Here is a 60,444-nt window from a genome sequence, read left to right on the forward strand (position 1 = left end):
TGAATGAAAAGAAACAACAGATGAAAGAACAACTGAATATAAATGAGCAAGTGAACAAACAAAACGCAGCAAGAGAGGAAACAAACAAAAAGAACAAACCAAAAGAAAAATGGCCGTTTCAGTCGGGTGGACACTAAAACGCTCATCCTGTCCTATAATGCCTTGCTGATTTCCCCTCTCAGTGTCCTCCTCCCTCACTGTCAACAGAGCTAAAATTACAGTGGTGCTTTGAAACATACAGGTTCTTCATCTGACCCTGACCAGTCCAGCCTGATACTACAGGAGGAAGTCCTAATCAAAGAAAAACAATCATTAGGACAGCCATTAAAGGTCCGTTTTTGGCATGTCCCAGAGCTCCTGTTAGAACCCGTGCTGACAGACAGTATGACAGAGCTCAAAGAAGAAAGCAGGTGGCAGCAGAAAGCTCAGAGATCTACTTCACATTGATACCAGCAAACTCTTTCCTCTGCCCAGGTGATCTGTGAATTGTACTGCTAATGTGGGGTTGGGGAGGAAGAAGCAAACAAAGAGAAAATCAAACTAAGAACAAAATGAATATTTTCTTTACTCTTCCACCACTGTTCACCGATAAGCACCTAAGAATCTTCTCTCCACCAAAGTTTTGATAATTAAAGAGATAGCTCACCCAAAAATCTAAATCCTGTCAATAAAGTCAATGAAACACTGCAATTTGCAATGATAATTTTCCTCTTCAGTGGGTAGAACATTTGCTTTGTTCTGAAACAGGGACTTAAATTGATGCAATTCAATGAGGATGAGTCCACCTCATTAAGACGATCCAAGATCAACTGTTTTGTGCAGATCGGGGGATTGTATCATGAAGCCGGATTAGCTGGCTAGCCACGTAAGTTTCAGTTTAGTTTGCACCAATCCTGGGTTTTAGGTTTCATGAAAGTGGCTTGGCTTTTAGTGGTGTTCAATGCCATAGTAACTTACACTCCACAACAGGTTATGTTCTGGGTAAGAGATGTCAAATAGAAATTGGAACAATCAGATGTGAGCAAAGTGACGTGTAAAGCAAAAATGTGATGTGTCAATACACAAATCATATGTAATATAAATAAGTTGAAATAAGCTTAAAAATGACTACATGTGACCTTGCATGTTCTAGTCACTATCGCTATTTCTCATCAACCATATACACGAACTTCACAAGTTTCACTTGTGACTGCACGGATGGAGCAAGACAATTTCTGTTATTTGTCCTCTTTTATGGACAAGTACTTTCTTCAGTGTAAATGCATTTAAATTCCTCATTTTTTTATTCTCTTAATCTTAACAAGAGAGTTTTGAATCTCGCTGGGTTTCTCGCGAGAAGTGAATCACTCTTGCTCTGTGTTGCAAGTCATGTGATTGGCTGTTTGCCACTGATTCACGTGCATGCACTCCACAAACTAAGGATCAAAGCCATAGTTTTACAATGAAAGTTGATGATCAGTATGAAAGTACCAACAAAGCCGGATTGGAGTGTTTGGTTTGGTTTTGTTCACAACCATCACGGTACAGACCCAGGGTGCAATTGCTGTGCTCATATATGTGCCTAAACAAACCCAACTAAAGCCCAAAGTGCTGTCCTCATGACGCAATTTTCATCATCAGAAGTGTCTGCATGAATCCTAATTTTTGCATCCCAGCATGTGCCAAGCTCTCATATCAGTGCTCATCCGTGGTTGAGTATACAGTGAAACCTGTGTGGACGCAACAGTCAAAACACGGAAAGCAGAACACAGAGTATAACTGTGCCTTGAGGGGAAAACATGCCTCTGGTTCTGAAATAAATGCTCCAGCTAGGTGTGAAAAAACCTTAAGTCATTTGAGCTGAACTCACAAACCAAATCACTCAGATTAGCAAACTGGATCATATAAGAAATTTATTTATATGCTTTAAAAAAAAAATTCATGTGAACTATCCCTTAAATTGGTGTAGTAAAGAACTAAATGGCCGTTTAGTGTTGAAACAAAAACACTATCAGTTGAAACTTCCTGTTTCAGCTGAGGGTGAGAGAAAAACTTCTCTAATATTCCTACTGCAGTCACTCTTGCATTCACCTGTGACCTTTAATACGCATGTGTAATAGAAATGCACTCTATATAAAACTTATTTTAAGCATCACTTTACTTTCACTCTGCTTCAAAATGACCAGTACCACCACAACACAAGCGCCAAGAGGGAAAATAAGCACAGATAACATTTCCGTTGTCATTATTTTGTAATGGCAATCCATCTCTGTAAGCTCTCTATTGCTTACAGTTGAACTAAAATGATTCATGCTTCTGACAGAATTTTTAACTGGACAATTAATAATTGATATAAAAAAAGCAAAAAAAGAAAAAAACACACCGGATTTAACACCTAATATATTTTTCGCAATGCTGAACAACCCACAAAGCTACAGGCTGCAGGGTTTTTTGCATCGTAAACCAGACGTTTCCTGTTTCAGAAATGTTCAAACCAGTTCGGTCACACAGCAAAGTCAAAGTGAAACAGCTTATAAATGAGGGACGTGCCCACAAAGAACATTAAGTTGAATTTGAAAAATAAAAACATCAAGTCACAAAAAAAGAGGATAATGCCCCATCTGGACCTCTCGTTCCTAACCACATCTGAATAGAGTGTGTTTCCTGGATCTCTCATCCTAAACAAACCCTTCTACCCCACTTCCCTCGATTCCCTCAGGTAAAGGACAAGAACACTTGCCTGTTGCATTCGTGGCTTGGTGCGGAAGATATGCCTCAACATCTCCACTCTGACCCATGTCACTAAGAACAGAGGCTTCAGCAAGGGCTGTCTGTCACAGGGCTCTCTGTCTGTCTCTCTCTCACGCACAGACCTTTTGAGTCATTCGAAATGGGGAAATGTCAAAAACATAAGGGACAGTCGGGTGATGCATATTTATATGAGGGGACCAGGCAGGAAATGGTGAAACTTTAAAACGACAAAAACGACATGTCAACCTGAGTCACACAATTCCTTTCTTGGTATTGAGGGTCCTTGTGTTTCAATTGGTCAAGCATGCTGCTGGCCAAACTGAAGTCATGGGTTCAATTCCCTAAAATTGCACTTTAATTCACTACATATAAAAACCATACTCTAAGCCTCTTACGCTCACTGAGAATGCATTTATTAGATAAAAAATACAGTAAAAGCTGTAATATTGGGAAACATTTCATTTTGAAATAACTTTTCTATTTTAATGTAGTTTAAAATTAAATTCATTAAAAACAAGAACTTCTTTAATTAGGTGCTCAATCTAATAAATATTCATGACCCTTTACCAGCACACTGAATGCTTCGGGACTTCGCATGGATGTTCACACCTTCCCGACTCACCCGCCAGTGAAAAAAAAAATTAAAATAAAAAAGTGATGATAGTAGTCAAACAGTCCCCACAGCTTCAGCCCTACAACAAGCCTGACACCTTCACTACTCGGCCTCCAAAACCATCTGAATGCAAGTTGCAACAGTTACAGCTCTGCATGTGTTGCTAAGCAGCGAGTGCTGCAGTGTGTCGTCTTGAGAGCTGCACACGACTCGTCTCTTTGTGTGGCCACCTGTTGCAATGGATTTGCAGAACTGCTCATTCTGAACAAAAACGCACATGCAGCTGGTGTGTGAGTGGAAGCAATGTGCATTGGTCACACCAATCAGCTGCTAAAGGGCTTGAAGAGGCTTAAGAATTAATTGGCAAACATGAAGTGGGAAAAAACAGTTCGAGTCTCTTTGATCAGTGAAAGGAGTTTATGAATATGTATGCCACCCTCATTAACTGAGCCAATAAACATGAGATTCTAATGAGTAGAGAATAGTCTGGTTTGGCTGGTGGACAGTAGCTGAGCACTTCATAGTTTTAGAGTCTCTGAGAAGGATGCATTGTTCTGGAGTCTCTTAATTTGGAACCAGGGAATGGGTGCGGATGCAGGATACTATTCCTGTAGACAGCCACTTGAGGGCAGTGCATGTATGTGTGGTTTAAGCATCATTAATATGTAAATTTCTAAATGTAAAAACATTCTGCTGTGTAAAAAGAAAAGAAAAAGTAAAGAAGCACTGCATCTTCTTTCACAATTTGCACCCCAAAATGAAAATTTTATTTTTATCTGCTAACCCCCAGGGCATCTAAGATGTAGATGACTTTTGGCGCTTTTCTCTGCGTGGTACAGCATGGCTTCACTCAGGTTCGTTTGTGTTTCCACTACAGTTTAGTACTGCTTTAGAATGGGTGGGATTGTTCACATGCCATTATTGTTGCATTATCTACTGCCACAACTTGCGAAAAACTTTTTCATTCTGCATCACCCCATCAAGCTCTTGCTGGATCCGCTCCTTTGCTATCAATGAGAGGAATGTCAGTACTTCCTCAACAGACAGTGAAACAGCCATTTTTGGATTGTTAAAAAAGGTACGCTCGTTCAAAACAGTTGCGTTCGATCCTTTGCTGGCTGTGCTGATTTAAATCTAGTGGTTCTTTAGTGTTTGTGTCGCAAGTTCAGTGACACAGGTAGTGAAGATTCTCTACGGCCAATCAGTGATCAGCAGAGTTTACACGTCAATGTATAGTCACAAGCTGCAGGGTTTGCTTTGGTTTTGTTTGTGTATGGTATTTTTTTGTTGTTGTTTTATTTTATATTTTAGCCATGATTCCCATCCACTTGGATTATATGACTAACAGACTGCAACGGTTTGAGTTCAATATCTCAGTTTGTGTTCTACTGAAGAAACACTCACCTACATCTTGGATGCCCTGAGGGTAAGCAGATAAACATAAAATGTAAATTTTTGGGTGAACTATCCCTTTAAAAGTAACATTCCAAAGATTTTTTTTTTGTTTGTTTCTTTTGCCTTTATAAGACAAATTTCTTGAGTATAAGGGATCCACCAATTTGATTCAATGTCATGGTTGTTTAAAGGCAAGGCAAGTTTATTTATATAGAACATTTCGTACACAATGGTAATTCAAAGTGGTTTACATAAAAGAGTAAAATAATCATGAAGAAAAAAAAACCAAAAAAAAAAAAAGCAAAACTTTTAAATTATTTAATTAAAATAATTTAAATTAAAAAACAGAATGGAAAATTAGAAAGTGATTTTACTTTTTTTTTTTAAACTGTGAAAATATAGTGCAATCAGTTTGGGCATAGCACAGTGCTCATTCAATAAATGCACAGCTAAACAGATGGGTTTTGAGGCTGTGATAGGCAATTTGGTTCTTTCTCATTATTTGACTTAGTGGAAGCATATACAGGCTAAAGAGGAGCGGTGCAAGAATTGAGCCTTGTGGGACTCCACATGTCATGGACGTCCACTTAGACTTAAAGGGGAATGGTTAAAATCTGATCTAAACCTCAGTCTTCAGCAAATTCAGTCTGAACAAGCATCTGTAACCCGATGAGCAGCTAACTCAGTAAATCTTATTACTGTCAGAGACTTTATCAAAAGCTAGACTTTCTTGCAGAGATCAGGGTGTACCTTCAGAGCTTCAGATATTCATAAGTGAAGTTTTGCATATAAAATGTACACATACACTCACATTTATCTAAATAATCATTAAAGATGAACATTAAGTTTTACTAAGATTTAATCTGTCCACTGAAAATGTTTTTCTGCCTCAAGTGTAAAGTTCTGAGAATCAAACAAACCTTAGGGTTGCTCTAAACATACTGGGGAGGTTCCTGTTATCAGATTCAGATCCCCGTTTGCTGTCATTCTGTGATTCCGGATGCTTTCCTACACAAACACCAGTGCTTTAGGTACAAGGCTGTTCGATCACATTATTTAACTACATAAATCACAATTAACCTCTTTTTAACAGTGCTGTCAAATGATTAATCGCATCTAAAATAAAAATAAAAATAACAAACACATACATGTATATAAGAAAAATGTGTTATGTTTATATATTAAATATATTTAGATTTTATATAATTTATATGAAATATAAATATATACATGTAAATGCATGTAAATATTTTCAAAATATATGCTGTATGTGTGTCTTTATACTGTATATGCCTAATAAATATACACAGCACACACACATATCATGTAAACAAAAACTTTTATTTTGGATGCAATTAATCATGATTAATCGTTTGACAGCACTTTAACTTCTGAGTTATGGCATATGAATAATCCCCTAACTGATATTGATTCTATCTTGACTTCTGTTTCTGCTGTGATCATTGTAAAATCAAGACAATACAACAACAACAAAAATGTAAAACAAAAAAAATATGAATCTTCAATTCGATTGAATTTACTTCTTCATATCATAGGATATGATATGTTAAACATCTCTGTGAGGTTCATATTTCTTGATGGCATGACGTCTGTCTTACAAAAAAAATAAAAAATTCCATGCAAATCAGATAAATGTGAGGACTGGAAAGTGCAGATGAACCTAACCTTACAGCTTAAGTGAACAGCCTGTCTGACACAGAATACTGAATCATAATAGGCTGTTAAAATGTAAATAAATTCAGAGAGTTTGGAGTGAGTCATGTCAAGTCTGGAAGGGCTAAATACCATTTCTAACAGAAGAAGAGATAACTCAATTAGGCTCTCTTCTTCCAAATACATATTTTTAGTTTTTTTTGTATATAAAAAAGTACCAAATATTCAAGATTTGAGGGAGACTGAATATGCCATGGAATAATCATATTGGTCAACCACTGATCTAATGTCTATACATAATATATGTGCTTACAACATATGTATCAATGTGCTTTATATAAGTGCTCTGTAAATGTGTTTATTCATGATGGGGAAAAAACGTGTCTGATTATCAGATTAGAATGGTATTCAAACAAATCTATAACTGAATCACATATTAGACGCCCTCTGTTTAACCTCTTTGATTTGGGCACAATTTTCTCATTTTAAATTCTAACTTCTAACTGATCAGCACTCCATTATACTCTATTTCTTCTGGTCAAATGTACAGTCTCAACCCTTGTGAGATCAATTTGAGAAAAGGTCCATTAAGACAGTGATTCCAAACCGATTCCAAAGGCTTTGCTAAAATACAAAAACTAAAATTAAGACTAAAAACAAGTCACTACGATCTTCATTAGGAAAGATGAACTAATATATTTTTTACTTTTATTACAGTATGTAACCGCTTTCAGTTCTTATAAGAATATACAAACACTCCAATTTCCAGTGTACGCTGTCGTAAGAAATGCAAATGACACAGAAAGAAAACTAAATGTAAAAGAAACAAAAAGTTAAGTTCACTTACAGTAAAACATATTTGTATATTATATCACTATTATTTTTACTACTACTACTACTACTAATAATAATAACACTAAACTATAATGTCATGTAATGTAATGTAATATATATGCTTTTAGTATGAATGGGAATCATTGAAATAATGGCTACTTTAAAATCATTGATTAAGCTAAATGATATAAATTTAAATATAAAATGAGATTAAATACTGTATGCAAAAAAGACAAAAAAGAAAGGTTGCTAAACCTGCTTTTATTTAGAATTTAAATAACTGGATATAGCAAATTAAGGTGACAAACCCTTTAGACTAATTTTAAGTACGTTTATACATACTTTTTTCACTATTGCGTCAAGCTACAAAGTCCAGAATATTATTATTACAACTACTATTTTATTTTTATTTTTTTTTAAATACATCAGTAGAGGAGGTGCAGAGGGTTTCAATCAGTGTTTAATTACTAAACCAGTAATTGCATCGCTTCAGACAATGACAAAATGCCATCTCTAGAATCTAGTGTCTGAGATTTGTGAATGAGTTATACTAGTCAGGTGTGGATGGAAGATTAGGGTTGTGTGTGTGTGTGTGTGGGGGGGGTCATTGTAGTGATAAGAAGGAGCAGAGTAACTATGGAAACTGCTGTCAGGATGAAGACAGATTTGAAGATGAGAGCCATAGGAGCGTCAGAAGGCTCTAATCATATGCATGTATAGTTATTTACATGACTTAAACATGTACACATGCAGTACGTTTCAAACAGATAATCTATCAGATTAGGACAACATGGACCTAACTGGTTAAACTCATTTTGTAAGAACACACAGAGCTGGCGTTCGTTACACCTGTGAAAGACAAAAAAACAGATTACCTTAATACCTACGTCACACACTGACTCTTGACAGAAATATTTGAAGATGTGACGTTTGCTTACGCACATACGCAAACCCAGACAGAACTGATTGACACACACACACACACACACACAGCACAAGAGCACAGCTCCCCCAAACACACCATCACTATTATATATATATATATATATATATATATATATATATATATATATATATATATATATATATACACATATATACATATATATTAGTGCTGTCAATCGATTAAAAAAAATTAACTAATTAAATCGCACAATTTTTTTAAATTAATCGCGATTAATCGCGATTAATCGCAATTAAAAGACTGAAACTTTTTGGATATGTAAATGTAAAATGTAAATAATTAATGTAAACTCAAGACAAAGAAACTATTTAAATTCAAAATATGATTGTTTATTGGAATTTTTGTTTAACTTGTAACACAGATTTTCTCATGTAAACAACATACCTGCAATAAACCATCAATATCCTCCAAATTAACTGTTGGCTTGAAAGCCATATTTATTACAGAAATAAAAACACATTCATGTAAGTACCATTTGAATTTCAAAACAATCAATGCCAATAAAAAACAAAAATGATTTCTGTTATGTTGAATTCTAAGTGGACTGCAAAAAAATTCCAAAGTATAGTCATTGCCAGTGCTTTAAGTGGGCTGGTATGCACTCAGTAACGCCACTTCCAAATATAGCTCTTGAGTGTACCGCCACCTCTCCGTGCGCCCAGAACGTGCTTGTAGCGTACCGGTACGCTCATCTGGACATCTGTTTTAATAGAGGTTTTAATCTTTTACCTGCACTGCCGATTTTCAGAGCGCCCTTCACAATGCAAGCTTCCTAATTCATCCCACCCAGAGCAGAAACTACATTACCCATTCACCCTTAAATTATACAAGTGAATAGCGCATGTGTCGCTTTTCCCACTGTTAAGTGTCAACAACTCAACGTGGCCGGAGAAGGTGTGTGAAACTCGTTGTGAGTTATACTAAAGCAAAATCTTGAGTATTTATTGTCTGATAAACATTAAAAACTGTCTGCGGAGGTTGAGTCGTCCTGCAGCCCCCGCTGGCTGCTCATTGGCTGCAGCATCTTTTTTCTAAGTTCTAAAAAATACCGTAGACGGCAAGGCACAAATTTAGATATTAATTTATCTAATTAATCTATAGCCCATGCACAAAGACAATATGATCTTTTTGTCCCCTTTTTGTTTTAAAGCTTGATGAAGAGAGAGAGCGCAAGTTGCTGCAGCTGAGGAGGACAGTGATGCACGCGTACAGGGGTGATTGACAGTTCGCGGCACTGTGTACAAAAAATACTCCGCTACACAATTATTTCCTTATTTTCGTTTAAGCTTATTAACTTTAGCGTTACAGAAAGGTCTGAATTACGCACTGTTACAGTCATTGTTTTTTTTTTTTTTTTTAAACAATGACATTTGAGTTCATGATTTTAATGTTGCTGTTTCTTGTGGCAGATTGAAGAGTAATCCGGCAGAGTTTTATACTGAAACTTTCCGTCTAAAAGTCCTTCCTTGGTCTTATCCATATTTCTTTGCACGTTGAACACACATAGGCCACAACTGGAAATAAAAAAAAACTGCAACCGCGTTAATTGCGTTATTTTTTTTAACGTGTTAAATATTTCAAATTAATCGAATGCGTTAACGCGCTAATTTTGACAGCACTAATATATATACACATATATATACACATATATATACACACATATATATATATATACACACATATATATATACACACATATATATATACACACATATATATATATATACACATATATATATATATATATATATATATATATATATATATATATATATATATATATATAAAGTTAAAATGTATTACTGTTCCTCAATCTGACAACATTAGGAATGTGGATACATTCTGTCTTGAAGGGTTAAACATAGCTAAGAACGCTCCACGTTTTGATTATGGCTGGGAGTACAGGGCGCACAGGGTGATCAGGCGCATGTAAGAGGGAGTTGCATTCAGAATCTGTAAAGAGTTTTGGATCAATAACATCATTCAGCTAAAAGTCATTTATGTTTTCTGTGAAGTGAATGAGATTTACACATGTGATAGAATACAGACACATCAGCGTCGATTCTGTGACTCACTGCAATATTGACTTTGCAATATTGAATTAACACAGCTAGCACAGCAAGTCATAGTTAACCAAAGCACAACCTTACAATAACAACCAATAATTCAAACAATATCTGGTGTTATTATGCTTCCACACCCCAGTACAGACAGTGCCATAAAGGGTAATGATTAATCCACTCGAAACCTTTGGCTTTGACCAGAGTGATCAGAGAGTAGAAAAACAGAGGAGAAGAGGGGATGAAACAGACTTTGTAAAGCAGGGGTGTCGTGTCTTCAGAGAGGACAGTAGTCTAAGAGCTCAGGTGGAGATAAATCTTGATACGTTGGCACCTGAAATGAGTGTCTGAAAGTCAACCAGGAGCAGCAGCTTTCTGAGCTGTTAAACAATTGATGGATGTTAAGTAGAGATGGGCATCTTCAAGCCTGGCCGACTTTTCTAATTTCTACAGGCCTGTTGATAAATGGAACAGAGATGTCCCATTGAACATGAGAGTGAGAGACAGAGCCTGAGAGGAAATCTTAAACTCCCTGCCGCATTAAATGCACAGTAGCCTCTAACTATGTTATTAAAAAAAAAAAAAAAAAAAAAAAAAATTTGGAGCTCAAATTTGTACAGGCATTTTCTATAAACATGTCAGTGCAATAAACCCACAATGAGGTGATTATTTAAAATACACTTAAAAAATGTCTGTTGGCACAAGCTGATTGGTATATTTAGCATCTGCAGCTTATAGCGGGAAAAAATCTGTAAAAATACTACAAAAAAGAAAATATCTAGTTTAGTCATGAAACTAAATGTCACCAGCTGAAAGGTCCTTAAGGCAAACTGCTGACTAACACATCATCACTATATGACACAAGCTGATCGGTCTGTTCTGGATCTGAGGCTAAGTGAACTTTTTATCGTAACATTTAAATAGTCTGGTTTCAGGATTTACCATAACCAAGTTTTGCAGCTCACTTGATGCACTTCTGCGGCAGCAGTGTGTCTTACATGCTTATAGCAACTTGCATGTGAATGTACTGGCAGTAGTAAGTCTTGACAAGCCAAAATACATTAACATTGACATATTCATCACATGCTAAACTATTCCATTGTCATAACGGAGTTAAAATACCTTTCCAAATGTTGTACAAATTTGTAAATTATTTAGCATTGCATTATGTGGAATTTTATGGTTTTTGGGAATAGTGCCATTATATTATACATTCTCTATTATTTTGTAAATGCGTATTGCATTATTTTGGTGTTATGTGTTGCCCTGATGGTGTTTTATTTTCCTGTATTTGGCCTTGTGCAATGTCTATATGCAAATATTAGCCATGGAGAGGCCACTTACAATGAACTCTGCTTCACCGTGTAGCTTTTGATTGTATCATCAGTATTACTTTGCTAGATATCAGCACATTAAGGTAAAATGCATATTTTGGTAGGGTCAGTAATTTGGTATAATAACATTATGTGACTCAAATAATGAAATATACTGTATGGTTGAAAGTTGTAAAATATGCATACATCCCGGAGACACGGTAACAGTTTTTATACAGTAAATTTAATGGGATAATTTTTACAGTGTAATGTATTTAGTGTTTAATACACGATAGCTAATAAAACTAACAGAATTAAAGGCATTTATTTCTTCCTAAAACAGACTACACAAACTACATGCTGTTTTTCTGGTTTTGAACAAGATCACTCCTGATTGGTCAGTGACATGGTACAACCCTAAAGAGAACACTTTTTATTATCTCATTAGCAGTCAAAAATGCAGCTTGGCAGAAAAATAACCACTTCCATTCTGCCTCTGCCCTTTCTCCTCTTGAAAATAAACTGGAAACTTCTTAGAAACCACAAACAGTTTAATCTTGCCCTAATAATATGCTGTCTCACGAAACAGCATCTCTGAAATATACATTTCTTTACAGTATTATGTTGACTGAACTGAACCTATGCAAGGCCAAGACACACAGCAGGAAACCTTGAGCCTCTGAGCAGAGATTTGTTTGCCGTTTTGGTCCGACAGTGACAGCAGGGTCAGGAGGAGGTTCACGCTCCGGGCCAGACAGCTGTGGAAAAAAAAAACTAGCTTTAACATCTACAGACGTCTGAATCTATTTCTACCTCCATACACCATCTGTCCTGCATTAATCTGCTCATATGGATCTTATGCAGCCAAAAACAAATATAAAAACATCTAACAGCAAAACCTAATTAACAAAACAAACCTCTTGCATTGAAAATGTGCATTTATTATTGGAAAAGAATAGACAAAAACAAAACAATGACAGTTGCTAACAAAGCAATACGATGAGTCAAATGAGATTACGGTATAACAGAAGACTCAACTGACTAGGTCAATTTTCTGAAGCCATACGATAAATTCATGTGAGGAACAGGCTAAAATTTAAAGGGGACATAACATGCACAGTTTCTGCCAATCACATTTTAATATTGAGTACCTTGAGAGTAGTATTACATCCTTCATATCTCAGAAGAGTCTTTAATTTTATCAGATTTATGAAAGAAATATACAGCTTTACGCTTCACTCCGAGCTCCTGGAGGTATGCCGTGGGCGGAGCTAAATCAATCAATGGCCTGCAAATGTGACCAGAGTTATGGCAGATCATGCAGATTAAGTGGATAATAAACATGAAATCCACTTAAGGTCTGTTAGGCTAAAACCACTGCAGCCATCATTAGCTGATTGGGCAACAAGTGCTTTTTCCATGCAGCAATCCAATTGAGACCAAATTTATACAAGAAGTCTCAGCATAAACATATTAATGTTTAATCCAGATGCAACTGCAGTCGTGACAGTGAGTCATATAATAAACTAATAACACAAAATAACTCTGAAAGAGAATATTTAAACAGTACAAGAGGCTGTGTGAGAAAAAACTATGAGATAACTAGGCTACTGGAGAGAACGAGAGAGAAAGAAAGGAAGTGATCAAAGAGGAGCGTTTCTTTTGCTTTGTGGACATCAGTAGCTGGATGATTCTCTTTATTGTACTGACTCTGCAGCGTCTGTGTGAATCACCACGAATGGTGAAGAACAGTGTGTGCCAACAAGATGTGTTTAAAAACACACACACTTTCACTGAACTCTCCATCACACATTTGGAAGGTGCTCAATTGCCTGGTTTTAAAATAATATAGTATGAAATGTTTGTAAATGAATAATTGAGCATCTCATGATGAGTCCTGCATGTCATGTTGAGCTTTTAAAGAATAAGTACTCAAAGCATTATAGCAGACATGTGCAAGGTTTACCTTACATTTATTCGCTTGACAGCCATTTTTATATAAAGGCTTTATCTACAGTGATTTATACTCATTTTAAACAGTTTGGGGTCAGCAAGTTTTTTTTTTGTTTTAATTAATAATTTTATTCAGCAAATAGATCAAAAGTTAAAGACCATTACACGGTTACAAAAATGTATATTTGTAAATATATATATTTTTAAATCTACTTACATTAGGCAGCACAATTTTTTTAACACTGATTATAATAAACATTTCTTGAGCAGCAAGTCAGCATTAAAGAATGATTTCTGAAGGATCATGTGACACTAAAGACTGGAGTAATGCCTGCTGAAAACTCAGCTTTGTTTTCACAGAAATAAAGTACATTTTATTAAATCACAAAACAATTACTTTACATTTAATAATACATCACAATATTGCTGTTTTGCTATATTTATGATTAAATAAATGCAACCTGGATGAGTATAAGGAACGTCTTTGAAACCCTTAAAAAACTAAACTTACAGACCACAATCTTTTGAACAGTAGTGTAGATTGATTTCGAAGCATACAGTATATTGTCTCACTTTGTATGTTCTCTGGGGATCAAACCCATCATCCTGGAGTTTTTTAGCACTTTAACATTGAACTACAGGAGCCTCCAGTTAGGTTTATGGAATCAATAAACTCAATAATATAAATTAATAATGATGTTCCTCAAATATCTACATTGTATCAGGAGGCAAACAAACAAAATCAGATGGATAAACTGTAACATTCAATCCGAACTTGCTCACATTAAAAGCAAATATCAAGATTTATAAATAACACTTATTTATTATACAAAAACACTTTTACACATTCAACACACAACCGTAACCATCTAGATTTCTCTAACATATTACGCCACTTACTGCACTAACCTTTTTATGGAGTGAGTTTTGGTTCTTTATTACATGCGAGAAAATAAAAGATCTGAGAGAGAAAAAAAGTTTAAGAGAAAAAGTTATCACACTGATAGCAAAAAAACATTTCATGAGAGAAAAAAGAATATTCGAGAGAAAAGGTTTTCATGCCAATAGCAAAAAATAATAATATTTTAGACTAAAAAAAAGTTTTGAGAGAAAGTATTTTCTCATAGAACATAAAAAAATATACATTTGAAATTTTTTACATTACTTCTGGTTTATGTATGAACAAGCAGTTACTCTTCAGGTGCTTTGAGGCTAGCAAGTGCAAAGGTAAAAACTAGCTCACTACTCACTAAATAAGGCGTGAAATCTAAATCAAAACATTAATTTGGCATTTGATTTAAACATAGTATAAACCAGGTGAGTTTGCAAGTTTACCTAGCATGATGGCTGGTTAGCTTTACTAGCGATTAGCAAGCAAATAATATAATACACATTCATTCATGAATATGAGTGCTATTTTTTAATGTTTAATCTTCAGTGATACTGAACTTGCTCAGCCAGCTGTGTGTCATCATCTTACCCAAACATTGGAGTGTCCGTGCTCAACTTAACTATCCATAAGGCAGAGGCGGCCTCTATACAGGTGAACCGAACAATGGTGTAATGATTCAGTTCGACTCCCAAGACAAGACGATGCTCACCCGACTGGCCAATAGGAACGTGGCCCCGCCCATGACACAATTCTCACAGTGAAAGCAAAATCCTGACACGAGAGCAAGAAATTGCATCAAGAGCAAAGAAAAGCGTTTCGAGAGAAACACTTTTTTTTTTAGAGAAAATATTTTCACACTGATAGCAAAAAATATATATTTGAGAGTTTTTTTCAAAGTATTTTGAGAGAGATTTTTTTTCTCTAATAATAATTTTAAAAATTTCAAATGTATATTTTTTTATATTCTATGAGAAAATACTTTCTCTCAAAACTTTTTTTAGTCTCAAATATTATTATTTTTTGCTATTGGCATGAAAACTTTTTCTCTCAAATATTATTTTTTCCCTCATGAAATGTTTTTTTGCTATCAGTGTGATAACTTTTTCTCTCAAACTTTGTTTTTTCTCTCAGATCTTTTATTTTCTCGCATGCAATAAAGACACATTTCTAACTCCATACCTTTTCCCCTTATATTAATTTGTCTCCAACTCATTCCCTGTCAAAATCAACCTAAAACCCATGAAAAAAAAATGAGAAAAGTGATAGAAGGTGTAAGAAATCTGTTTGAATCGGATTAGTTCACTCAAGTATTCTGCACTGCATTCAGACAAATGAACTGATGATGCACACGCAGCACAGAACACACTGGCATGATGTCACACAAGATGATGTCATCCTGCTGGGAGAGAGGGAGAAATCCTTGTCGGTACACGATCCGTCCACCTGCACGATCCGTTCTGCGCATGCGTAGTAGACTCTTTAGAAAACGCACATGCGCAAATGATAATTCTGTTTTGTGACGATTTACGACGCTGCACGATCCGTTCCACGCATGCGCAAATTTGTACCGCGAATTCCCTCACAGCGAAAGAAAATGGAGTTCAGCGGAAGAAATGCGAAGTTTGCCCTTTACGATGCCGTTAGGCAATATTTGGTTGACGGGTTAGTGGATACGGTGTTAAAGAAGAAGGTCTCACGAATGGCTGCAAATTTACATCATATGATATATTCAAAAATAGAAGATCATAACAAACAGTTCAAGTCAAGGTGGGTCAGATGTACACCAATAATGCGGTTCTTTCCAATGATCAGAGTAAGAAGTTAATCGCAGTAAGATGTTTACATGACTGGAGCAAACCTCTTCACTTCTACATGCAGTTTTTATTTTCTGATTATTCACACATAGCCTAATGCAGCAGAGCACAAATGATGAACTCCTATACTGTCCACTGTTTTAATTTATGTATATTAAATAACAAACGGGTTCTTATGGATGTATTTTGTTATTCTGTGCCGTGATGAACACTGCTGTCATGTTATCTGAGCTGTTTCTGGATGAAGGGAGACTGCTGACAGCGAGTCGTGTTGACAGAGTTCAGGGAAAACTTCCTAATTTCTGTATTAAAATTTTTGTTTTTTATTGGTTGTGTGATATTCTAATTTTGTGAGCTACTGATTTTGAGTTTTATTTAGATATAAGCTGTAGTAATCTAAATTAACACAACTAATAGAAATATTTCACACAGTGTTTAATAAATCTGTATAATGTATGAGATTCATGTTTTACATTTGAATTATTGAAATTGACAAACTTCCATAATATTCTAATTATGTGAGACCTACATGTATTTACTTTGTGCATGTTATGGTTTAAATGAAAATACAATAATAATATACAAACCTTAACTCATAATAACTATTTAATTTAGGCTGAAAAGATGTCTTTAGGCCCCTTTTGAAAGACCCAAAACATCTTATGTTGTAGTGTAGTCTTAATTTTTGATATTTTATTTTATCATAGGAGGAACAGGTAGAAGTGGAGGAGCTGCCCCTCACATTGAAACACGAGTTTGAATTGTACGAGGCAGAATACATTGTGAGGAACAGTGTTGGGCTTTTCACTGGCCAGATGCAAGAGCCAACATACATGTTCATGGATCATGATGACCGAAGGGAAGCATGGAGGGTGCTGGAGTCAGTGCAGTGCCATGCTATGGAGCCCTTCACATTCATTTTTGAAAAAATCAAGGACATGGAAACCTTTATGATTATTTTATCTGAGAGTAAATGCTGGAGTTGGCCTGCACAGTGACCCACACTTTGTGTGAGTGCGTGTGTGAGAAAGGAAGTGTGTGTGTGAGAGAGAGAGAGAGTGTGTGTGTGTGTGTGAGAGAGAGAGATAGAGGGGGAGAGAGAGAGAGAGTGTGTGTGTGTGTGTGAGAGAGAGGGGGAGAGAGAGAGAGGGGGAGAGAGAGTGTGTGTGTGTGAGAGAGAGAGAGAGCAAGAGGAAGGGTAGGAGAGTGTGTGTGTGGGAGAGAGGGGGAGAGAGAGTGTGTGTGGGAGAGAGGGGGAGAGAGAGAGAGGAAGAGTAGGAGAGTGTGTGTGTGTGAGAGAGAGAGAGAGTGTGTGTGTGTGTGTGTGTGAGAGAGAGGGGAGAGAGTGTGTGTGTGTGAGAGAGAGAGCGAGAGGAAGGGTAGGAGTGTGTGTATGTGTGTGTGGGAGAGAGAGGAAGGGTAGGAGTGTGTGTGTGTGTGTGTGTGAGGGAGAGAGAGAGAGAGAGTGTGTGTGTGTGAGAGAGAGAGGGGGAGAGAGTGTGTGTGTGAGAGAGAGAGCGAGAGGAAGGGTAGGAGTGTGTGTTTGTGGTAGAGAGAGGAAGGGTAGGAGAGTGTGTGTGTGTGTGTGGGAGAGAGAGGAAGGGTAGGAGAGTGTGTTGGTGTGTGTGTGTGTGAGGGGTGAGAGTGTTTGTGTGTGAGAGAGAAAGCCAGAGATCATTTTTACTGTTAAATAAAACTTCTGTGTGCACACATGCTTCTTTCAAGTCATTTCCATTGTCAGTTTGAAATACTATATAACGTTTCCCCACACTTGTTTGTAGTTCTTTCTTCATGTAAGTGCAGATAGTCTTGGCAGAAATGCACTATGTTCTTTGTTGTCTTCTGTAAACAACATTGAAGGGATTATTTCCCTCACTTCGATTTATATATATATATATATATATATATATATATATATATATATATATATATATATATATATATATATATATATATATATATATATATATTAGTCTATATAGACCCATACTAATACAAAATTACTAACTTAAAGGTTAACTATTAGTCAAGTCTGCTTTATTGTCAATTCTTCCACATGTACAGTACAGACATACAGAGAATCGAAGACCCCCGGTGCATACAGATAACATTAACAGTACAGCCTAAAAATCTAGCTCAAATATAAAATGTAGATACAACTATACAATAAGGGAATGTAAAAAAGACATAAAATTAAAAATCAAGTTAAATAAAGCGGCACAAGGCAGATCGAGTGTAAATCAGTGAAGTGAACAAAGTGCAGATAAAAGATTTTTAGTGCAAAAAGAAGCTTATTCAGTTTGATTAAATTGACAAAGGGCTCAAGAGCAGTTATTTTATTTAACTGACAGATGAGATGGTAGAATGATGCCAGTTGGATTAGCAGCTTTTAATAAATAATTAGAAGACGCTTTTATCCAAAGCGACTTACAGATGAAGACAGTGGAAGCAATCAAAAACAACAAAAAGAGCAATGATATATAAGTGCTATAACAAGTCTCAGTTAGGTTAAAACAGTACACGTAGCATGGGATTTTAACTAATATAATAAATAAAAAGAAAACAGAATGCATAGCGTAAAGCTACATTTAAAAGCATCAAACTAGACCCGCTGTTAAATGTTAAACACAATAAAACTAACGTTACGCAAATATGCCGCAAGTTGTGCCGCCTTGCCGTCAAGTGTTTTAGTAGGTACCGATTGTGTAGGAAAACAGTGACGTTTTCTTCTACGTAGTTACGCGCATGCGCAGAGCGGATCGTGCAGGTGGAACGGATCGTGTACCGACAATCCTCACACCATGCTAATGATATGGTTAAAATGTGCCAGCAATTTTGCCGCAGTGCATAAGTGGGGCAAAGATGCCAGTGTATTCAAAAAAAAATAAAAAAAATTATCCAGTCCTAAGAGTGAGATACAACACAAATAGTACAAATAACCTGACAGAAAGAGAGAAAAGACACAGGGAAAAACATGTGTAAGAGTAGTAAGAAAGAGCAGATCATATTTTTCCTGTGTTCGCAGTGCTGAGTAATAGTACAAAAGTATCTCATGCCAAAACGTGCCTAAAATGACTAGTTTGAGAGCAGAGCATATGCAGGTGTCAGCACATCACTGCTGGAAACAATATGAATCGACACTGAGCCAAGTCGCTCAACACAAAAAAACATATCATTTCTTTAACTGAAGGCACTTTTAGTCTGTGCATGGGAAGTGTGTTTTTAAGAGAGTTTATTTTCCACTTTTGACACTGATTATTAATGTTGGAAAAAAAAAACTGAACAAAATAAATAAAAATATGTTTTGTACCTGGAGAAAGGGAACATTTGGGAGAGTGCAGAATTCAATATGCAAGCATTTTCAACAGATTCCTTCCACTGACTCATGTTGACATCTCCAATTGTCCACTCCATTCACATGAGTGAGAATTTTTTGAGCAATTTCAATTATTCTCACATTTTAATATATCTCAACAGTCACACAGGATTTTATTTCATAGTGTACTTTATAGACATCTGACCATATCTTGAATTTGGGGGGCATTTTTTAGCCAAGTAGCCACCAATCATTTCTAACCCTGATCTGCACTGTTTTCATACATGGCCTCTCTGCAAACCAACTGACGGAAATCCGCTGTAGCTATGAAGTAGTTTACTACATAAGAAACACAATTGCTGTGGGCTTATTTGATTTCTGCAAACTTGAGGCTTCTTATGATTGTGTAAGGCCTCAATCAGATAGAAAGCAATACCCACAACAAGCACTGCTGGGTTGAAGATGCTCTAAAACTCATTTAGCACATCACTCTTAGCATGCAAGCATGTGACAGCCTGAGAAATGTATAGATGAAGGAGCATAATTCAGAGTGAGAGTGAAAGACTCATGAGAGATATAAAAAAAAAACTGCACTGCAGTCAGATCTTCCTCAGATTAAATACACTGAACATGTCTGTGACAATAAAAGATCTCCCACAACAGCTCTTAATAAGAACAGTATGAGCTAATTTGTTTCATATTTTGGATTAAATCAGGCTTACTATGGAGTCAGATGATTTTTGGACATTTTCTTCCACTTTCAAGAATAATTAACTTGATAATGATCACAGGCTTACATACTGTATCTGAAAAACGAGTCTCAAGCTGACTTTACACAGCCAAATTAAAGCTGCTCTGGGGTGCATGTGCATTTCCCGTACAACAATGTAACTCGCTGATTACTGATACTGATTAACCAGTCAATGCATTGTTGTTGAAACGAACTAGCTAGTTACGACTGTTTCCCGAACACGGTCACATCTCCGTCGTTTGAACCACATTAATTCAACAACATAGAGCCATTGTTAATGATATCACAAGCATGTGGTGGAGGAATAACTTCCACTATTTAACAGATTAGACATCTCATAAGATGTTGCTGTATTGAACATGGCACCTGATGACTAATTTACTATGTTTTGTTCCCTGTCATTTTGCTTTATTATTTATTTAGAACCAAGAACCAAGAGAAAACATTACCATCTCCAGCCGCAAGAGGGCGCTCTATGTTTTCAGTGTAGACTACAGGAACACTGAGCAGCATAGAGCGCCCTCTCGTGGCTGTAGACGGTAATGTTTTCTCTTGGTTCATGTCAAATTAATTTTGATAAATAAGTCGCACCTGACTATAAGTCGCAGCACCAGCCAAACTATGAAAAAAAGTGTGACTTATAGTACGGAAAATATGGTACATTTATTCATTTAGCTGACGCTTTTATCCAAAGCGACTAACAAATGCTATATATGTCAGAGGTCGCACGCCTCTGGAGCAACTAGATATAACGTGTGTGCATCATTCAGCACTCCATCCGTTGTTGTAAATAATGATAAATATTTATTTTTATTAATTGTTTTATTCAAATACGGTCTAATTGTGCCTTATTTACTATGAAACTTTTTAAACTAAACTTGCTTACACGTCTTGAATTATATTTTTATCACGGATGAAAAATGTTTTGTTTTACATCAAAATTAAGAAAATCTGAATGTTCTACTTGCTTTACTATGCGAAATCCAAATCAACACCAAATTTGCCTTAAAAAGCAATGCAAGATCTCCTAACCGAAGATCACTTGATCACAATTGGAAATCACTTCAATGAAGTGACTATCGCATGTTCCCTTCACTAACAGACTTCTGGAAGGGCCTTACAGTACGTTTGGAACGTCCCTACACATGGCATCTCCCTCCCAATGTACCCCTCAAGGGTGCAAAAAATCCGCTTGGAATTCACCATACATATTCATGGAGTTAACACTATGAATGATGGCATCAGTCTACCATTAAAATCCTTTATTTTCTTCTTTAAATTCCATTATAGAGTTCCTCTTTCTGTTCATGTTTTCCCTTGTCTCAGGTTATCTTTCAGAGCAGGACCTGAGTGTTTGCCCTCCTTGGAGGCAGCTGATGATGCTGGAATGTAAAACATCTCCTCTCGAAGGCAAGTACGAGCAGATTCTGTTAAACAGAGCATGATCACATACACACACAGACTGTTCTGGAGTCACAGCAGGACATGGTATGAACTCCGACTGCTTGAAGGTCATTTCAAAATGTATCATAATTGCAACAGGAACACACACACTGGGTGTGAGGATGGTAGGTGATTTTTCATTTTCAAGGGAACAATTACTCAGACTGAGTGAGTGAGTGTGATCTGTACTCACAGTGAACATACAAACACAAACATAGCATTAACTTACTCTACTGAACCCCAGCTTGCCTGAAGTGTCACCATGGTTACACTTTACCGTGGATACACAACATATACATACACTTTGTCATAGATCCAAACCACAAATACATAAAATGCTCCGCCCACATTCCAGCTTGATTCCAATATCAAGGTCTATTGTTCTGCTATATACTGAAACATGTTCCTGTGGTGCTTTAAGAAAGGACAGAATTATTACACAATGACTCTATCAGATGGTAACATCACTGAAAACACTATGTTACCTGATATTTACCCGATATTTACATGATAAGTATTACTATGGTATAAGTAAAAAAACATTTTATCAGTGACTGGAAGTTTATTTGATCAATTTGATGAAACATAATAAAATACCATGTTTTTGTACGAGTACCAAATCTGTGCACTTTGCAAATAACATCAGTTTTTTTTTTTTACTTTATGATGATTCCTAGAATATAAAAGCAGCTATGTATTTTTCATATATAATGCTCCATATGTGCTTACAAGTGACTAAAGTGCTCTTTTTCTAAAATGTTATTTTTTATGTAATTTAAAACATTCAAAATGTTTGTTTAAGATTTAGGCCCAATCCCAATTCTATTTTATACCCCTTCCCCTTCCCCTTCCCCTACCCCTCCGCTTAGCCCTTCCCCTTGTCCCTTAAAATATAGTGTCAAGGGGTAGGGGAGAAGATAGGATTGGGACACCACTACCATGACGTTACACTAGGGGTGCTCCGATCACGATCGGCCGATCGTTAATGCGCATCTCGTCAGTAAAGCCGTTTTTTTAGTGGAATTTACCACTGATTAGAGAGGCTTTACTGACGAGATGCGCATTAACGATCGGCCGATCGTGATCGGAGCACCCCTACAATACACACATATACTGGTGTGCATTAGAGCCTTTAATTATCGTTCTGTATTAATGAGCTGCTTACTGACACACACAAATATATCGGAAACCGCTCCGCTCACACATCTAGGAGAAAATAAACTTATCAACACTACCCCACGTCTTTTATTAAATACAGTTTAAATACTGAATCGCTACATTATATTTTACAGCAATGAGAGGATAGTAGTAAACTCACTCTAAAAAGATATAGACGCGAATACACGCAACCTCCATTTCTCTCTCTCTCTCTCTCTCTCTCGAATAGACAATATTTGATAAAATGGTTTAGCGATTTCTAATTACTGGGGGGATTAGCCCCCATCAATGTCTACGGCAGTTATCGCCCTGATCAGACATATGCTGTGGCGCTATCATGCAGTCTGTAATGATATGACGTTAGCAAATATTAGCGATTTTTTGCAAACATTTCTTTGAGTAACATGACTGTTAATATGAACTCACAATTGAATGTAATATAAAACAAATGATTACTTTTCGTTAAAATCTTTATTTATGCCAAAAAAGCTTACATTTATGTGTCTTTTTGTTAGCTGTAGCAGCCATGTTGCCAAGATTCATACCCTTTGTTTGAAGTGTGGTCCCGAAAAATCTTTGTTTGAAGGGCTATCTGGCCCTTACCCCTACCCCTCCAACCAAAAGAGAATCGAGACACCCCCTACCCCTTAAGTTGAACGCGTGAAACAGAGGGGTAGGGGAAAGGGCAAGGGCTAAGAGGTAGAATTGGGATTGGGCCTTAAAGCCATGTAAGATACCTTGGCTATGTTAATGGTGAGACTACATCCCTCTAGTTCCTGCAGTAATGACGTCACTAAAACAGTTTTTTGACTAACCTCCGCCCACATGAATTCACAAAAAAGGGGGCATGGTCTTGTAGCGCTCCGACGGAGAAGAGGAAGAGCTGAATTTGTGTTTGTCGACATGTCGTCGAAACGCTGTCCAGTCATCTTTGTTTGGCCTTCCCGGGGACGCTTGCTTCTCAAAACTAGCCAATCACGTTTCCAGGAGGGCAGCGTGCTCTAAGCTGGTGTCGAATCACAACACAGGAACCGCTGGCACAATCAGAACTCGTTAAGTATTTCTGAAGGAGGGATTTAATAGAACAAGGAAGTCATCAGCCCGTTTTAATGACAGTGAAAACAGCGGTATACAGATAAGCTAATTGTGTGAAAAATAGTGTGTTTTTTTTACACGCGAAACATGAACACATGTTATATTGAACACTGTAAACTAGGGATGTCAAATTTCGATTATTTCCATGATCGATCGTCGTTTAAATTAACGATCAATTAATCGATTAATCGTTAACCATAATACTGCAAAATGCGTCTATTGCAGGCACGCAGTCAGCGGTATGACAGAATGTGCAAAAGCCACACACACACACAAAACGCTTTCTCACTTGAATTAAAGAGGTTTTAGTCTGAATAAAATGCTAGTAGCAGGATTATAAAATGAATAGATGCGATTATGATCATTTGATAAAATGAAGAGAGCACGCCATACTTTTGAGGTCATTTTACTTTGTTGACAGTTTCCAATCCCGCACGGAGAACGCTGAATGCGCCTCTTTAAATGGTTTTGTGGTGCTCGTTGTTGTATTTTAAAGCACAATTGCAATGTTTTCAACTGACATTATTGTATAAAATTATCCGAAATGTGGAGCGCGTGTGACTGCGATGCACATTAAGTGAACTACATCGGCGCTGCTGCACCAAAACACAGTTGCTCACATTAATTTGATCCTGCTGGATTCTGTCCTAGAAAATGTCAGATTTTTAAAAATCCGGCATACAGCGCATTAGATCGTGACAGTGCATGCGTGCAGACGAGGATGAGCGAGCGGGGCTTTGGCTAGATTTATTTGGAGGTTATTGCTCATGTCTCATTCGGCACAAATCGAAATGTTTCCATATTCGCTATGTATTTGAATGTTAAACTATTATTTATAATGTAAACTAGGCTTGTACTTAACACGCATTCGCATATAGACGGAAAAGATGATCCTCTTCATATGAGCAAAAACGTCCTTGGCATAACAGCAGAGTGGACCGGTATACTACGGTCTATTTAAACTGACCAGTGTAACCTTTTAATGTTTAGTTGACATTTTATTTTGATAATGAACAGACTGCGATATAAGTTTGAATCGCTAGAATATACGTGTGCAGCAGGCTCCGGTGCGATCGAAACAGCTGAGACATTAAAAAAAATATATATATTTTCCGCAAAAGTGTTTACTTTCATTTGTGCACACTCACAATAAAAACAGAAGATTTGTGCTCTTGTAAAATAAAGCAAACAAACAGAATGCGTTGTCATCCTTTTTTTTTTTTTTTGTGAACTTATGGAGCGCCCACACTTCTGTTTTAAATCCGTTAATCTTAATTAGCCTATTTAAGTCGGATATATTTCGCATAGCCTATTTAAAAAAAAAAAAAAAAAACATGAAAACAAATTGTTATTTTTATGTTGGGCCTATTACTTAGTAGGCTATAAATTTTCCTTAAAGCATCCCATTTTGTCCCAGGGCTTAGAACCTGTGCCCTAGTCAGGTCCATGCAGAAACTTGTGAATGATGCTCGGCGTCACCGTTTAGTGACAGCAGTGAATGCTCCAGGAATGTGTCGGTCACAGCGCCTATTAATCGCTGTTTTGAATCCAGCAATTATTTATTTAGAAATTATAAGATCTGATTATGACAAGTGTGGTATAAAAGCTTTGTTTATTAGAGGAATAATAGGTTAACTGGAAAATGTTAGATCGCGACCATGCTTTTGGACCCCATAGTCTTCATTTACGTGGCTTTGTTCTGGTTTGCCGGTTGGTCACGAATTTCCACAAATTCAGTATATTTAAGCATTGTTTCTTTTCCTAAATCTTCATAGTCTAACCCTCTAATTTCCCAGGTTTATTTTATTATCTTTCGCTTTTAATAACTGTTTTCGCATCTCTTACTGTGGTAAACATGGGAAGGGAAATTAAAGATTTCATGAATTAAGAATTCGTTCGATTTATTAATTTGTTCCCTTATTTCACTTAAATCATGGGTTATTTAGGGAACAAAATTAATGAAACATGGACAATTGCCACATTAATAATTCGTAGGAATGAATTAACAAGTTGTAGGAATGAATAGACTACCTGTCCTGTCACTGTGTCCCGCAGCCCTGCAAAGCGCACGATATAAAACAGTTATCTGATTAAATGATTAGTAACTACATTGCATTTAATGTTGAAGAACTTTTATGTTGTTTCTATTTTAGTGTACTTTAAAGTTTAAATCACATTAAAAGCTTAATTTGTACATTGTGAATGAATGATGATGCTTTTATATATCGTCACCGTCACTCACAGCCGCTCGCACGTGTTGAGTGCGCATGAGCCGCACGCAGCCCAACATTGAATCGGTTAACCGACCATCCATAGCCTTAATCGATTGCATCTCTTATCGACAATTAATCGATCATCGATTAATCGTTGACATCCCTACTGTAAACACAATCAAAGCTTCAAAAAAGCACAAAAAACGGGACCTTTAAAACTCTTCCTATTAAAGTCAACAGAAAAATAAAGACTTCTGACAGACTTTAAACTATTACAATCTATTAAAATATGCTTCAAAGATAATGGATTTACTGCTATTAATTAACTAAATAAATGTGTTCAATTGACAGTGTGTGTGTGTGTGTAATTGTAATGTCACATCAATGAAATCAATGCTCATAGGCAATTTTTCCCATCAAGTGCAATGACCTCAGACCTCCAAAGTTGTCTTAATGCTCTACTGTAAAGACAGGCGTAGATGGTGCGATTCTGAAGGTCGGAACATCATGAGCCCTCGCACGTCACAATTTAGTTTATCTGAAAAACGTTCAGAGGCAGTCACACACAACACAAATATACTACGATTTTACAAACTCTGACGCAAGCTTTAAGTTTCGCGCCATTCATAAAAATATGGATTCTGAAAATGAAATAGTTTTCTTTGTGGCAGCTAAAAAACGAAGACATAGCAAAAAGAATGTCTGAAAAGCATAGAAAATCATGGTCTTCCTGTTCTTCATAAACAACTCGAGGTGAGAAGGCTATTTCTGAATTTCTGCTTGTTTTTGCAGGAAATACAACAGGTGTATACATTCATAAAGCTGAACAGCAAATTTGGCACAATTAGGAATAACAAATAAAAAACAGAACTGTGTAATTAACTAAAATTACTAAACAGACTATTCATACACCTAATATTTGGGTTTTGTCATCTTCTGATTGGTCAACTTCAGATGGATTGCCAAATCATCTCGTTCAACCCCAAATACACCACAAATTTAAACCAACAGCGTACAAATTTTTTTGACATGTTTGAAAATTATCGGGAGGTGCTCGTAACGTTCTGGGATCTGCCTGTAATTATTCTCAAATGGTACGAGCCACGACCATGCGAGCATCTGTGATTTTCTCCCGAGATAAGAAAAAATGCCTTAAAGGGGGGGTGAAATGCTATTTCATGCATACTGAGTTTTTTACACTGTTAAAGAGTTGGATTCCCATGCTAAACATGGACAAAGTTTCAAAAATTAAGTTGTATGTTTGAAGGAGTATTTCTGTTCCAAAAATACTCCTTCCGGTTTGTCACAAGTTTCGGAAAGTTTTTTTCGAGTATGGCTCTGTGTGACGTTAGATGGAGCGGAATTTCCTTATATGGGTCCTGAGGGCACGTTTGCCGGAAGAGCGCGTGCTCCCATATAGCAGAAAACTGAGAGGCTGAGCACAGCCTGATCAGAACGAGCGCGTCGCGAAAAGTCATTTGAAAAGTCTGATTTGGTTGCCAGGGCAAGACAACCCTGCACAGATTACCAAAAGAAAAAACAGCATTAGGGGACCAGTGGATGGAGTTTATTTTTACAGAGCATCAACGGAGTTGTGCAAGTGTTTTTGTTTGTTTCCTGCATTTCTAAAATGCTTGTTTTACAAACAAAGCCCAGTTTGACGACGGATTTGCGTATCGTTTATTTCTTAAGGATGATGCAATCCCAACGAAAAAGGGTCACGATCGTGTGTTAGAACCACAGGCGGTGAGTAAAACTGCTTAAAATATCTCTGCCTCCTTGTTAGTGCGTCTGCCTCCCATCGGAGACCCGGGTTCGAGCCCCGCTCGGAGCAAGTCGTTGCTGCTGCTGCTCTCGTTCAGTTTCAGCCTTCACAGCTGTCACAGCTTCCAAACGCTCTCGACGCAAAAGCCTACTGGCGCTCGTGATTCTTTAGATCCGCCCACACGTCACGCCTCCAGGCGCTCGTGTTTTTCCGGGAAAAATCGGTACAGACGATCTTTCTCTTATGAATATAATAAAACTAAATACTTTTTGGAGTTATGAAGGATGCAGTAATACTCTATAGGTACTCAAGATTAACATGATATTGAGTGAAAACGAGCATTTCACCCCCCCTTTAAGATAGTATGGTCAGTCTCAGTGAAAAGAGACTAGTTACTGCGCTAGTGCCCTTCAACACACACACATCCACACACACACACACGCACACACACACAATCATGTAGAGTGTGATGGGTTTGGTTTACTTGAAGGATAATATAGAGAGCTGGAGGTCAAGGAGCAAAGCTGTATAATCCTCTTGTGCAACTGTGAGAAGGACTCGAATAAATGCAGGATTACCAGAGAGGAGGACAGCAGAGCATATCACGACAGCGAATAACTGAAATTACTATGCATGCATACATAGAGGAACAAAACCCCCAATATTCAGATTATTAATAATTGATTTTTAAATAATTATATTTGTTGCCCCTTAATCTGGAATGTTAGGTTACATCTTTGCAAATACGCGTCAGAAATGTTGGAGCTAAATGAAGACATTAATGTACTGGAACAAAAGAAAACGTATACTGGAGTTTTATACGGTTCCAAAATCTGGGTTGGTAAGAATCTTTTTCTTTTTTTTCTAGGAAAAAAAAAAACTATACTTTTATTCAGCAAGGACACAAAGTCCAAAAGTGCCAGTAAAAACTTTCATACGGTAACAAATTATGTTCTTTTGTACTTTCTATTTCCTAAAATGTACTAAAGAATCCTAAAAATACATAATTGCTTCCACAAAAATATTAAGCAGCAAAACTGTTTTCAACATTAGCAATAATAAGAAATGTTTCTTAAGCACCAAATCAGCATATTATATTGATTTTCTGAAGAGCTACTAAAATTCAGCTCTGTAATTAATGACATTGTATTATTTCATTCTATATATTAAAACTGACAAAAAAAATTAAGAATATTTAACATTGTAAGAATCGTAAGAAAATGTAACATATTAACAATTCTACAGCTCCAACACTATACTTGGAATCACAGGGTGCTGACTGCAAATCTCAAAGGACAATTTCCAGAATACTGGACTATTTTTTACTATTAATGAGAGTTAGCCCTTGATGTCCAGTTAAGCCTGTCTGTGATTTGAGAGTTGGTGCAGCAACAGCAACCCAAACAGAAGCTTTAATTACACGGATCATGAGAAACACACTCTCATCCACAGACCAGGGTTCAAACACTCTACAGGCTGAGGGCATCAGATAACATTAGTGCTGGGGAATGCCACAAAGCGACAGAGACTGCTGAAAAATTTATAAGCAAGCACAAGAGTTCCTCTTTGGGGAGGATGACCTCAAAGAGATTTCACTCAGATTCTGAAAGTGATATCAAATACTCTCTTTAAACACAAACACACACACACTTCTCAAAAACTCACATACAGACTTCAATAACACACTTACCGTGTGCAAGGATTAAACACAGACACATACACACTCATGCTATGGTGTGTAAGGCACCCCAACTGTGGTGATCAAACCTTACATAAGAGTGCAAACTTATCAAATTCACACCAATGGAAAAGACATTATTACTCAACCCCCCACAGCAGTGTTGCATCTAAAAGGTTCCAAGTTGAATGCCACCTGCATCAGACATTTCACAGCACTGGGGGATAGTTCACCTAAAAATGAAAATACAAACCTACATAAATTATTATCTTCCACTGAAAACAAAATGAGATTACTGCATTGTATAGTATTGTTACTATTAATATTAATATTACAGTTTTATTAAATTTATGCATTTAGCAGACGCTTTTATCCAAAGCGACATACAGTGCATTCAGGCTAACATTTTTTTTTTTTTTACCTAACATGTGTTCGCTGGGAATTGAATCCACAACCTTTCGTGCTGCTAACGCAATACTCTACCACTGAGTATTAATAGAAATGTTCAAGTTGCTTTGCATACAAACAGCAGTTGTCAATCTCCAAAAATGATGAAAAACACAATTTAATCTTTATATACAAATATATTCATTAGTCATTGAAAGTATTTCCCCATGTTAAAATCTTATTCATGTTTGTTTTTTAAAGACTTCCAATTCAAACATGAGCCTTTTAATAAAATGTTATTAAAAGTGCAAGAATATTTCAAAATATTATTTTATTATTTGTTTTGACAAAATTTATAACAAATGCAGCCTTAGTGAGCACAAGAGGTTTCTTTCAAAAATACAAAAATGTCTTTCCAAACCCAATCTTATTAACACTAGTCCACACACGCTTGGACAAATAAAAAAAATTGTCTGAAGACCTGCATACAGTATATGTGTGAGCAAAGATGATGTTAGTGGTGTATAATTAAGAGGCCAAAGTCTCTTCTGCTGTATAAGTGCTTCTATCAAATATTAAAGAGCCTTCATAGAGACGCACAGTGTTTAAACTCGGGTTAGGCAAGGTTCGGTAGAGGGACCACATATAGTTTCAACAAACAGAAACAAGTCTGTGTCAGCAGCCATATTTCAAAGGCGGCTTTGATTTACATTTGTAGTTTTTGTCTTTAGCTGGCAAACATATTGTAAGAGTTTAAAAATAATTGTTTATATCATTGTACACATTGAGCATGTTTATTTCAGCAGAGAGTTTCTATATCCATCAACCTTTTTCACGTTAACACAAACACCTCTCTCTCACACAAACAATTTTGATGGCAAGACTCCATTTGCTATCATTAGTGCCAACAGTCATTATATATGTACACGCTTTCATTAAAAACCTTTTACTCCAACTCTGACAACTGACAATGAACCACAATGTTTTGACGAACATGCTTGCTCCTCTATCTCTCTCTTTTTAATGCATCGATATCTCATGCTGTTGCCATGCCAATTATGGAACACCATGACAACAAGGTCAATATAGTCAGCAAAGTGGCACACAGCAAACACACAATGGGGCAACGTTCATCAATTTAACATTTTCTAACTGACAGGACAACACATCATTTGAACATCAATTACGGAAGAAGCAAACAACCACATGACTATGTCAATAGCGAAATAGCAGAAGTAGAACTAAACGTGAAGGCATTCAAGTAAGATTTAATATAGAGTAGATTCAAGAGCCTAAATAGATATAAAAGTTGCATTACAATGAACCAAATTATAAATAATTTAGTTAGTGACATATTATGTACATTCATTCCTGAATCACTTGAAAACAGATTTTATAACATTTTTGATCAACATAATGGAAAGGTTTGGCAGATCTTCATGAGCTGAAACAAAATTAAAAATATATATATTTTGGATGAACATCCGATTTCTTGCTTTTATGCATCAAATAACATCGTGTTAATATTTGTGGTTTCTTTTTCTCTTCCTCTCTAGACAATGAGCAGCAGTTCTGACAGCACTTTATAGACAGAACAAATGATTGCATTCCTGCTTTTAGAAAGCTCAGTTCTGAAAGAAACAACAGAAGACAGAACAGCTTGGACTTTTTTTTAAACAAACTTCACCAAATATAGTCACAGAAAGAGAAGCCAGCAGGGGTGAACTCTACCTCAAGGCCAGATTAATACAGAACATCCATCAGACTGAACTGACTGGTAGTTTAGTACAACTGCTGCTCTCTAGAGCTGATCGGTCTCAGCTTTATATTTTCACATGAGCCTTTTATTCTGTTCCAATCTCTGCAGCAGCTCCTTAAATTGGCCCAAGTCACTAGCAGAAACTGATTAGCAAAAAATCTAAACCAGAGTCTGTCTTTCATCACCGGAGCGGTGAAGATTAGAAAACAGAGAAATAAGGTGTACTGTGCCTCGAAAAACTAATACTGGAAAAGCTGTCTGATAAGTTTTGGAGGGTACCTATAGTATTTGGCACTATCGATGTGATTATATTGGCCAGAAAAAGAGAGAAAACAGACCAGAACAAGATGAAATTAATCCAGCTATAAGGAACATACCCTTTAACGAAATGATCAGAGGAGTTGGAGCATGTTTTGACTCAAGAGACTAAACATAATTCACCAATTATAAGGAATTAGTTAAAGTTTCTTCACACTTGTCTACAATACACTATGCAGTGGTCAGAGTTATTGCCATTAATCGTCCACCATCAAGCTAATGGGAGAGGATCATGATTTTCCACTTTATATCAGAATGACTATATGGAGCCAATATGTACATTAGTGCATGAGAAAATGTTGATATAAAAACCTTAATTTACTGAAATGACTCATCCTTGTTTAAATGCACACTTTTTATGTCAGTCTGAAGATGAAGGCTTTTCATTCTGCTAGAAAAAAAACTAACAGTCAAATTATTTTAAATTAAATAACTTTCTTATAATAGAATTACTTTTACAAAAGGAAAAAATAACCATGGAAACTCTAGTGTTCAGCAACACTAAGAATAGCATAATATCCAGGTACCACCTAACTTGATACAAAAACCCTTGGGGCAGATGAGGCTCACCTTATGTGAGAAGAAGATGAGATTTGACAGTCACTAGAGTCAAAATGTGCCAAAGCTCAGACTGGAAACTGATGCAAGGTTTTGAGCTCCATGTGTATTTGGTTCAGAGGAAACTAGAAGGCAATTTGGCTTTCATATCATATGTTTCACAAAGTGGCAAATAGGGATATGCCGGTATCAAATTTTCCTGTTGTGATTAATTGCTCATGCTTTCACCACGGTAAACGGTATTATCACGGTATTGAAATTTAGTTTTAAAAAAGTGCTCATAATACAGTATAACAGGTTAAAAAACTATTTTTCTTATTACAAAAATAACTGAACATTTAAATACAATAAAGCAATAGAGAAAAATATATAAAGTTAAAAGTTTTGCATAATTAAAGTGCAAAAGAACTATAAAGACCCATAGGTATCACTTTACAATAAGGTTTTCTTTAGTTAACCATTAACATTCACAATGAGCAATAGCTACATTTGCTACAGAAGTTATTCATCTTTGTTAAAAAATAAGTTTTAGTTCATGTTAGCTCATTAAATAACACAGTTGCAACTAGATTTTAACTTATTGTTATTAAATATTGGAATACCCAAGATGAATGAATATTCAAAAGAATATTAAATTGGCAGTTTATGTTAACTAATGCTAAAAATGATGCCCTAATGTAAAATGTAAATTAACAATAAAAATCAAAACACTTTCAAACAATATATATGGCATCAAATGTCTATAGAGGGGCGCTTCCAGGACTCAAAATGTTAGCTTGAGGTGCTCTTTGGATGGGATAATCATAATATAGAACAAATAGGAAACTCCAAGGCACTCTCTTTAAGAAAAATTAAAAAGCCTTTATTTTATGGCATGGCTTGATGACCAAGCCATAAAATAAAGGCTTTTTAATATATGTGGCATATTGTATATGTGTATGTGTGTGTGTGTGTGTGTGTGTGTGTGTGTGTGTTTTATGTTATCTTGGGACGATATGGCAGTCATCTTGGACATTTAAAAATGCTGCATGTCTTCAGATGTAGGACCCAAGAAACTGAAAAGCACAAATGTCATGGCATGACAAAACTTCTCCAGGCCCCAAAAATACCCTTAGACTCCAGAGGGTTAAAGACAGAGAAAGTAAGAGCTGATGAGAAGCTAAAGAAGCAAGGAAGTGGGATGAAAGTGAGAAGTTGAAAAATTATATGAAATAGAGATGATATGGTCTCATTAAATTCTCTGTCCTCCTTATCACCCAAGACTGTCGCTTGTGGCTCTGACATGTCAAGCATAAAGGCCCAGGCTAACTAAAAAGAGGTTCTTGGACAAGCAGTTATTTATTTCTGCTTGCTCTCTCAGGGGAGGGTGGAGGAGAACAGAGGTATTATTAGCAACGTTCATCCACAATATCAATCCTGAAGCTTGGGTCCTACAGCTGAAGACATGCAAAATAGATTTCAGATCTGCGTCAAGTTGAGCTTCTTTAAAAACTCAGTCTGAAAATATTTATTAACCATATACAATGATTAAACTGAGAACTAAACATAGCTTTAAAGGGTTAGTTCACCCGAGAATTCAGAACAACGTGAAAGGAAGTGCACGCAACTGTAATAAAATGTTTCTCACACGGCCCTGGGGGGTGAATCTATGAGTTTTTGTAAGATAAATATCCAGATTTCAAACGTAATAAACAGTTTTTTTCTCACATCTGCTGACTGTGGGGAATCGGAAGACGTGCAGGCGGATGGTGTAGTACTGCATGGTTAGTGATGAGTGCGGAGAGAGAACAAAACAAAATGCTGGTCACAAATTAGAAGAACAAAACAAGGATTTTTAAAAGTGACGTGACATTCAGCCAAGTATGGTGACCCAATACTCAGAATTTGTGCTCTGCATTTAACCCATCCGAAGTGCACACACACAGAGCAGTGAACACACACACACACTGTGAACACACACCCGGAGCAGTGGGCAGCCATTTATGCTGCGGCGCCCGGGGAGCAGTTGGGGGTTCGATGCCTTGCTCAAGGGCACCTAAGTTGTGGTATTGAAGGTGGAGAGAGAACTGTTCATGCTCTCCCCCCACCCACAATTCCTGCCGGCCCGGGACTCGAACTCACAACCTTTCAATTGGGAGTCCGACTCTCTAACCATTAGGCCACGACTTCCCCACAAGAGAAACATTGGAGGATTTCGAAATAAGCCAAGAGGACACAGGTTTTCCTTTGCTAAAGTAAGGAAACATTGGGTCTCATTCACTAATTTTTGCATACAATTTTCTTATTTATACGCACATTTGAACTTCTCAGGAGAACTTTCCACCTAATTCACATACACGTGCGTACGCACATGAGCTTGTTCTTAAACTTGTTCTTCTGTTGGTGAATTTGGAGTCTTCTAAATGAGCGCCCCTGTGCACGAGGTCAGTAATTAGCATAAATCACGCCCAAACCAGCTCCATATAAGGGCTTTCCACAATGAGGCACTTGTACAGAGAAAGACAATTATGGCACCGAAACAAAAGACAAAGAAAAATAACTTTAACGATAATGAACGTGAGGTTTTGCTGTCAGAGGTGGAAGCCAGGAAAAATTATTTGTTATTTAAAAGTGTATCCACTGGCATAACGGGCATAGGTAAAAAGGAAGCATGGGTTATAACACAGGCTTGGAGATAAGGTGGTATAGGGTGAGAGTGGTTGGTGATGTGGCTTAGGTGTGGTTCCAGTGAGTTGCATAAATCAATGAGGGCTTCTCTGGGCAACCTAAAGCGACTGAACAGCCATTCGTCACTCTCCGCGAACATATCTGTGCGCTCTCTAAAGACGCGCTCTCTCCTTAGAGCACGCGCTGCGATGTCTTAAAGCAGTACCAAGTGTGCCATGCCTCTAAACACAAGATGAGACACATTAATCACCGTTTATATAAGGATAGATCAGGTGATTATTGTTTGGACCTCTAATATAATATATATATATATATATAATTGGAACTGTAATTATAATTTATCAATAACATCTAATTATATAGGGTTCTTAACACATGCTAATAAGGCCCCCGTTTGTACATGATTATTGCGTACGTGTGGTATAAGTTGTTCTTGAATCTTTTCGTACATTTAGAATACATTTTAGTACGAAAGTTTTTGATGAATCATGATTTATTCGTGAATACGTCCGTATGCACTTTTCATGCAAAAATCTGTGCCTACGCATATTTAGTGAATGAGACCCAATGTTTCCTTTGCTCCTACATTTCCCAGAGGTGTGCGCGATGCATATGTCTTCCATCTTCCACTTGCACATCTTCCGTGTCCCACAGTCAGCAGAAGTAAGAAAAAAAGTGTTTATTACATTTGAAATGCTTTTACGCTCCAGGGGGCCATTATTCACCCCCAGAGCTAGTGTTGTCAAAAGACCCGGTACTTTGTTACCAAGTAGGTACTAAAAAAATGAAAATGTGACAGTACCAGGTTTCTTTAAGTACCCGTGGTACCGAGGACCCGGTCAACCCGGTTCTTGACGCATACAGCGCTATGATTTCTGCGAAGCAGAAAACGCAGACGGAATCTCAAAATCCAGTCTTGATAATGAAACTTACATTTTAATATGGACAGTCACTGAATTTGTCAAAGTTAGCATAAATTTATCAAATAAAATCTCTGTATGGACCAGTATCTGTAAATGTTAAGCCGCAAAAGTGGGTTGAAATATGAATCCTGCATGTTCTGCATGTCTCTGTGTGAATTAATGAATGGTTTGTTTACTACATAGACTGAAGCGCGTGCCGCTTGCATTAATTTCAGCATCTGCCGTCTCAATGAGGACAGAAATATATAAACATCACCAGAATTGTTGCGAGTCACTTCACAAGTATTTTAACCGTTTCTATTGAGTAAAACCAGTGTCAAAATAAAAGTAGCCCATCAAAATAAAAGTTCATTATTACATAAAGGCATTGTGCTAGAAATATTACTATTATTTAGTAGAATGTATGTGATACTGCTACTACTGTTGTAAAAAATTATAAAACTTTATTTTTTAAAGAAACAAAATCACACAATATTCCATGTTTACATTTTAATAGCAAATCCCCTTTATCAAAAAAAAAATGAATGTTTACATTTCATTAATTAAAAGACAAATAAAATTTGGGTGAAACTTGTTTACGGTTTTTCATAATTATATTACTTGTAGAAAAACCTGAAACATAATTGTAAATAAATATAAAGTTATTGGTTTTATTTTTAGTGATACAATTTTTTTTTTTAAGAATATTTTTATTAAAAAAACACTACAACACTACCCAGAGCCATGTGAGGTACATTTTATTACAGATTCGCACACTTTATTTCATGTCTTCTGAACTGTTTACAACAAACCCAATTATCCCCTTGGAAGAGCAAGGACAATTTTCAACATAACTTTGATTGGATTATTCTGAAAGAGGAAAGTCACATACAGGAAGGATGATTCCAGGGCTGAGTAGAAGATATACAAATTTTCATTCTCGGGTGAAATAACCTTTTACAGCTGAAGCACATAATTTTTGCACCATTGCTATCACTAAATAATGATGTTTTTAAACAGGTTTCCAGGAACACCAGATAGTCCCGCCCCCAAACTATTGGTTGAGCCACAGCTGCTGTGTCAGGCTAGTCTGGATGTTCATACACAGCAAAAGTGTATATACTTCTCATTGTTTCACATGCTGTACATCTGCGTGACATTTTAAACTGGGATAGGAAAGTATTTTAACATTAATAAATATATACTTGAGCTTAAACAAGGGCAAATAATATCAAGACACTGGGTAGAAAAAAAAACATTGAGCGAGAGTGAAAAAAAGGGTGACCGGGTTCACCTCATTAGCTGTACCTGTTCTTTTTTCATAATTGATCTCATCCATCCACCCCTTCAACACTTGTTCCCACTCAAAAACCATTTTATTACACTTAGACATGATGTTCCCATATAAGAGAGGACAGGATGCTTCAAAATAACTGCATGAAGAGACTAAAGACAAAGCCCTCAACAGCCAGACATCCATCCATTTACCCACATGTCAAGAACAGTAAGAACATGTCAGTGTTCACAGTAAATCTGCCATAATATGACATAACATGCCTGGTTTTGCTTGCGTTTTGCCTCAGATCCAATAGCTGGATTGTCCCTGTCCTTTTAAACAGATTGACACTGCTGTATTTATGATGACCATAGATCATATCCTAGTTCGTCACCAGTTAAAAGACTGGATTTAAACCTAATGTTAATCCTAAAAACATTAATTACACAACACAATTTAGGTAAAGAAAAAACAGGAAATACAACCACTTAAAGTACTACAGTGTCATATTCAATCAAATGCAGATTATTATAAGTATAATAAGTTGATCACTGATTGGCTATAGTCTTGACTAAGTAAATTCTATGCATAATATTCATAATATTTACATGATATAAAAACATTCCCTGATAACAAAAACTCCTAAACTTTTGTTTAAGTGAGGTTATTTTGTTTTTGGTCAGATTAAATTGGAGGCTATGAGTAATCAAACTCCTGTAGACACACAAAGATGCCTTATAGAGTCTCTGAGCCAGAACTCTATAGACTGAATTCTTCTTAGCCCTTGTTCCACTGATCGTTTCAGAAAGCTGTCAATATCCCCCAGACACTCTACTGAGACAGAAGCGGCTCTGTGGTCTCTTGAATACAGCACTCACAATATTGGCTCAAACATGAGATCACAAATCAAATCTAAAACAGCAGTAGGACTCAAATTCACCACACATCATCAAGAATGGCCCCATGACCAGTGTGAGAAAGTCAGGGGCAGCTGCCCTTTCCATTTGATGTATTTTTATACAGTACAGACATTTTTCTGATATGTACTGAACATAGTTATTGGATTGCTATAGTAATGATTTAAAAACAACCCCAAGGGGAAGTTACCCAGGGACCGAAATTGCGAGAAATTAAGAGCATCAGTTGTAATGTAAAGACAAACCGATAATGTTTCACGTAATATCATATATTGTTTCATGACAAACATGACATGATTTTAAATAAAACATGTGTTGCTAAAAAAGTTATTCAACACACATTTGTTGGAGAACTACGGACACAACCAGCAGAAAAAAAAAATGGATACTGATGGATAAACAAGAGAAAAAAGAAATCGGTCCCGATAACTATATGATATGTGGTCAGCTGGGTCCTACCTTATCAGCTGAAGTGACCCCATCCTCAGTGGTGCTCTGCCCATTCTGAAAGAGAAACAGAAAGAGATTTCTGTATAAATGTATATGCAGTACTAGTTTGGTTACAACAACTTTTTCTTTACTACTTTTCATAATTAAGAATAATAGTCATCAAAAATATGAAACAATGCAAATACAAAAACAATGTATTAAAATTTCACAGTAACCACAAAACTTCATGAGGTGCCATGTGAGAATAGTTTTAAATGATTTAATTTTTCTTCAACATCAAGTTTAACTCCATTAATTTGTTAAACCTCATTTAGTTGTATGCAAAATAATTGCAATCACTTAGCCTTCAGAGTAGGTTCAGGGAATGCTTACAGCTGGATCCTCTGGCTTATTATCATGAGAACTGCCACAACACGAGTGTGCACATGTGTGCATGCATGTGCTTGAAGGCTCACAGCAGTGGTCTCAAAATCAAATAAGTGTGTTATGCCTATATGACATAATCAATGGCTCTTGGGGCATTTAAACGGGCTTGATTCCTAATATACACTCACACACGTTCTGCTCACAAGCTTCAGATTTAATTCCATAAAATAGATTCCACTGTACAGCACTAAAAAGACATTGATTATTTATGTATTGTTTATACCATACTTTTACTAGGTTAATAATTAACTAGGTTTGAAAGATTTTACACTGTACATGTAAAACCCTGTGTTAAAGTCACCATAAAATCTAAACTGACAATTCTTATGGAAAACACTGCAAAATATTGTTTTAATGGCCTTAAATAGTCTGAAATACACAACAGAATTCATTCTGAACAGTGCAAACAATAAGTGCATTTTCTATTATGGTTCAAGATAATCTGGTATGGTTCTGAAAAAAAAATATACAATATAACTTTGCATAATGCTTTAGTATTTAATAATGAAGTAGTTTTTTATTGGTTGACGGTTGCTAACAAAAAGAACAACTTTAACCAAGGTTTTAAGTGTAAAAAGTCATACAGAGGACTAAAAATAATACTGAGCTCATATCCTCATCTGAGAACTGTACTGATGGGCAGCCGCCATTAAGTCACTTAAAATAAAAAAAAAACGAAATACTTTCTAAATACTAAATACTGAAGCTTTCTCCTTCTTTCCAAAGCGCTCAGGCAGTTGCGCCCCTGAGGCGTCTGCCGTTGCTAAGCAACCACTATGGCTCTCTCTATGAAGACGCAAAAATATTTCAGCAAAGGATAAACAGAATTGCAGCACTAAAAATCGCTTGCAGTAGCTCTGCTACTAAAATTATTTCAAAATGGCAATCCATATACAGCTATGGTCAGCTGTTCCTTCATCTTGGCTGATATGGTACCTTTTTTTTTATGCGCGGGTGGGGGGGGGGGCGTAGATATTATATATTCGAATACATTGCCTGATATTTGATATTCGTTCGAATTAAATTTTTCTCAAAAGTGGCAGCCTTATAATACACAATGAAGTCTTTTTTTTGGCAGTCTCTATTCCTTATAAACATTTAAACACTTATAGACAAAGAGAGAATGTGTGTGCTGTTTATTCCTTTTCTGAATATGTAGAATTACCAGCATGGATTTCTGCAGTTCAAACCGTGAATTCTCTCAAAAAAACGGAAGAAAAATACACAATCACATCCTACACAGGCTATTGCTTTCGATTTCATTCAATACAGAACCTTGAGCAAGAAGAGAAGGAAATGAAAGAGACAAAAATAAAAAGAATTGGAGGAAGGAAGAAAACACGTCTAGCTGCTCAGAAAAAAAACAAAACATAAAACGGAAAAAGATTAAGGATTCCTCACATGTGAAGTCAGAGCCTTATTTATTCATGCCGACTTCGGATCGATTCACTCAAGTGTTCTGGAAGTTATGAAGACTTATCTTAGAAAAACTCCAGTTTACTGTCAATGTCACTTTTGATGACACAGAGGTCCAAGTAAAGAAGTCTCCTTGGTAACTGGAAAGACCTTCAGACATTGTCTCCAAATTGTGAATTGAGTTTTCTGACCATCCACAATACACTTATAAAAATAACAACAACAACAAACAAAACAAAAAAAAACATCCACAATTGTATCCACAGAAGCTGTGGACTTGCATTTTATGAAACACCAAGGAGCATTATTTCAGCTAAAAATCTTTACTCTTTAACTGCAGAAAAAAATATTGTATGGCCTGAGGGTAAAATATCAACAAAGCATTTGTACATGTAAAGTATGTGTTTCCTTGCAGGCTTTTATCTCAGGAGGTTATAAGGAAAGATGGAATTGAACTGAAACTGTGGTTGACTGATATTGTTTTTTGACAGCTGATGCTGATATCCTATAAAGCCTATAATATAGCCTATAATATATGTATGTGTGCGTGTATATAATAATAATAATAATAATAATAATAATAATATTATTATTACGATTATATAGGTGATATAGGGCTGGGCGATATATCTGACGATATGATCATGCGCTCCTTGTCAGTAAATCCAGTTCCGTGATTACCGCTAAATCACCATCACCTGATTTGAAAGACTCCAGTCTCTGGGACCCTGATTTTCAAAGGAAATGCAAAATTAACTTTCATCAAAAAACATAACTTTGGACCACTCAACAACAGTCTAGTCCTTTTTTTAAGCGAGATGCATTTCTCACAGAGACACATAGTGATCCGTACAATCCCTTGAACTGAGCGAAAATCCAGAAATTGGCACAGCTGACAGCCCCTCCATTATGTTCAATGCCAACGAACCAACATGGAAGGAAATCCAGGAGGTAGAAAAAAAAAGCAAGGGCTGCGTCAGCCCCAGGCCCCAGCTGTATACCCTAAAGGGTGTATAACAAATGTCCAAATCTCCTCCGCCGCTTCTGGAAGCTGCTTAAAAGGGTCTGGAAGAAAGTGTCTGTTCCATCGAGCTGGTAGAAGGCTGAAGGCTGCTTTGTTCCTAAAGAGGAAGGCTCAGTGTGTATTGGCCGATTCAGAACCATCTCTTTGCTCAGCACGGAGTGCAAGATCTTCTTTCTCAGTGGTGGCAAAGAGAATGTCCACATACATGATCGATATAGGATATCTCAACACCTCGATCCAAAAGAGAGGAATATCAGGCCTTGCAGGGTGCCTGGAACACACGGCAGTCCTCAGCCAGATGATACATGAGGCCAGGATGGGGAAAGGGACTTGACCGTAGTCTGGCTGGACCTGACCAATGCCTTCGGAACCATCCCTCATGATCTAATCCGGACAACTCTACGACACTACAACATCCCAGATCATATGTCTACTGATTGGCTTCATCACACCCTCTCCACCAGTAAGCTGGTGTGTGGTGGGCGTTCTGGCGCAATATGGCTGCCGTCGTATCATCCAGGTGGATGCTGCAAACTGGTGGTGGATGAGGAGATACCCCCTGTCTATGTAAAGCGCTTTGAGTGTCTAGAAAAGCGCTATATAAATGTAAAGAATTATTATTATTATTATTAATTATTATATCAGGGCAATAATCAGCACCTACCTGGGGGGAATCCAGCTTCGCTTCACTTCATCACTCAGTGGCAGCACCTTGGAAGAGGGATTGTCACAGGGTGTACAGTATCCCCTATCCTGTTTTATCATGGGCATAAACCTTATCATCAAGGCAGGAGAAAAGGAAACCAGAGGCCCAAAGATGGACTCAAGGATCAGGCAACCCGCTCTTAGAGGTTACATGGATGATTTTACAAATCTTAAAGTCTTACAAATCTTAAAGTCCCCACTGGATGCAACAAATGCCTCGTTTATAATGGGTTTTAATTTTTTTGTCTCTGTGCTCCGGGACACACAGCATCACAGTATATTAAGGGGCATAACATTTCCGTCAAACGCTTGAGGTATTCAGCCAATCACAATGCACTGGCCAATCAGAGCACACCTCACTTTTCAGAGCGATGAGCTTTGTCAAAATCAAAGCGTTTCATAAAGGCGGGGCATAGAGTAGGAACAATAATGTACAGTCTGTGGTAAATGTTTATTTTTTCAACTGAAACTACATAAACCCATTTCATTACACCAAATAATGTTCTTTTTAACAACATCATATGACCCCTTTAACAGTTTGACTGATTATTAGACAGTCTTCTATCCTTATTAGACCAAGTGTGCTGCACAAGTCCTGAAAAGTGAAGCCAAACGTTTTGATAACCCCCAGGTGGCTGGACACAGTATAGGTCATAAACACCACCCCCTCCATATAATCTAATTGGAACGTGAGACAACAGAACAATTAAATTACCCTTGAAATTAATTTATTTTTTGTAGCTCTTATCATGCTGATCTAAGTTTAAGTGTTCTTTGTTTGAAGTTCACTTTTCTACAAAGAAAGGAAGTGATGATCTATCTTTTTACAGTCTATTAGACAGAACTGTTAAACAGCGAGAACAAACAATAAAGAGAACGAATGTGAGCACTGTGTGCACATGCACTGCAATTTTCAGCGCCGTCAAAATAAAAGTCCCGCCTCCAACACATCAGCCAAACAATCAAATTTATATAGACCTTGGTGATTTATCTGTTGACCATTAGTGAAAACACAACATAACAGATCAGGGCCTCTGGTCACATGTGGCCATGAAACTTTTTCCCGACAATGTGATGCAAATGAAAGTGCTAAAAGAGTAATCTGCAACAAAATTACATTATTATCGCTCTCATAATGAGACCCTGTTACAGAAATAGCTTGCAAGTAATTGGGACCAAACTGTTCCTCAAAGAGGTGAGAGGATGTATGACTGAGTGTGTGTTTGAGAGAGGGAAAAAGAGATGTGAATGGAATTAAAAGGTCATTTTAAAACAGCCGATTTATGGAATCAAATTGTAAAGGGTTGTTTGACCAAAAAATGCTGGATGATCAACAGCAACTCTGCAGCACCCTTAGACTAAAGAAAACTCATCTTGACTATAGTTGAAGAGAATAAACTACTTTTTTCTAGCCCTGAAGGAACCTATATCAAAATTCAGACCTGTCCCTATGTGTGACTTACTTCCTCATAATGTGACTGACTGGTAGATAAAGTGGGAGTTGAGTTTCTAGATCCTTCTTATAGAAGCAGATTAGTCTCAAATATAATTCACGCAAAAAACACGATTCACACATGCGTAGACAATTTCACATGCATGAAACCTAATTCACGTACAAACAAAAAAAAATCATGTGCGTGAAATAAAATGTATATTCACAAAAAGCAATTCACAAGCGCAAAATAAAATTATATATTTATAAAATACATTTCACAAATCCAAAAAACGATTTGTAGATATACAACTGTGCACAAACACCTTTGAATGTTTAAAATGTATGAGTGTCTGAATGTACAAATCGTCATTTACTACGAATCCACTCAGATTTTTGTGGGTGTGTTTTTGAGACTTTCCTGGCAGAGCTCTCTTCCCACGTGGGTCTGTCGTACTCTTAAGCCAATCAGATGCGATCTTACCATTCAACCAATCATATCATAAGACACTGATAGTGCATTCAAGGAGCACGATTCTGCGCACCTTTTGCGCAATATGGATTAATTCGAACGGAAATTAAGCCTTTACATCAGTAATCCATCATGGTGAATGAAGAAAGGGAAGCACGGGTAAGAGTTTAGTTTATTTCATAAAAGTCTGAGTTTACACATTTTATCGTTTACACATTCAATCAAGACAGTTTTTCTAGTTAGAAAACTAGTTAGAAAAAAATACAGTTGTAACAGGACAGTTACAGTAATTACAAATTAAACTACAATCAGGATAGTAAAAAGAAAGACCTGTAAAGACAAAAGTAAAATTTTGTGTGAAAATTTGTGAAATTATAATTCTAAATAATCTTGTTTTATAAATTGATGTCTGTTAGGTCAGTGTGTACTTTATTACAGTAATTTAAAACATGTAGCCTAGTCATTGTTAACCACTACGTTGAAGCAATGTAGTTCGATCAAGATAAACAACATCAGATAATTTGTAAATAATAACTTAATGATATGATTGGTTGAATGGTAAGATCGCATCTGATTGGCTTAAGAGTACGACAGACCCACATGGGAAGAGAGCTCTGCCAAGAAAGTCTCAAAAACACACACACACACAAATCCGAGTGGATTCGTAGTAAATGACGATTTGTACATTCAGACGCTCGTACATTTTAAACATTCATAGGTTTTGGTGCACAGTTGTATATCTACAAATTGGTGTTTTGCATTTGTGAAATGTATTTTATAAATATATAATTTTATTTTGCGCATGTGAATTGCTTTTTTTTTATATATATGTTTTTTTTTCACGCACGTGCATTAGGTTTCATGCATGTGAAATTGTCTATGCATGTGTGAATCGTGTTTTTTGCGTGAATTATATTTGAGACTAATCTGCTTCCATACCTTCTGAAGTCCCAGAGTAGGTCATACCATTCAGCAGGAGGAACACGCAACTAGTCCATTAAATCTCACTTTTAGCCTACAGATCAGGTGATGCAGTCGACTGGGACACACCGATGATATTGGAAGAGAGAGGAAAGGAGCAATTTAGGGGAAAGCAATGTAAAAGTTAAAAATAAATACATTTATAAAGGAAATATATATGTATATAAAAGGAAGAACATTTTAAAATGAACAAATAAAAGTAAATAGGCCTAAATAAACATTTCAATAGACGAAGGAAAAAAAACAGTATGAATCACAAATGTCAACTTGACTCAGGCATTTGACATGCACACAGAACATTTGTGTCTGTTTCAATGTCAAACCTGACAAGTGTGTAAGGGTGAATGGTAAACAGTTATACGAGGCTGAACAACTATGAATGTGACACATCAATGACGAAGGTCTGACAGAACATGAATGCCCTGGTTAAAAGAAAAGAAACAGACAGCAGGAGTGATGGGGAAGTAGAAAATGTAGACAGAGAAATAAAGGGAAAGGAAGACAAAGAAATCATAGATGAATCAAATCATGAATGAAACCCCAAACGACTCATTAAAACTCTGTGAGGAATTAAAGATAAATGTTTATAATGCTTTCAAAGAGTGAGACTGATGTTCACAGGTGGCAGCAGGGATTTAAAAAGAGAAGACAGGAGGAAATTCAGCTTTTTTTTTTTTTTTTTATTAAGACAGGGTTCCGGACCCTGCATATTCCCGGACCATCGTGCACTGCTATGCCTTCTCATGTTTCAAACTGCTGCACAAACTGACCACTGAGACCGGAAACACACAGTTTGAAAATCTGATATTCCCCAGAAACATAATGCTGGAAGCAAGTGGCACTGTGTGTGTGGTATTTACAAAGGAAATGCAAGAGCAAGAAAGCAAGTAGGACAAATCTGACTGATTCTTTTAGAACTCATGAAGGAAAATGAAAGCATCTAGAGCAGAGAATGTCTGTCTGATCAATATACAAGAATCCAGGAACACAATGTTTGAATTCTGTTTTTTGGCTCCATCTCACTTCAAAGCTCACAGCTTGGCTTGTTGGACACAGTCAAACTGGCTCTTCCAAGTGAAACATAACCTCTCCCTGTGGAACAGACTGGGCCACATACGCTATGATATACCATCGACAAACTTCCAGCAAATCTGGGAAGCTCCTGGGTTCACAGGAATAAATTTCCGGAGATGGAGTGAGAACAGAACTTGTGACTCCTAGAGCTTACAGAACGCCTGTCCTTTAATGGAAGCATATAGCCTCAAATGCATTCCTTTGTTCTCCAACATATAACTTCCAAAGGGTTGGAAGTCCTTGCTGAACAAGCTCCAGGTTCCATGTAACTGCAGGCTTTTAAAATAATGATATCAGTCATCTTTGTGTGCAGTATGTATGATTACAAACACACATTATTGCTGAACCCCAGAGAGCAAGGCAGCCAACAAAGAGGTGAACAGCAGGTGATTTGAACAAAACCAAAAAAAGAATTAACTCACACACCTGTAGCAAAAGGCTTGGATATAGAGTCCAAAATTAGCCATGTACTCACAATGTAACAAATAAGACTTTGTTGATTAAATAAAACAGTTGCCAACCAGTCAACCTGTAACTACATAAGAAACTGCAATATAGCTAATGCATGCCTAAAACTGAACTGTAACAATGAGAATGTAATACTTGCATACATAAACTACATAAAACCTCATTGACTCAACTCATTGATTACTGTATTTTTCGGACTATAAGTCGCACCTGAGTATGAGTCGCATCAGTCCAAATATACGTCATGACGAGGAAAAATATATATATATGTCGCACTGGACTATAAGTCGCATTCATTTAGAACCAAGAGAAAACATTACCGTCTCCAGCCGCAAGAGGGTGCTCTATGTTTTCAGTGTAGGCTACAGGAGCACTGAGCAGCATAGAGCGCCATCTGGCGGCTGGAGACGATAATGTTTTCTCTTGGTTATTTTTGTCTGAGTTTATTTCTCTTGGTTCATGTCAAATTAATTTTGATAAATAAGTTGCACCTGACTACAAGTCGCAGGACCTGCCAAACTATGAAAAAAAGTGTGACTTATAGTCCGGAAAATACGGTATATGTTTTTTTTCCTTCAGAACTTTATATGGCAGCAGATAAACAGGCATCTTGAAATTCCACACAATGTGTGTTTAGAGGCCCTTTATGCATTGCTAGTAAAATTAATACAAATCAAGCGTTTTTTTACCTAGTTGCATTCTGTACGTAGTACTTACTTGCCCTAGTCTACATGAAAAAGCACTTTACGGTCTTGTGGTACTTGCTGAAATGCTGTAAAGCAAGATTCTAATCAGCACAGTTATTCTGCAAAATGTCTAAGGCCCCGTACACACGGAGACCAAGGGGCAAGGAACTCGACCGGAAGTTGAAGTCGGGTGGGGGCTGCCATCTTTTAGCAGAACTTCACTTGCGTTAGCATTCCCATTGACTCCCATTCATTTTGGCGTCACTTTGACAGCGAATAACTTTACATCTGAGGCGTTTAAAGACTCTGTTTGTCCATTATTTATTTCTAAAGATACACGACAATGTATAAAGGGCTCCATTACCTTCTATGTTACATTATGGCCCCGTATAAACAGTTTTTGTAAAAAATAGGCTAACGATTGCGTCATAACCACTCGGCTCTCTGTCGCATTACAGTACAGACAGGAGGAGAAGCTCGCAGGCAATTGACTTAATATGGCGTACTGGCGTTACATTTTAAAATACTATACAAAATAATTAATCAGAATACTTACTCCTGCTCACTCACGACAAAGAACTCCCCGCTCAAGCTCGCCGTCTCTGCAAGATTAACGATGGCAGTTTGCACGCACAGCCACTTAGAAGATTTACATCTGGCAGACAGGTTGCTGACGTCGTCAAGCTTCGTTTGAGTCTGCGCGTCAGAAACGGAAGTGCTAAAAAACGCTAAAACTGGGCTTCATTTGTCTCAATTGAGTTCCAATGGGGTCGCTGTGTCCATTTCTTTTACTGTCTATGACGGAGACGGAGCTTACCCCAATCCGTTTTTTTTTTCCTCGTCTCAAGAAATATCCGCGTCCACACGAAACCGCATAATGATGTAGTATACATGCCAGACCCACTATGTGGCGCTGTAACTCTGCCACAGAGATACACTAAAAACAGAGAAGAAGACTTGGACTGTGCTCATAAACCTTGCGCGTGGTACACAAACGAACATGGAACAATACATTTATTAATCAGTGTTAATGTTAGTTAATAAAAAGACAATCGTTCAGTGTTTGTTCATGTTTTTGTTGCTGTTACATGACGTAGAGGTGTCTGACTAGGGGGGAGACGTGGGCTGATGACGTCATCGTTTCAGAAAATATACGGATTAGCCGTCCAGACGAAAACGCAAAGACGGCGTTTTCAAATGTATCCACTCTGGGACCCGGTTTAAAAAAATAGCGGTTTCACTTTGCGAAAACGCCGGATCTGTGTGGACGAAACGCCTATCCGATAAAAAATGTGTGCGTATTCACAGAAACGCGTCTCCGTGTGGACGGGGCCTAAATATAGACTAATTTCTTCTCAGATCTGCAGAAAGAATTTCTTTAACAGGACTGAGAAGTACTGCAAATGTTTCTGCAGCGAACCTGCTGTCACCAGATTGGTGAACCCATTAAAGGGGTGAGCAACCAGAAGGCAAAGGAGAAAGTAGGTTAATTTAAGATTAAAATTGAACAGATTACGATACCATAAACAAAAGACTGAAAAACACATCTCTCTTGTAGCGATTCTCAAAAGAGATCAGCATTAGTCTGAGAGCAAGATGAGAAATGAAATCCTCTTCCTTCCATTCCCACTAATCATGGACATCACAGCAGGCCATATTGTCTCAGCTTGCCCTGTAGTTAAAAATTGGCCTTCAGCCGAAGTTGCTGGAGCAAATTCCAGTGCTGTACAAGGCAAAGGGCTGAAAGTTTACTGTAGCACAACACTGAACTAAAGCAGAAGTTTAGCTCTCAGAGCTGTTAGCACTGTGGTCTGTGATAAAAAGATATGATTCCTCAAACCAGCTTATCTGAATATCTTTGCAAATCAAAATGAAATGTAAACCTTTTTAAGAAGAAAAACATCTCACTGTATGAAAGCTAAACCTTACAGAAGATCATCTTATACTACAGATACCAGTAGATTATTTCAAACACGTTGCTACTACTGAGATTGACTATAATGTTTTAAAGCAATAAAAAACAGCTGTTTTTTACCACACACACTACAAACAGTTTGGAGACACTAATTCAAGAGAGCACACGAATTCAAAAAATACTATTTCCTAGTGCATCTTATGACCGCTGTATTATTTCTTAGATTTTCTGACATTTCACTTGTACCCCGGAGAAGACAAAATGCACAGCAAGAAACAGGAAAACAGTTGGTTCACAGAGCACAACGCAAGAAAGCCAATATTCTTCCACTAGAGTTTAATAATACAAGCTGCTGTCATTACACAAAAATGGTGGCTTTTTCATTTTGAATAGAGATTTTTCTGTAATTTTCTTTCAGATTTTTAAGTATGTATTTTAAGTGTTAATAGGTTTCATTATATAACCTCAAGCTCACTTTTTTTTAAATGCATGTTCTTCAAAGAGAGAGTTGTTGCCCTTTATGTTTTCAATGGAATTGTAAATTATTTTAATAACAGGAGTTATGATGATAACATTTATGCATACTCTGGGTTATGATAAAACCAAACCAAATCTTAATTAAAAAAAAACTTCAATAAGCAAGTAGTTAGAAACCCAAGGTTGGGGACAGACCAAAACATGCATCCACATGAAGAAAGTTTCTGGATTGTTGATTGTGTAAAAGAAATGTCTAGTCTATTATAAGCTACAGTAAAAGTTATTGACAGCTTTTCAGTTTTAAAGACATGGTTTACACGAATGTTTACAAGGGAGGGGACACCTTCTTCGGAATGACCATCTAGTTTTACAAAACATCTCACCTGCGCTACTTCAGCGCGCCGCGTCATGCTCGCGCTCCAAAAGAGTAAAGACCGCTTACCAAACCTGCAGAACTCTGCACCAGTGTTTACTGATTTTACAATTTTTTGAAAGTAGGCTATCACATATCTATACGATTTCTGTTTTTCTTATGAACTCCCCATAACAATGGACCTCTGTCACGGACAGAGGAGCCTTGAGAACACATATTAAATCAGTTAATTCAGTGCAGTGATTTCACCACTTCTCACCTCCGTCTCCAGCTGCACCAACTCCATTTTGGGCCATGGTTCTGCCAGTTGAGCAAGTGGCATTGTGTACGCTCCTTCTCGTCTCTCTCGAGTACTCAAATTTGGACGGGGATTTCTTCCGAACCGGAGTATTCCCTGCTGGAACGACCTGATCTGTCCCTTTGATCAGGAGCAAACGGGCGACTTTCCTCTCTTACAATCCGCTCAGGACGCGCAAATTCACTCCGTAGAAAATTAAAGCAGTTATTCCCGTTTAAATGACGTTGACGGATTCCCCTCTCTGTCCGGTGAGGAAGAGGAGTTGCACAGCCCCGTTCCTGGAAATGAACAAATCTCCCCCGCTTATTCACACACAGGTGGACTCGGGTTCAGAGGAACATGCGCCGTGCGTCTGCGGCGATGAAACGCGCCTCCTCCGAGGAAATAAAATAAAAGATGATATTGTAATGAGTTGGTTTCTCAACTGAAACTCACTATCGGTGTGCACGCAGACGCAGGAAAAGAAAAGAGGAGCCGATGCTGTCAGTGCTGTGTGTGTTCCGCTCTGTCTGAACCGAATCGACAGTGTAAAAGCGCATGAGCTTCAGCCAATCATTGTTTTGAAGAGAGTTCTCCGCCAGCCCCTTTCTCCTACCATTCTATGGACACCCCTGCTGGCCACTTACCGGCACTGCAAGCTCTTGGTTTGGTCAAAACCAGTTACACTCTTGCAAACGTAAATTAAAACATTTATAGCTACACTTTGACGTTATTTAAATAAAAATAACAATTTATATTAATAAGACTGTTTTGGAAGAAAAAAAATCTTCCAAAACACGTCTTTACTTTACTCAAATAAACACTAATAAACCAATAGCCTACTAACTATTAGGGATGGAGGGACGGATTCCGCGGGAAATTGCATACATACGTCATCCGTGCACAGAGTAGCAGAACCTAAGCACAGCTAAAATAATGTTCTTCCACAAAACGCCTTTTCTAAACAGTCAGATGTTACATAGTGTACCTTTGCAATATATTTTTATTGTCATATAAATATTTAAACGGTAATTTCCCTAGTCTTATACGTTTATAAGAAAACTAAAACATTTTCAATAGCATTAAATGTCAAACTGTTTTGCCGTTATTTGTTCATATGACATTTGCAGCTTCTACCTTTCAAATAAAGTATCCTATTGTAATGTTACTAACTTTGAAACATCATAGTACTCAATATACAATATAGCTAATGATGACTATGTGTGTATATATATATATATAACGGCTAGGTAATAAAATGCAACTGTTCAACCTCCTAAAAAATGCTACCACCAAAAAGCACTGAAAATAGTTGTGACCAATGCATCTGTTCTGTGTTTTTGTATTTCAGTTGAATTTGACTGGACACAGGAAAGCGCATCATTGTCGTGCATATCAAGTTTTTTTTTTTTTTTTTAACTAAATTATTATCAACAGAAGTAGAGATCGATGTGACAAAGTATTCCCCAGTGCTGGCACAAGTACCCTATCCCCTTTTCCATCATGCCAGGATTGTTATTTCATGTTGTCAGTTGTAATTGTTTTGTAGGCTTTTTGTGATAAGACAGAGACATGCCAATACCACTTGACTCTTTATTCTGTCAAAGGGAGCAGAGAAGAGCAACTGTTGCTTCCTGCTGAGAGTGGTTACCACTGGCAACCACAGACCATCTGCCAGCGTGCTGGTGAATCTGTTGCCAGAGTAAAACAGAGTATGAATGGTCGTCTTTATGAGATGGTAGTGGGTGGATATGGAGTGTGCATGGTAGAGGACCATGTTTCATTGAGTCAAATGATGGCACAAAGAGCAAAATGCTTTTAATGGCACTCAAATACACTAATGATAATGTAGAGCTATGTCAGGCTAAACCGTGACATTTTTAAAAAGGAATCAAGACTAAGGCCTCAATGAAATTCCTTAGTGTAGACATAAAATCAACTATGTATGAATGTTTTTTTACAAAAATAAATCATAGGCATTACAAACACTCATTACCCTCTGTTGAATGTGTGTGTTTTCCGCACTAGACTGCAGTACAAACATCTATTCTGTACACAGATATCAGATGCACATACTCAGCTGTACCATGCGATTCTCTATACTCTTTACTGCTACTTTGGCCTATTTCAGTGAATACCTGGCAATCTGCCTGCCAGCCTGTCCCTACAGTTACTGTACTGTAAGTCAAAAGCATCTGTTAGAACAGCAAGTACTTGGTTCTAGTGCACTGTGTACACCATGACTTTCCGTACAAGGTGACTCCTCCATATTATTTAGTCTAGTGAGCTTGCAAGAGCCAGGCTGACCTTAAAAAGTGCAGAAAGGAATGATTAAAATGCATTCTGAGCATTACTGAAATACTAGATGCATGCAGACAATAGGAGCCCGATGAATTCAGATTAAGCAATATTTTATATAATAATATAGGTACATTAGATAACACTTAAATAAAACACGAGAAACTGAGAAACTATGTACAAAAGGATCCATGAACTTTAAGAACTTTTTTTATTATTATTATTATTATTATTAATCCTGGGGAACACATGATAGGAGAAAATTATTATCCTGAATGCAATGTATGTCGCTTTGGATAAAAGTGTCTGCTAAATGCATACATTTTTTTAATGGCATTAGTGAAAAAGTGCTCAATAATTCCACCTGGAGGCCGGTGAAATATCACACACTGCAGATCTTTGGTAGTTTATAGTATTTGGGTATGCATCACTGAGTCTGTCTGTTTGTATAGAGCTGTGGGTGAAATCTCATGTCTGTTTGGCTGTTTTTCCATCTTACCCCTCCACTGGAACCTTTAACACAGCTTATGTGTAGTTTCTTCCACAGTGGACAGATTGATGTGTTCAGACAGGAAGTCTGGTGTATATGTGCAATGCATGTTGATGCAAAGCCTTGCAAGAAATTATGACTAACCAGAACACTCTTGATGATTTTTGGTTTCATTCCCTGCACAAATAATCAAATCCTGGCTTAGGAATAAATATGAAATAATAACTTTATTAGTTTATTTACCTTAATCTGAATATTAACTAATTTCCTTTTAAACATTTCCACAAACCCTCAGCACTTCTTTTTCAGGCTCCAGTTTAAAAACTCATGGTCTAGGGTGTATAAAACATAAAGATGAGTTCCACTTTAATTAAACTATATATTTGTGTCCTCAACATTCAAGCAAAACAACAATATGACACTATTTGGTTCAGTGATTTTACATGTCCCGGTTACTGTTATGTAGTATTTATAAGATCTAAAAAGGCTACCTAGGCATAACCTGCACTTCCTCCATGGGTAATTGTGTGTGTACTTGGTGCTGTGATTTGATTTCCAGCCAAAGAGCTGCATCACTTCACCCCCAACGACCTCAGGGAGTCCCTGTCTGGATCACACTCAAGCATCATGGGAAGATGACTCATACTTAACACACTACATTTGAGAGGTGCACATTACATTAAGGCTTGCCACAATTGAAACCCCTTACTCAATATGAACACGTACATGCAAAAGCCTTGCATATGTTCACTATCATTTCTTGAATAACTCCAACAGTTAGCCTCCCTCCCTAATTCCACACACACACACACACACACACAGACTATTCAGCAGGATGTCCACCCGCCTCCCACCCACACTATATCACACACACCCATACGCACATGTGAATTGTTGGACGATCAGTAGGAGTTGTGTGTGGGTGTGAAACGAAGCATGCAGCAGACTGCAGGAGCCACGGAGTTGCTGTGGGCAGAATATTAACTGGACTGCATGAAAATCTTGACGGCAGTTTTGCATGGCATAATGTCAGTTGAACTTGCATACTAATTCACACCTCTTCATTCGAAAGAAATTCAATATCTGTTGTGTATAGTATGTTAACAATCAGTATGCATAATATACCCAATATTTACATTTAGACAGTTCATTAGCTAGCATACTATTTCTCAAAATGTGCTGGGTCTCTTGGTTGTTGTAGCAGGCAGTATACAGTACTAGTTTAATAAGCAACATATGGTATGAAGGTATTGTTCAAACACTAGAGATTTATGAGCTAGTGCCATTGTGAATATGAGCATTCTTTGTGTACTGCGGCACTCCTCAGACAGCTCTAGAGTGACTGTTCTTGTAATTAAGAATAGTGTATTTCTGCCAGATGACAAATAAGAACACAATGGATGTAGTTGGCAGGATACACTTATGTAGGCAGTAGAAAATGTGTAATTATATATCATATAGTTTTGCATGTTGTATGAAAATGACTGTGTTTAAAATTGAGTAACAGTAGGCCTATATTGCATACTGAACAATATAGAAGATCAATGTGCTACATTGTTTTCACATTACATTAATGATGCATTTGTGTTTCAGTGAGCACTATCATATCTAAAATAAATATGACCATTTTGCATTTTTAATCAAAGTTGGTGCTAAAATGTTGTTGGCAATTCAATTCAATCTGTTCAATCCGAGTCATGAATAGGATTGGGCTGTATCCAAGACTGAAGTAACTGTATCTGAACTTCATTACGTTTTCATGGACCCATAATCATATTAGCTTACTTTATAAAATGTTGTGAGAATACTGTTTGAATAACAGTCTTGCAATGACCAAAAAATAAGGCAATTAAAAAAAATCCTGGAAATCATTCCCTCAGGAATGCACATTTGTCCTCTCCCTCCCAAAGAGTTCCTTGCCAAAATTCTTGTGCATGTTCATTGCTACTCAATCAGTGTTTCCCACACTGCTTGAATCTATGCAAAAGGAAAGAAATAATACTTTACCTGATTTGTGAGCTTGCAATATGAATTGAATATGATAGGATAATTCAATTCAAGTTTATTTGTATAGCGCTTTTTAAATCGTTACAAAGCAACTATACAGAAAATTATGTTTCTACAATATTTAGTAGTAGCTAGTAGTTTGTGCACATTTGACAGGATTTTAGAAAAAAAAAGACGTAGTCAGCTAGACGATGAACTATCAATATTATTAATTAAGTTATTATATGATGCAGTCACACATGTAGCAATAATTGTTAGTTCTGTTTGTTGATTCAGGATTAAACAACCTCGTAGCACAAATTACAATGGCAAGAAAACACTCTTTCTATTAATTTGTTCTCCCAGGATGCTTGCAAAAACAACATACGCAATTCTGTAAACCAGTTCCCTCATAAATGACTATTATGAATCAGTTTTTCTTTAATGATTCAAGTAACTTGTTGCACAACCAGCTCACTCTGATTCACGAAACAATGACTCTAATATTTTTTTGTGTTCCGTCAAAGTTTGTTCCACCTTTGTATGGTGAGTGGGTTCTTTTTTGTATCTCATTATATGTTTATTAAATGTTTAGGTATTGATCACGGGATAGATGTAAATGTTTGAATTTGTTGACTGTATTTATTGATTGTCCTATCGGTTGTATATGTCATATGAGATCAAATAAATTTGATGCCACCTCTAACTAGTGATGTTATGATTATGTGTGTGAGAGAGAACATATTTTCTCTTTTTAGTTTTAAATACTCTATTGGCGTGAGAAATGTACAATGTACACAACAATACACTGTAACAACAACAAACAGCAATAAAACAGTTTTAGAGGCAAATAATGAATAAAAGAAGATTTTAAAAAGCAAAAAATTACAAATACAAAAAAAAAAAAAAAAGAAAAGGAGACACTGTGCTCACTGTTACGTGAGTTTCCAATTCAATCATCACTCTAGAAATGGAATGTAGAGTTGATAATTTTGGGATTCAGTGCATTATGCTGGAGTTAAGTGGTACATTTCAGGTACTGTAGTTAGAAATACACATACTGTGCACAGTGTAAAACTGCATACCATCTCCATTCAAACATAAAATGCCATTCTAAATATGTTATTTCATCTAGCGAGGCCTAAGATGCAGAAGGGAGGTCTGGAAAAGTAGTCGACTAAATCCAAAATATCCTCAAACATTTTGAGCCATCTTGTCCATGCAAAACACACAATACAGTGGCTTTAAAATGTTATGCAAAACCAGAACTGGCAAAGTACCTTACAGCCCATGAATATATTAATGCAGATTGAAATGAAATAGCACAGTTTCTCTAAGAGAGTAAAGGAAAGTGTTCCTGATTTGTTGCAAATATGCATTTCTTGTGCCATCAGGAAGTTTATCAGTGTCCTCACTCTGTCTTTCTGCCAGGTGTGAATTCATTTTTTTCTGTGTTGCATAATTAGTCTTTTTTTCAGCAGGAAACTTGAGAAAAATAACCAGCAAAGTGAGCAAACACTAATTATGAAAAACAGATTGGATCAGGCCCTGTTAGAAGTCAACACCTAAATGAAAGCATGCATCATTGTTTACACAAGAGAAGTGGAATGAGAGGAAGTATTAAAAGAAAAGGTGTGGAACTCTGGACAATCTGAGATTGTTCCAGATCTAGATTTGGTATGTGTACTGGCAAAACAGCATTTCTTATTTTTTGCATACACAACTGTCAACATGAAGAACCTGATGTGCTCAGACATGAAAAAGCCTGAGAGGTATTTGTCTATTTCCTTGCAGCTTTAGCGATATGATGTCAGCCTCAGGGATTCTGGGGTAGATTTATACATAAGTTAAACTGAGATCTGAGAACCAAACCAGGGTCAATTTCAAATGATTGTGGAACTAAATAAATGTTGAATTAAATTATTGTAATCATATTTTACATTTATAAATAATTAATTATTTATAGCACTGTTAACAATACACATTGCTTTTAAGACAGCTTTGCAGAAAATCATGATGCTAATGTTTATAATATCTTCATGCCAATGGCATTTAGCAGATAAAAGCTGGGCGATAATATAGTTTACATTTTGCAAGAAAAAAAAAGTAGGCCGTTTTGCTAGTATATCATGAGTGTATGAAAATTAACCATGGTTTTATTGTAGTAAAACTCTTATGTATAGAGTGTATAGAGCTATATCATCTATAGAGTTTTTCTACATATACCATTGTTAAACTATGATTAGTTTAGCAAAACAATGGTTAATTTATGGCATGGTTTAGTAACCATGTTTTTTTGTTTTTATAAAAAAAATACAAAAAATATGACATACAACCAAGTATGGTGACCCATACTCGGAATTCTTGCTCTGCATTTAATCCGTACAAAGTGCACACACACAGCATTGAAACACACACCCGGAGCAGTGGGCAGCCATTTATGCTGCAGCACCAGGGCACCTCAGTCGTGGTATTGAGAGTGCAGAGAGTGCTGGACATTCACTCCCCTCACCTACAATTCCTGCCGGGCCGAGACTCGAATTCGTAACCTTTGGAATAATGAGTCCGAATCAGGCCACAACATCCCCGAATGCATACATTTTTGTGCCTATATGACAGTGATTGTTAAATGGATGTTTAGACCTTTTTGTACATTGTGTGGAACAAATCTTTAGTTGAGTCTGGTTGAGAACAAAGGATTTTCAGTGATATATCCAGGACAGATCTGTGCACACTGTGATGCCATAACTATCATTAAGGAGTTCAAGAGCTTCAAGGATTCATTTCATAAGGCCACTCAATGCTCGTCCACCTCTATGGTCTACAATAGAATGCAAATCAAATCATACACTTGGTTTGCCTTTGAAGCGGCTGCTCTTTTATTACATTTTTTATCATCTACTCCATATCTGTATGTTCTGAATCATACGGATTCTGAATTATTGCCTTATTGCACACGCATCTAAAACTACAGAGAGACATTGTTTACAATAGGCTGGATCTGTATGGGAGGAGTGAATAGCTCATTGTATCCCAGACTGAGACATATGTCTTATCAGGTTTGAACAATAAATAATGTAATTTGTTTTTGTTTTTTTATGTATTTGCGTTCACACAAACATGCAATACATAAACAATTCATCAATCACACATACAGTAGGTGGCGCTAGGTTGCAACAATGCACTATGGGACAGGGGTTGGTTCCAAATACTCAAAAATTCCTCTGTCGGTCAGCAGGAAACAATAATGTAACACAACACTGTTAATAATTATATATAATTAAATTACTGTTTCTTGTTGACCAACAGATTGTCATACGTTCACTAATTTGTAATATACATAATTTACAAACATAATTTGTAAAATAGCCGTTTTATTTTCATTGTGACAATAAAATACAATACAGCTTAGCTGTGGGAACGGCATTTAATGTGTTAAAATAGTTTCCCACACTAGCACCAGAAAGGACTGAGATGAGGATACACAAGGGTTAAATAATAAGCTGATCAAAACGTCAGCCGTTTGCGGCGGACAGGGAGTCAGGCAAACGAGAAAACTGATTTGGTCTCGGGACTCTGAATTGCCTTATGAAAGAGTTTCATGAACCCTCCCTGTACACCGAACAGTCGCCGTGCACGCGGACAGCAGCGCAGCACACCATTGGTTGAGAGCACAGCTTTACCTGTAGGAAGGTGTGCCAACCAGACAACAGGATGAACTTTTCTTTGCTCCGAGTTTCTACTTCGGGGATTTGAATTCATGCTCCTAAGATCATGGAGCCCGTAACGTCTTGGAGCACCGAGAGAGTCACCGAATGGCTCAAAGGTAACGGGGTGTTGTTTGTGTGTGTGTTTGAAACCGACGGTGACTTTATGTCGGTCGATAGAGAGATATGGCCGAATTAAACAGGGACGACTCAAATCCCTAAGGAACAGGATGGTGTTAGAAGAATCAGGAAGCGCCTTTTAGTTTGTTGACAAACTCTCGCGCGAAACTAACTCGCAGCTGGTGAATACAAAAGCGATTTATCTTAACAAACAGTAATGTATTGATACGTCATTCCTCATAAGCGATAAAATCTGCTGCTGTCATTCCCTGTGCGAGTCCAGACTGGCCCACATCGCTCACTATGCCGTATTTCTCTATTCTTCGCTCATTTCTGACCAATGTACTGTGTTTTCACTTTAACGCTCGTACTCTCTAAAGTGATATTTGTTTTAGCAGTTACAATAGTGTTTGTGTCGCTTTGCGTTTAAATTGTAGTTGCATTAGTACTGTAGTATTGTGTAATAATGTTACGAAAGTTGGTTAGTAGTTATATTTTGAGGTGGTTGCTGTTCAATACCTTCGTATTGATTTATAGTATAACTCTAAAAGTGTAACATGTATTCTGTAAAGTACTGCCTTTTCACAAAATATGTAAAAATGCTTCCAGTAGAATAAATAATTCCAAAATAATACCAAGGGTCGTGTTCAATGCTAAGTATACTCTGTTTATAATTTGCCTCTGTTTAGAACAACGGGTCTGAATGGGCTGTTATTAACAGGATAAAGTTTGTATCTGAGTGTGTGTTTGTGAATGCAGGATGTATTTGTATATGTATTAGTCTTTGTGATATTTCATAACCTGATATAATGTTTTTTCTGTAGGAGTCTTTGTTAGCATTTGTGTGTCTGCTAACTGTATCAAAGCCTCTGTTATGGAGGTGAGGAATGCTGTAGGACTAAAATCAGTCGCTATCATTAGACAATATAGTCTTAACTGCTCCTGCTTTCCTATAGAGAACATAGCAGAAGAATTATGTTTTTTATTCCGTTAGAAAACCTAACATTTACAAGGCATGGACCAAAGGTCAATCAGGACTTGGAGGAATATGTGGACATTAGTTATGCCAAGGTTTAGGGTGTGTTTGTAGGATAGGAAATATGCCAGACATTTCAGAATAGGATGACATGTACATAGCAAGTGAAAAAAATGTGGAATAAATATTTTTATATTTCAAATTTTAGTTATCGGTCTTCTAAATATACATTATTCATATCCATTA

At 36.9% G+C, this 60,444-nt stretch overlaps 1 protein-coding gene across 2 annotated transcripts; it reads right to left on the reverse strand.

Annotated features, from left to right (window-relative positions):
• Positions 1-466: 466 nt before the first annotated feature.
• On the reverse strand, positions 467-51,194 carry LOC113082784 (ribosomal protein S6 kinase alpha-1-like). Of its 2 annotated transcripts, none has more exons than XR_003282900.1 (3): positions 50,604-51,194; positions 38,905-38,949; positions 467-494 (listed from the first exon to the last, which is right to left on the reverse strand). XR_003282900.1 is itself a non-coding variant. In XM_026254241.1 (3 exons), exons 1-3 carry the CDS (start codon positions 50,664-50,666, stop codon positions 12,195-12,197), a joined length of 255 nt encoding a protein of 84 aa, XP_026110026.1. In that variant the 5' UTR covers positions 50,667-51,194; the 3' UTR covers positions 11,728-12,194. The 2 variants fall into 2 exon arrangements, 1 of the variants encoding a protein (XP_026110026.1); XM_026254241.1 differs by lacking the exon at positions 467-494 and adding an exon at positions 11,728-12,341.
• Between the last annotated feature and the right edge of the window lie 9,250 nt (positions 51,195-60,444).

This window comes from Carassius auratus, unplaced genomic scaffold (genome assembly GCF_003368295.1).
Source record: "Carassius auratus strain Wakin unplaced genomic scaffold, ASM336829v1 scaf_tig00036804, whole genome shotgun sequence".
NCBI lineage: Eukaryota > Metazoa > Chordata > Actinopteri > Cypriniformes > Cyprinidae > Carassius > Carassius auratus.

What these genes read in the sequence shown, in the direction of transcription:
- LOC113082784 (XM_026254241.1), bottom strand. Translation starts at nt 50,666, where the DNA reads ATGCCACTTGCTCAACTGGCAGAACCATGGCCCAAAATGGAGTTGGTG. An exon ending in TGGTGCAGCTGGAGACGGAG is followed by an intron (nt 38,950 to 50,603) that starts GTGAGAAGTGGT and finishes TTTCTCTTTCAG; the next exon opens with AATGGGCAGAGCACCACTGA. An exon ending in GGGTCACTTCAGCTGATAAG is followed by an intron (nt 12,342 to 38,904) that starts GTAGGACCCAGC and finishes TTTTTTCCACAG; the next exon opens with CTGTCTGGCCCGGAGCGTGA.